Source organism: Hibiscus syriacus, unplaced genomic scaffold, assembly GCF_006381635.1.
Source record: "Hibiscus syriacus cultivar Baekdansim isolate YM2019G1 unplaced genomic scaffold, ASM638163v2 tig00111330_pilon, whole genome shotgun sequence".
NCBI lineage: Eukaryota > Viridiplantae > Streptophyta > Magnoliopsida > Malvales > Malvaceae > Hibiscus > Hibiscus syriacus.
The window spans coordinates 9,120,438-9,192,526 of record NW_024063059.1 but is presented as its reverse complement, the minus strand read 5'-3'; the positions used below and the strand labels follow the sequence as shown (position 1 = coordinate 9,192,526).

The 72,089-nt window shown below is 33.6% G+C and overlaps 1 protein-coding gene and 2 long non-coding RNA genes across 3 annotated transcripts; 2 read left to right on the top strand and 1 right to left on the bottom strand.

Annotated features, from left to right (window-relative positions):
- The first annotated feature begins 18,469 nt into the window (after nt 1-18,469).
- Nucleotides 18,470-19,477, top strand: LOC120158778. The gene is made up of 4 exons (XM_039169538.1): nt 18,470-18,799; nt 18,960-19,035; nt 19,136-19,263; nt 19,418-19,477. The coding sequence occupies exons 1-4, from the start codon at nt 18,470-18,472 to the stop codon at nt 19,475-19,477; spliced, it is 594 nt and encodes a 197-aa protein (XP_039025469.1).
- A 1,297-nt stretch (nt 19,478-20,774) lies between these two features.
- On the top strand, nt 20,775-51,882 carry LOC120158616. The gene is made up of 3 exons (XR_005519250.1): nt 20,775-20,856; nt 51,565-51,637; nt 51,859-51,882. It is a non-coding gene; the product is annotated as an uncharacterized LOC120158616 (long non-coding RNA).
- LOC120158615 lies at nt 49,072-49,653 on the bottom strand. Its single transcript, XR_005519249.1, has 4 exons — nt 49,585-49,653; nt 49,421-49,468; nt 49,226-49,321; nt 49,072-49,127 (listed from the first exon to the last, which is right to left on the bottom strand). It is a non-coding gene; the product is annotated as an uncharacterized LOC120158615 (long non-coding RNA).
- Nucleotides 51,883-72,089: the final 20,207 nt, after the last annotated feature.

Here is a 72,089-nt window from a genome sequence, read left to right as displayed (position 1 = left end):
ATTTGATGCTAAAAGGGATAAAATAATTTTTATGGATTATTCCTTCAATTTTAAAGCTTATTGAGTATTTAATAAAAGAAATTTAGTGGTAGAAGAGTCTATATATGTTGTTTTCGATGATAATCTCCTTCCGAGGAGGGATTCTTGTGTTGATGATGATGTAGGTATTGTAAACACACATGACGTTAGACATGGCGTTGGAGAACCATCATCAAAGGAAGAAGTAAAAGATGAGGAAACTCACGATGCTCTCGAGAATCCAACCATTGAAGAAAGGAAAGTCACTTTCCCAAGAGAATACAACTATGTCAAGGATGTTGAGATAATAGGTGATCCGTCCAAAGGGGTAACAACTCGATCTTCTCTTAGAAATATATGTAATTATGTTGCATTTATCTCATGCATAGAGCCTAAGAATATTAAAGAAGCATTAGATGATGAAAATTGGATAATGGCTATACAAGAAGAGTTAAATCAATTCGAGAGAAATAAAGTTTTGACGTTAGTTGAAAGGCCTAGTAATAAATCTACTGTAGGTACTAAATGTGTATTTAGGAATAAGCTTCAATGAAAGTTGTAATATAGTGAAGAACAAGGCTAGAATTGTTGCTCAAGGGTATACTCAAGAAGAAGGAATAGATTTTGATGAGACATATGCTCCCGTAGCTAGGATGGAAGCAATTAGAATGTTATTAGCATTTGCATGTTTCAATGAATTTAAATTACATCAAATGGATGTTAAAAGTGCATTTTTAAATTGTTTTATAAAAGCAGAAGTGTATGTGGAACAACCTCCTGGTTTTGAAGATTCAAAATTTCTAGATCATGTTTTTAAATTGACAAAAGCTCTTTATGGTTTAAAACAATCTCCTAGAGCTTGGTACGAGAGATTGTCAAATTTTTTAATTGAAAAAGGTTTTCAAACGGGAATGTTGACACTACATTGTTTTTAAAGAGAAAAGGTAAAGATTTATTAGTAGTTCAAATTTATGTTGATGATATAATATTTGGTTCTACTAATGATGCTCTTTTCCAAGAATTTTCTAAGCTAATGCAAGGTGAATTTGAGATGAGCCTGATGGGGGAGCTCTCATTTTTCTTGGGACTCCAAATCAAGCAAAACAAATATGGCATCTTCATCAATCAAGAAAAATACATCAATGATATGCTCAAAAAGTTTGGATTGGAAGATGGAAAACCCCAAGCCACTCCAATGAGCTCATCTACAAAGCTTGACAAAGATGAAGGAGGTAAATATGTAGATGTTAAATTATATAGGTCTATGATTGGCTCTTTGCTTTATCTAACCGCAACTGGACCAGACATTTTGTTTAGTGTTTTCTTATGTGTTAGATTTCAATCATGTCCTAACGAATCACATCTAAAAGCTATTAAGAGGATCTTTAGATACCTTAAGGACACTCCTAGTTTAGGACTTTGGTATCCTAGAGACTCTAGCTTTAGCTTACATACATTCTCTAATGCGGATTATGGAGGATGCAAAATAGATAGGAAAAGCACCTCCAATACTTTTCAATTCCTAGGAAATATGCTTATTTCATGGTTTTCAAAAATAGTGTTGCATTATCTACCACTGAAGCAAAATATATTTCACCAGGCAGCTGTTTCGCACAAGTTTTATGGATGAACCAAACAACCTTTATATTACGGAATTGAAGTTGGTACCATACCTATCAAGTGTGACAATACTAGTGCTATTTGTCTCACTAAAAATCCCATCCAACACTATAGAACTAAGCACATTGAAATTAGACATCATTTCATTAGAGATCATGTTAATAAAGGATATATAGTTCTAGAATATGTTGATTCTTTGCATCAATTAGCGGATATTTTTACAAAACCTTTAGAAAAGGAGAGATTTTGGATACTTATGAGAGAATTAGGTTTAAAAAACCTACCTTGACTTAGTGTTTAAAATATTTTTAGAACTTTTAATTAGAAATAAAAACTGCTTATAAAAATAATATTTTTTGATTGCATTCTTTACTAATAGTTAGGGGGAGTTTATGATATTTAGTGAAAATTAATAATATGTTAAAATAAAATTTAAGGATATATTTGATTCATTGAACATAGTTAATTTTCGATCTATGAGTTGCCAATACCACTAGAGCTAATTAATTTAGCATTCTAAATGTTTAAAACAAAATTTTTACATTTTTGTGCAAAGTGCATCGATACACTATGAAAGTGTACCGATGCATTCCTTGAATGTGTATCGATACACTCAAGAGTGTACCGATACACTCGTCGGGTTTTGGGTATTAAATCCCTAAAATTTCATTTTTCTCTCAAAACCTAAAACTAAACACTCCCGCCGTTCCTTACCTCTCTCACTCTAAATCTCCACTTTTGCCAAAAATCATCATTTCAAGTCAGAATCTAGTAGATTTTCAACTCCTAAACCTGCTACGATCAACAAATCCGTGCAAACAACATCTATTCTCACTCAAATTTAATCAAGGAAGAATATATGTAATTATGTCAAGGATGGTGAGATAATAGGTGATCCGTCCAAAGGGGTAACAACTCGATATTCACTTAGAAATATATGTAATTATGTTGCATTTATCTCATGCATAGAGCCTAAGAATATTAAAGAAGCATTAGATGATGAAAATTTGATAATGGCTATACAAGAAGAGTTAAATCAATTCGAGAGAAGTAAAGTTTGGATGTTAGTTGAAAGGCCTAGTAATAAATCTACTGTAGGTACTAGATGGGTATTTAGGAATAAGCTTCAATGAAAGTTGTAATATAGTGAGGAACAAGGCTAGAATTGTTTCTCAAGGGTATACTCAAGAAGAAGGAATAGATTTTGATGAGAAATATGCTCCCGTAGCTAGGATGGAAGCAATTAGATTGTTATTAGCATTTGCATGTTTCAGTGAATTTAAATTACATCAAATGGATGTGAAAAGTGCATTTTTAAATTGTTTTATAAAAGAAGAAGTGTATGTGGAACACCCTCCTGGTTTTGAAGATTCAAAATTTCTAGATCATGTTTTTAAATTGACAAAAGCTCTTTATGGTTTAAAACAATCTCCCAGAGCTTGGTACGAAAGATTGTCAAATTTTTTAATTGAAAAAGGTTTTTCAAAAGGGAAGGTTGACACTACATTGTTTTTAAAGAGAAAATGTAAAGATTTATTAGTAGTTAAAATTTATGTTGATGATATAATATTTGGTTATACTAATGATGCTATTTTCCAAGAATTTTCTAAGCTAATGCAAGGTGAATTCGAGATGAGCATGATGGGGGAGCTTTCATTTTTCTTGGGACTCCAAATCAAGCAAAAAAATATGGCATCTTCATCAATCAAGCAAAATACATCAAGGACATGCTCAAAAAGTTTGGATTGGAAGATGGAAAACTCCAAGCCACTCCAATGAGCACATCTACAAAGCTTGACAAAGATGAAGGAGGTAAATATGTAGATGTTAAATTATATAGGTCTATGATTGGCTCTTTGCTTTATCTAACCGCAAGTGGACCGGACATTTTGTTTAGTGTTTGCTTATGTGTTAGATTTCAATCATGTCCTAACGAATCACATCTAAAAGCCATTAAGAGGATCTTTAGATACCTTAAGGACACTCCTAGTTTAGGACTTTGGTATCCTAGAGACTCTAGCTTTAGCTTACATGCATTCTCTAATGTGGATTATGGAGGATACAAAATAGATAGGAAAAGCACCTCCGATACTTGTCAATTCCTAGGAAATATGCTTATTTCATGGTTTTCAAAAATAGTGTTGCATTATCTACCACTGAAGCGGAATATATTTCACCGGGCAGCTGTTGTGCACAAGTTTTATGGATGAACCAAACAACCTTTATATTATGGAATTGAAGTTGGTACTATACCTATCAAGTGTGAAAATACTAGTTCTATTTGTGTCACTAAAAATCCCATCCAAAGCTATAGAACTAAGCACATTGAAATTAGACAACATTTCATTAGAGATCATGTCAATAAAGGATATATAGTTCTATAATATGTTGATACTTTGCATCAATTAGCGGATATTTTTACAAAACCTTTAGAAAAAGAGATATTTTGGATACTTAGGAGAGAATTAGGTTTAAAAAACCTACCTTGACTTAGTGTTTAAAATATTTTTAGAACTTTTAATTAGAAATAAAAACTACTTATAAAAATAATATTTTTTGATTGCATTCTCTGCTAATAGTTAGGGGGAGTTTATGATATTTAGTGAAAATTAATAATATGTTAAAATAAAATTTAAGGATATATTTGATTCATTGAACATAGTTAATTTTCGATCTATGAGTTGCCAATACCACTAGAGCTAATTAATTTAGCATTCTAAATGTTTAAAACAAAATTTTTACATTTTTGTGCAAAGTGCATCAATACACTATGAAAGTGTACCGATGTATACCTTGAATGTGTATCGATACACTCAAGAGTGTACCGATACACTCGTCGGGTTTTGGGTATTAAATCCCTAAAATTTCATTTTTCTCTCAAAACCTAAAACTAAACACTCCCGCCGTTCCTTACCTCTCTCACTCTAAATCTCCACTTTTTCCAAAAATCATAGTTTCAAGTCAGAATCTAGTAGATTTTCAACTCCTAAACCTATTACGATCAACAAATCCGTGCAAACAACATCTATTCTCACTCAAATCCAAATATTTTCAAGGTAATTTTCTAAAAAACACTATTTTATTAATTTTGAACTTAAGACTAGGTTTAATTAGTTCTAGTTTGAAATATATATCGGGCATTTGTTAGATTGTAGTTTTGAACTATAATCTACAACTAATTTAATCAAAAACACATTATTTTGTCAATTGTTTTTTAATTTTTTAAATATTAAAAAAATGTTTTGATTTTAAAATTTGATGTTTTTGATTTAATTATGTTATTTTGAAAACTACATATTGATTTTCAAACATTGTTTTCAAAATAGTTTTCAATTTTTTCACACTAGGATATTATTTTAGAGAACCTTGAATATTGAGTTTTGGGATTGATTGTATTGCATACATATGTTTTTAAATTACAGGTAACCCTATCCATTCTAATTATAATCATGTCTAATCGCCCTAGGTTATCATTGAGTCATTCAAACCAAAATCGACCTCCTATTCCACCTCCACCTCAAAATCCAAATCCAAATGAACCGGATATGACCATTCTTAATTCATGTTTTAACCCACCTGGTCATAGAGATAATCTCTACCATATGTATTATAATCTGTTTGAGTCATATAAAATCCGGGAAGAACGTATCCCCTAAATCCAAGCAATGGTTGATATGAAATTTGAATATCTTTCTACCCTCTGATCGTGGAAATTTGATAAACTCTTTCACCTCAAACCTATCGTTTATCACCAACTAGTCCACATTTTCTATTCTAATGCGGTTTGTGTCCAAAACGAGTCTCGTACTGAAACCATAGGGATTCGACCTTATCTTCTAGGTCAATTTGTTTATATTGATTATGACACAATCGCTAACACCTTTGGACTAGATAACGAAGGTTTAGATAACGAAAAAGAGATTGTGGCAACTCCTTATAAAGCTAAGGCTAGTGCAAGTACCTTAAAAACTCATCACAAACGTTTTTCTCACTTGATCATCTCTTGGTGGTTTAGACCATCAAGATGTAGGCACTCATCCCTTAGAGTTTTAGATTTATGGTGGATATATTGTATCCAACATAAAAAAAAATAAATTTGCCACAAATCATTTTTAGTGAGCTAGTTGAAACCGTGAACAATGTCTCGTCTAAATTTGTCGAAACCTTAGTTTACGGTTGTCTTCTTAGCAACTTGTTTATAAAATCCAATCTTCGAGTCTCGCTTGATGTACCCATCCCTCTTAAGAACCAAATAAATTTCACAACTTTGAAGAAATCAGGATGGTCCGGGGAAAATGATCAATGGGTTCGATCCACCAAGAAAACACCGGGTGCTAGCTCTTCACGAGCTCCTTCGACACCGGCAGTGAACGATGATCCAAAGCTTGAAGAAATCATGTGCGATATCGACTATCACGTTCCCAATGACGAGCCAGCACAACAAGAGAGTCATATGCCTTCATATTTCCGATCGTTTATGGAGAATCTTGACATGAGGTTTACCTCTATCGAATCACATTTAATTGCTAACAACAAAGCGATGAATCATCGTTTTGATGCTATAGACAAAAGGTTCGACGCACATACACGTGATGTGGCCAATATATGGACACATTTATCACCTCCTGATCCACCGATGGATGATTAGGCCTTTTCTTGCTTTGTTTTCTTAGGTTGAGATAGAACTTATTGTTAAAAGAATTTGATGTTTTTAGATTTGTTTGTTATGGATGTTGGATGATTGAACTTAGATGTTTATATATATATATTTGGTTTTGATTGTTTGAATTTGGTTTCATTAGTTTTTGCATAATTTACATATTAGTTGATATATGATCAATTACCATTGCACATTATTTATGAATATTGATTTATGGAACTAATGACTAATCTTTCTCTTGATTGTGATCTTAGCAACTTAAGTTATAAATTGTAAATCAATTGGCTATTTTTCTACAGGAAAATTAATCTTGTTTAAAAACGTTTTATAAAGTCTTTTTGATCTAACAAAAAGGGAGAGAATATAGTAAGAGGGAGTAATTCTCAAAATTGTTCCATTTTCAAAAATGATTTTTGAAAGAAAATCTTAAAATTACTCAAATGTTTTGTTATATCAAAAAGGGTGAGATTGTTGAAAACATTTTGATGTTTTGAAATAACAAATTAAGTGTTATAGAATTTTAAGATTTTATAATCATTTTTAAAGTATATTCGATTAAATTATTCTAATATCAAAAATATTACACCAAGTTTTTTCAAATGTCAATTTCAATCTTTACTAAAGTGTAAAATTGTGTTTTAAACTTAAAATATTTTTTTAAATAATTTTTACAAAGTATTTCAAACAATAATCGAGCCAAAAATAATTTTTAGGAAGGGATGTACCGATACACTCCTTAGTGTATCGATGCACACCCAACATCAAATGTATTTTGTGTATCCATGCATAGATAATGCATCGATACACTCCTGGCTCTTAAAAACATATAATGCAATTAGTGTACCGATGCACCTAGAGTGTACCAATACACTAGGTCATATAACAGTCGAAATATTTGAATTTTACACACAGTGTACCGATACACCCTTGAGAGTGTACCGATGCACGTACGCTCCCAATAGATTTTTAAATGATAATTACACCATAACGGCTCTATTGACTTCACCAGTAATCCGCAACGTTCAGAAGTGATTCAAGGAGTATTTAAACAAGCTCAGGAGCCATTGATCAACAACAATTAAGAAGAGAAGCTAGAGAATCAAAGAGAAAGCCTTAAACTTATTGTTTGCACATTTTCAAGCCAAATTCATTTCAATATTCATTTTTCTTTCAAGAACACCATTTGTGCTCAATTATCTTCATTCTTAAGTGTTCTTTCTTTGTTCTAGAATTGTGCAAACAATCTACCATGTGAGATTTTTCTATAAGTTTGCGAAATTTGTATTCTTCTCTTTGGGTGAGAGTGTTCTCAAGAATTTGGGGTATAATTCTTGAGGGAGTTGTAAGGTTACTCTTTGTCCTCAAAAGAAAGAACAAATTAGTGAATTTGTTGGAAAATCCTTAGTGTGGATAGCTAAGGTAGTGGACGTAGACTTTGGTTGAGAAAGTCGAACCACTCTAAATCATTGTGCAATTATTTTCTATTTTCTGCAAAAGCTTCCACCAAAATATTAATTGCCAATTCACCCCTCTTAGTTATTTCATCGATCGATTAACTCAACACAATTTAATGTATACTCAGGTTTGTACGCATTCAGATATAGTGTATGATTTTAGGATATTAAGCAGATATTTAAGCAATTTGGGTATGGATCATTGGATAAAAGCCAAATTGATCCGTATAATATATTTAAGAACAAAAATGTTACATACTCACATATCGGAGGTCTAGTAAGTAAGAGATCATCAGGTTTATGGACTTTAACTTATTGGAATATGAATAAAAAAAAATTCACATGAACTACTAATTATAGATTGATAATAAACACCACTTGAGTTATTTTGTGACAATTAAATTGCAGTTTTTTCCATATATAAAATAAACATCTTAAGTCTAAGCACATAGATGTTATGTTTATGGTTCTTAAAGAAAATTTAGAGTGATTATGTGTTTATAGAGCATGTTAATATAAACTCATAATTGCACGCTTATTAAAGAACTGTCACCCAAGGTCTTTCATGAGCACACTACTCATGTGGGTGTAATATCATTTAAGGATATTTGATTTTAGTGGAAGTTTGTAATTTTAAGGCTCGTTTATTATAAACATAACTTCATTTTAAGGATATTTATTTTAAAGTTATGTTCTGCAGAAATAAAGTTTGTTTTGGTTTATCCACTCTAGTTTTGGTAAAACTTGATCTCACTAATGTTTAAGATGACCAATTGGAAATAGACATGCACGGTTCACGTTGCATGTAATTTTCATGCTACGTTCTGTAATTGATATATGTCATTTGACTATGTTTGTATATGCGACCAGCTTTGATCCTATGTGGATATAGTTTATGGACAAGATTGCTATATGTTACATGATAAAACATTTTGAGCTCATAAGGTTATACATTTATTAAGAAACATATGTTTCCCAAGTGGGAGATTGTTGGATTAAAATCCATAATTATGGGCACATATTTATAATGTATATTGTTATCTTAAAATATGAATAAATTAAATGACCAATTATGTTATAAAGTCAAAAGGTATTAGAAGTATCATGGAAATAAAAGTGTAAACACTATTAAATTTGTATTTATAATTTGATGAGGGGCAGAGTTATAAGTACATACAATAACGGATTCAATCAGCTTTATAAACGGGTTATGGTCCCCAAAAATAGATATCTCATATTTTCTCTTATCCCCTTAAGAGATTTATACTCAAAGGAATTATATCTTCTTGGAAGATCATACCGAAAGACAATCTTCAAGATCTCAACCTTCTAGGTAATCTTCAACAATGGATTCAGGTACACTTCTGCAAACCTAGTATTTATTTTATTCTTGATGGTTTAGCATGATTAGATCCTGGTTAGTTTTTCATATTTATTTATGATTTGGTTCTAAAATTTTTTTTATGGATTTAAGAATTGGAAATGTAATACCCCAAATTTTGGTTAGTGACCAAAATATAAATTTTAAAAGTTAAGTGTCAAAGTATAAACTTTAGAAATGTTTAGGGACTAAAATGTAATTTTAAAAAGTTTTGTAATCCTTCCCCTTAAATGAATAGTTTACTCCAAAAAATGATGTTTCTGTGGGAATCAGATTTTTTTGTACAAATTTTGTATTAAAAGCTATAAAGCGATAAAGTTTAAGAAATATATGGATAATCGAATCGAATTTCTAGGAAGTTTTGAAGGATGATAAATTAGGCTTAAAATAATATTTCCACATATTATAATGATGGAAAATAATATGGAGCATTGGATTTGAAAATTTATTTCCATGTTCAATTTGGATCGTTAGATGAAAAATGGCAAGATTGAAATTTTTGAAAAATGGCATGGGCAAAGTTGTAAACGGAAAATTATTTTGTTCATCTTTGACTTTGGAAGATGATAAGGTTTATGTGGATTCATAATAAGGTAAATATCAGGTTTAATTAATGGAAAAATGGACATTTGTCAAAAAATGATTATTTTATTCATATAAGCTTAAATAAAGGCTAAATTAACATGAAATTACATTAAAATTTCATGAAACTTGGGCCATTTTTCAAGTCCATTTCCTTCTCCCCATGATCAAGGTAAGAGAAATTTTCTTTTTCATTTTTGAGCAATTTTCTTTGGATTTTGGATTATGTCGTGAAATAGAAAATTGTTCTACGCGAAAAATGCTATCATTTGGTACCAATATTGCATGCTAATCTTGCTTGTGTTCAAATATCCCAAAATTTAGAGTTTTTGTTCACATTAAGGTTTATGAAATTGATGAAAGATTTTAATATTTTGAGGTTATAGAATTATATACAAGCATGATTTTCGATTAAAATCACTTGTATATGGCTATATAAGCCTATGTTGATTTCGACCAAACCCTAGCTTAAGGGGAAAGATGTATTTTGATGAAATTAAGTCAGTGGTTTGATTCTAGAGGTCTTGAAGTATTGAATAGAGGTTGGTTTAATGCTTGAATCAAGTGAAAATCATGAAAACTCTAGTCTTGGGTACATAAACCATTAGGCCTTGAGGAAGATGATGGAAAAAATTGTATAAAATTTTCCATGTATTAGAAATGACATCTGTAAGGTTCTAGAAGCCTTAGAAAAATTTTTGGGCTAATCTATAGTTTTTTGAATATTGGGGGACCAAATCAAAAATTATGAAAAGTTTTGGTTTGTTGTATAATTGTTCAATAATGGTTGTAATATGCTGGAGATTATCGTTTGAGGGCTGAAATTGAAGTTAGAATGTGGAATTTAGCAATTTTGGAAAGTTAACAATGTTTGAGTGCTAAATGGTAAACGTTGAGAAAGTTAGTGGATTAAATGGTAAATATGATATTCTTTAGGTATTGGGCTGGAAATTAAATGATGGAAATTATTGGGCTTAGTTGGGCTTGAATTTGGAGAATTTATGACAATGGCCCATTATGAATAAAAAGGAAAAGTTAAGATGATTTTAAAAGAATTTGAAAATGATAGTACTTTTGGAATATTTTTATTAAGTATGAAATGTTAGTAAGAATACTAACATGTATTCTATATTTGTATATGATTTGTATGGATGTTCGTGTAGATCGTGATCGAACTTGTGATACGAGCAAAGCGAATGGCAAGATACCACCTTATTTATTGTATTATTATTGCACCTATAACACTCCATGTACATACAATAGGCTTTAAAATCCAAATCATGGGTTAAACATTTATTCCAAACAATTAATAAATAATAATTTACATGAAACACATCCATTTATTTTAGGGTAGTTCATACCCTAAAATCATTCGTAAAAATCATTTTCATAAAATTTATGAAAATATTTCAAAATACGATAAAATATGCTTTTATAAAAACATTCGAGGTTGACTCGTCGCAAGTCGTCCTCATATCATATAAGTACATAATAATAAACTGACTTGGTATGCCTCACTAGTATGGCATACTATCGAAATCCGATTATGCTTGAACTTTTAATAGTACTTTGTGTACTGTAGCACTTTGTATGTAATTGGCATACTTGGTGTGAGATGGATATCTGTCGATTTTAGAAATTGCATTATTGCATTTTCCTAAGAGTAATTTGTGTACTTGGAGTAGTATTTTGTGTACTATGGAAATTTGTTTTCAAGGATAGTAGTCATACGGGATTACTATTCTGAAAATGGTTAGTATCATGTTATTGTGTACCTTGCGTTCTCATTTGTCATACATTGGCCTACGAATGGATATTTTGGAATATATTGATTGATAAGTATGTTAGGCATACGAAATACTGTTTCACATGTTATTTGATGGAAAATGTTCCTATCAACTCAGTTTTATGCATTAATATATTTATTACGATTAAACTCGTATTTTGATCTTTTATGAAATACTTATGTTTTAATATGCCTCATTTTTTATATTATGCCTCATTAAGTGAATACTCGGCGTGTGATGATTTTCACACGTAGGTTTAGTGTATGAATCAGAGTGAGGAGTGTAGCTGATATCATCTGTCAAGGGTTGCCTCATCCGTAACAGAATGACATCTTTAGATGTTTATTTTGATATTACTAGTTGGCATGTACTTAAATATGTTGTGATGCTCTGATAAGATACTTGGTATTTGGTTGTAGTATTATATTAAGTTTGAACTTAAAATATTGTTTGATATATTTTAAATGTTATTAAATAAATATATAATTGAATAATGTTTTATAAACTATATTATTAAACCGTTTATTTAAAGAAACAAAATTTTATTGGTTTTCAAGTACGAAAATGTTTTAAAAGTCATGTGACATTTGTGAATCATGCATGAACACGCATACGTGAAATGGGTGTTACGTTTATTGGTATCAGAGCTACAGGTTTAGTCAATTCTCAACCAAAAAGATTGTATTTTATGTAAAAAGTGTGTACATACCACTAGGATGTCAAAGTTACTGATATGGTGTCAATGTGATATAATAGATGTCACTCCTCACTAACTTAAGTTGTTATTATGTGTGTTGTGTTAGATGCCAGGAACTAAGGATAAAGGTAAGAAAGTTGATAATATTGAAAGAAAGGTTGAGATTTAAATTGCCCCAAAAAGATCCGACATGATTTTAGTATCACGCTTTAGAAGAGTTGAGTTGTAAGGGATTTTACTCCATTCTATGAAAGAAATGCCCTAGTTTTTAATGAAGTTACTGCATCAGAGGAATCCATTAAAATGTTTAAATGTATTACAAGAGATGTTGAATTGGATGACGATCCATAGAAGATTATTGAATCTATTGATGACTCTGAGGTTTCTACAGGTAAGCTTAAATAATTGAGGAATATTTAAGTTAAGCATTAAGTTGCTTAAAGAAATGTTGAATTGAGTTAGAGGAAATAAGTAAGCGGTAAGTAAATTGTCCGCTAAAAGTTTAAAGAAAGTTGTGTTATTAGTGAATCAGATGATAATTATGTTATCATTCTAAAAGTTTTAAAATGAGTTTCAATGAGAGTAACTGCTAAATTTTATGGACACGATAGAGTTACCTTGCGAAGGTAAGATTGTGGAATGGATTATCTAACCCCTTACAAGCTACAATGAATTATCGCTTAGATTACGATTGATTTTAAAGGACTTGAAAAGTTTCGAGTTTGTAGTGGTATGAAAAAGAGTAAATTTTTTACTAGTGGGATTTTAGCATTAACTGCTATGAAGTTATTGCTACTAAGTTTTCAAGTCTTTTTATTAAATAATGTGGACAGTTAGACTTTCATAGTTGAGATGAAAATGTTTCAACTGCTCAAAAATATTTTCATTGGACCCATAAAAGTTATATGGATTACCTCATGAATGAAACAAGGAATTTTAAAACAGAGGTATTCTATTCGACTTGATCTCAAGTAATATGACAGTAGTAAAACCTATGGGACATGGTGCAAGTGTGAGTCAGACAGGTAGTAAATATCTGATAAAGATTCAAGGGTTATGTTCCCAATAAATATGGTCAAATTATCATTTGACGAGTTCAAGATAATATTGGGTATAGGTTGGTTGTCTTCGCATTATGGTTAGATTGATGGTCGCAAGAAGCGATTATTTCAGAAAGATGCAAATGATTTGGAAATTATAGAGATTGGTGAAAAAGCAAAATCACTACCTAATGTGATATTGACAATGATTGCAAAGAAAATGATGTCAGAAGGATGTATAGTTTTTCTAGATAATGTTATAGATACTCATGTATCTAAAGTAAGATTGTATGATATTCCCACAACTCTAGAATTTCCATATTTCTTTTCATATGAATTACGTGGATTACCTCCAGATCGAGAGGTAGAATTCAAGGTTGATGGTTAGTAGGGTATTGAGCCTATTTTTATGGTTTTGTATCTAATGGCTCCGATTGAATTAAGAGAACAAAAGGATTCGTTACAAGAGTTGCTTGATCAAGGTTTCATCAGACCGAGTGTTTCACCTTGGGGGTACATGTTCTGTTAGTGAAAAGAAAGATGAATTTATACGATTATTCATAGATTATCGATAGTTGAATAAAGTGATAATAAGAATACTTATCCTAATCTGAGGATTGATTATCTATATGGTGAGTGGTGCTATATTTATACAGATCACAAAAGCCTAAAGTACTTGTTGACTCAAAAAGAGTTAAACCTGAGAGAAAGAATATGGATAGAGCTTTTAAAGAATTATGGTGTGATCTTCGACTATCATCCAGGAAAGGCTAATGTAGTGACTGATGCACTTAGCCAACAAACGTTTATAGTTTTGCGAGCTTTGGATGCATGTTATCCTTAAAGGAAGATGATGCCTTGATTGTTGAGATAAAGTTGATGCTTTTGGATCGAATAAAAGAGATGAAAGGAAAAGATGAAAAGTGCTTGGTAAGAATTACTTAAGTAGAAAATAATGAGATTAAGGACTTTGAGGTTACGTCCGACGGATGTTTATATTATCGTGGAAGACTTTTTATTCCAGTTAATGAAGCACTAAAGAAAGATATTCTCTCCAAGGCACATTACAGTCCATTGACTATGCATCCAGGCGGAAATTAGATATATCAAGACATAAAGAGTGGATATAGATGGCCTGGCATGAAAAGAGCTATCATTAAAATTGTGGCATAGTGTTTGATATTACAATAGATGAAAGTTGAACATCAAGTTCCTTTCGAATTTGTACAACCGGTATTTATTCTTGAATGGAAGTGGGAACAGGTCACTATGGATTTTATTTCAGTGTTATCGTTGATACCCAACAAGAAAGACTCTATTTGGGTAATTATTGATAGATTAACCAAGACAACTCACTTCATTCCAGTACGGACAGATTATTCGATGGATAAATATGCTGAGTTGTACATAAAAGATATAGTTCAGTTGCATTGAGTGCTTGTATCGATAGTATCTCACAGAGATCCAAGGATTACTTTGAGATTCTAGAATTCCTTGCATGAGGCCATGGGTACTCGATTGAATTTCAGTACAACTTTTCATTCATAGATAGATGGTCAGTCAGAGTGGACCATTCAGATAATGGAAGATATGCTAAGGGCATGGTTGATTGAGTTCAAGGGATCATGGGAAAAATATTTGCCTATAGTAGAATTTATTTATAATAATAGTTATCTGTCAAGTATCAAGATTGCTCCTTATGAAGTCCTTTATGACAGGAAGTGTCGAACACCATTAAATTGGTTTGAGCTAAAAGATCGAGTTCTAGTTGGCCCTAAATTGATAAAAAAAATGAAAGATAAAGCGGGGATCATTCAAGATAATATTAAGATAGCTTCTGATCGACAAAAGTCTTATGCATACATAAAGAAAAAAGAGATTGAATACCAAGTAGGTGGTAAGGTATTTCTCATGGTATCGCCTTGGAAGAAAGTATAGCGGTTTGGACACAAAGAAAAGTTGAGTCCAAGATTTTATTGGAACTTATGAGACTTTGAAAAGAGTTAGACCAATGGATTATCGGTTAGAATTGCCTCCCGAAATGGACAAGATCCATAATGTTTTCATGTGCCGATGCTCAGGAAGTATTGACCAAATTTTTCGCATATTATCACACCGGAGGATATACAAATTCGACTAGATTTGATCGATGAAGAGGAACCGGTTGAGATTCTAGCTAGAGGAGTCAGAATTATGAAACAAAATGACCCTTTAGTCAAAGTTCTTCGGAGGAATCATAAAGTCGAATAAGCTACCTTGGAAAGAAAATAAGTCATGAAAAGACAATATATGCTCTCTTCACATCAAATACGCACTAAAATTCGAGGAAGAATTTTTCTTAAGGGGGAGAGTTGTAATATCCCAAATTTTGGTTAGTGGCCAAAATGTAAATTTTGAAAGTTAAGTGACCAAAGTATAAACTTTGGAAAAGTTTAAAGACTAAAGTGTAATTTTAAAAAGTTATGTAATCCAGCCCCGTAAATAAATAGTTTACCCCCAAGAATGATGTTTATTTGGGAATCAGAATTTTCGTACGGATTTTGTACTAAAAGCTATAAAGCGATAAAGTTTGAGAAAAATCCAGATAATCAGATCGAATCAGATATCTAGGAAATTTTGAAGGATGATAAATTAGGCTTACAAATATTATTTCCACTTATTAAAATGATGGAAAATAATATAAAGCATTGGATTTGAAAATTTATTTCCATGTTCAATTTGGACCGTTGGATGAAAAATGGCAATATTGAAATTTTTAGAAAATGGCATGGGTAAAGTTGTTAAGGGAAAAATATTTTGTCCATCTTTGACTTTGGAAGATGATAAGGTTTATGTGGCTTCGTATTAAGGTAAATATCAAGTTTCATTAATGGTAAAATGGACATTTATCGCTAAATGAATATTTTATTCATTTAAGCTTAAAACTTGAGCCATTTTCAGGTCCATTTCATTCTCTCCATGACCAAGGTAAGATAAATTTTATTTTTCATTTTAAGCAATTTTCTTTGGATTTTGGATTATGCTGTGAAATAGAAAATTATTCTACGCGAAAAACGCTATCATTAGGTACAAATATTGCATGCTAATCTTGATTGAGTTCAAAGATCCCAAATTTTAGATTTGTTTTCACATTAGGGTTTATGAAATTGATGAAGGAGTTTGATATTTTTGAGGTTGTAGAATCATATACAAGCATAATTGTTGATTAAAATCATTTGTACATGGCTATATAAGTCTATATTGATTTCGGTTAAACCCTAGCTTTAGGGGAAAGTTATATTTTTTATGAAATTAAGTTAGGGGTTTGATTCTAGAGGTCTTGAAGTGTTGAATAGAGGTTGGTTTCATACTTGAATCAAGTGAAAATCATGAAAACCCTAGTCTTGGGTACATAAACCATTAGGCCTTGAGGAAGATGATGGGAAGAATTATAGAAAATTACCATGGCTTAGAAATTATATTTAGAAGGTTCAACAAGCCTTAGAAAAAAATTTGGGCTAATCTGTAATTTTTAAAAGTAGGGGGACCAAATCGATAATTGTGAAAAAGTTTTGGTTTGTTGTATAATTGTTCAATAATGGTTGTAATATGCTGAAAATTATCATTTGAGGGCTAAAATTGAAGTTAGTATGTGAAATTTAGCCATTTTGGAAAGTTGACAAAGTTTGAGTGCTAAATGGTAAACGTTAAGAAAGTTAGTGGATTAAATGGAAAATATGACATTGTTGAGGTATTGGGCTGGAAATTATTGGGCTTAGTTGGGCTTGAATTTTGAGAAGGCCCATCATGAATAAAAAAATTAAGATGATTTTAAAAGAATTCGAAAATAATAGTACTTTTGGAGTATTATTATTAAGTATGAAATATTAGTAAGAATACTAACATGTATTCTATATTTGCATATGCTTTGTATGGATGCTCGTGTAGATCGTGATCGAACTCGTGATACAAGCAAAGCAAATGGCAAGGAAAAAAGTTCAAGAATAATCAAATTTCGATAGTAAGGCATACTAGTGAGGCATACCAGTGAGTGCATTTATTATGTACTTATATGATATGAAGACGACTTACGATGAGTCAACCTCGAATATTCTTATAAAAGCATGTTTTACTGTATTTTGAAATATTTTTATAAAGTTATTGAAAATGATTTTTACGAATGATTTTAGGGTATGAACTACCCTAAAAAGAATGAATGTGTTTCATATAAATTATTATTTATTGATGGTTTGGAATAAATTTTTAACCTGCAATTTGGATTTTAAAGCCTATTGTATGTACATGGAGAGTTATAGGTGTAATAATAATACAATAAATAAGGTGGTATTGTAATAGTACTTTGTGTATTGTAGCACTTTGTATGTAATTGGCATACTTGGTGTGAGATGGATATCTATTGATTTTAGAAAATGCATTATTGCATTTTTGTAAGAGTACTTTGTGTACTTGGAGTAGTACTTTGTGTACTATTGCACTTTGTGTGCAAGGATAGTAGTCGTACGAGATTATTGTTTCGAAAATGGTTAGTATCATGTTATTGTGTACCTTGCATTATTTTGGAAGATATTGATTGATAAGTATGCTAGGCATATGAAATATTGTTTCGCATGTTATTTGATGGAAATTTTGCGTATCAAGTATGTTTTATGTGTTAATATATTTATTATGATTAAACTCGTATTTTGATCTTTTATGAAATATTTTTGTTTTAATATGCCTCATTTATTAGATTATGCCTCACTAAGTGAATGATTAACGTGTGGTGATTTTCACGTGTAGGTTTAGTTTACAAATCGGAGTGAGGAGTGTAGCTGATATCATCTGTCAAGGGTTGCCTTATCAGTAACAGTATGAAATCTCTAGATGTTTATTTTGCTATTATTAGCTCGAGATATGTTGTGATGCTCTGATAAGATACCTGATATTTGGTTGTAGTATTATATTACGTTTGAACTTAAACTATTGTTTGATGGATTTTTAAATGTTATTTTATAAATATATAATTGAATAATGTTTTATAAACTAATTTATTAAATCATTTATTTAAAGAAACAAAATTTTACTGGTTTTCAAGTATGAAAATGTTTTAAAAGTCATGTGACATATGTGACTCGTGTACTGAGACGTATACGAGAAATGGGTGTTTCAGAAAAGATAAGAGCAGGTTGTAACTTCATGTTGGAGGTCCTAATAGTGCTCACAATGTAGCTTTAAAAAATGTGAAGCTCTAATGAATCAGAAACAACATGTTGAAGTTTTCATTATGAAACAATCTAATCAAGCCAAACAAGAATATAAAACTCATCTTACAGCAACAATTGATTGTGTTCAATTCCTTTTACGTAAAGGATTGGCTCTTCGTAGACATGATGAGTTTGATGATTCTCGTAATCAAGGTAACTTTATAGAACTCTTGCAGTTTCTTGAATATCATAATGAAATTGTTAATAAAGTTCTTCAAAATACTCGTGACAATCTTAATCTAGTAGCATCGAATATACAAAAATATATTGTTAGTGTTGCTGCTAGTGAGACTACTTGTGCAATTATTGATGAGCTTGTAAATGAATTTTTTACTATTTTGGTTGATTAATCTCGTGACATATTTGTTAAAGAACAAATGACTATCATTCTACACTACGTAGATAATAAAGGAAGAGTTTTTGAATGTTTTTTTAGTCTTGTTCATGTTTCTAATATTGTTTCTACTTCACTTATAGATGCTCTCAGAAGTGTGTTTGCAACTCATGGATTATGTTTTTCCAAGAATAGGAGGACGAGGTTATGACGGGACAAGTAATATGCAAGGGGAATTTAATGGGCTTAAAAGTTTGATTCTAAGAAATAATGAATATGTTTTTTTATGTTCATTGCTTTGCACATCAACTTCAATTAGCATTTCTTGTTGTTGCTGAAAAACAAGTTGAAGTTGCCTTTCTTTTTAATATGGTTGCTAGTGTGGTCAACGTGGTTAGTGCTTCTTGTAAGAGAAAAGAAATTCTTCAATCTAGTCAAGTGATTAAGGTAAGAGAAGCTTTACAAAATGGTGAAATATTCAGTGGCCGTGGACTAAATTAAGAAACATCTACAAAGAGAGCTGGAGATACTCTTTGGGGTTCACATTATAAGACTGTTGTTAGCTTGATTACTATGTTCTCTTCTGTGATGGGTGCCCCAGAAATGGTTGAGGAAGATGGAACACACTCAGAGCAAAGAGTCAAAGCTTGTATGTTATTGAGTTCTTTACAATCTTTTGAGTTTGTGTTAATTTGCACTTGATGAAAAATATCTTGGGAGTTACAAGTGCATTATCTCAAGCCTTGCAACGGAGTGATCAAGACATTGTGAATGCTATGCAATTAGTTAGTGTATCCAAGCAACGGTTACAAATGATGAGAGATGTGAGATGTCACTTTACTTGAAGAAGTTTCTTTTTTTTTTATGAAAAGAATAACATTGAGGTTCAAAAAATGGAAAATGTATTTGTTGTTCTAAGAAGATCAAGGAGAAGAGCTTGTGAAGTTTCAAACTTGCATCATTTTTAGGTTGAATTATTTTATCAGGTAATTGATAGACAACTTCAAGAGCTTAATAATCGTTTTTCTAAGACAAGTACAGAGTTGCTTCTTTGTGTGCCTTGCTTGAATCCAAGAAACTCATATCTTTCTTTTGATAAGAAAAAGTTGATTCGTCTTGCCCAATTTTATCCATGTGAATTTTCTACTAGAGATCTTATATTGTCTGATCGACAACTTGAGAATTATACTGTCGATGTTTGTTCAGATGAAAGATTTTGTGATCTAAAAGGACTTTCTTTATAAAGAATCGACTGTGCAATTGTATGGCAGATGGCTTAATGATTGTTTAGTTACTTTTATTGAGAAATATGTATTTGATAATGTAGATAACGAAAAGATAATACAGTGATATCAGAGCATGAAGCCTAGAAGGGAACAACTGTAAAATTTATTTTTAGTTGTATTTTTTGTTGTAAGGATTTGTATTATAATTAAAATATAATTAGTGTTTTTATATATAAAATTTTTTATATTGTTAATATATGTACGTGCCCTCCCTTAATTTTTTTTTCTGGATTCCCCATTCTCAGGAGTGTGAGTTTTCAATGCTTTATATTCTTTGATAAATTTTACACATAATCCAACGCCAATTAACCTGGAAAAAATGCAAAAGAAAAAGTAAAGTACATTATCTCACCCTTAAAAATTTCATAAAAACTATATTTGCAGTTACAATTTTAAGAAAAAAATCAGTTAATACGATTAGTTAAGCTATATAGTAATTATCAAATAGATATAATTTTTATAATAAAGATATGGTGATTTATCTGGGTTTGACTTGGGAATTCATAGGATGCCACTATAAAATGCCAGGTTTTCGGACATGTCTAACAAACTTAATTTTAGTTCCAAACAAAAGATCCTCTTCGCTTTTTGTCTCTCTTTTTCACTCAACCACAATAATAACAAAATCAAAACAAGGCAAAGCTCTAAATTTAATTTAATTTTTATTTACTTTTTTTTGTCAGTAAGCGGTCCTATCCTTCCACGAGTAGGCAGGCTCGTGTTCGGTCAACCCCACAGTCATGAATGCTGAATAGTATGCTTCATGACGAGTGAATTTTTAATTTGTTTGCTTATGTTTTTCTTCTTTCTTGATCATGATGGGTTCCTTTTTAAAGCTGAGAAAATAACCTCAGTGACCAAAAATGTCTTATAATATACGATTTTAACCAACTTTTTTTGGATTTGCCAAAATGACCAACAAAATCGCAATGCGAAATAAAAATCGCAACGCAATCTCCAGAATCGCAAATCAGTTCCCAGAATCGCAATGTGATAGTACAAATTCACATTACGATTTTCCAGAATAGCAACGCGAATATGAAAATCGCAACGTGAACATATAAATCACAACGCAATTCTGACTATCACAACGAGTATCCGTAAAATCGCAACGCGTATCCGTAAATCGCAACGACAATACGTAAAATCGCAATGCGTATCCGTAAATCGCAACGAGAATACGTAAATCGCAACGCGTATCTGTAAATTGCAACGAGAATACGTAAATCGCAATGCGTATCTGTAAATCGCAATGCGAATACGTAAATCGCAATTCGAATACGTAAATCGCAATGCGAATCTGTAAATCGCAACGAGATTCTGACTATCGCAATACTGAATTTCAAATTCGCAACTCGATTTCTGAATTCACAACAGGTTTTACTTTCGCAACACAAATGTTTAGGGTATTTAACTATGCAGCAGCAGCAACTCATAACCTAAATCCCTAAATCGCAACTCATTCCATCTCCATCTATCACTTTCTCCGGCGACATCCGTTCCTATATCCAACGACATCCTTCCCCATCCGGTAACAGGTTTTAGTTTCGCAACTCATTTGTTTAGTAAATTAATTTACAATAATGAAATCATCTAATGTTGATCATGTTTGGATAGATTTGTGTTTTGGAGGGTCATGGGAGAATGTTCATGGTGTTTTACAATATATGCCTTTACCTATGAATCTTCAACTAAAATGTCATTAAAAAAGTTAACTTATGAAACTCTAATATTACGTGTTGCAATAAATTGAATTTAGAGCCCCTAAGTGGATTTAGGCTATCTTATCAGAGAAATGGTAAAGTTATTTGTTAACGACAATGAAGATGTTGAACGATTCATTGCTTACATTAGTGTTTCAAGTGATGAAGTTGGGTCAGTAGCGGGTAGTATCAACTAAGTTTTTCAACCCCAGTTTATGGTGCTCAAAATTTAATGGTTCCACCACAATTTCATCACCAAGCAAATATTGTTTCACCACATTTCCAATACCAAACACAATCTCAAAACCCATAACCTTTCCCTAATCCAAATCCCAATAAACTTTCAGCACCAAATTCCGGTTTTCGTATTGACCAGTTAGACGATGATGAGCCAACAGAAAAAATTGTGAGTACTAGTCAATATTCGAAATTTGATCTTGGTCAATACCCGGACTTTGATCGTGGTCAATACTCAGATTTTGATGATTTTTCAGAAGAAGAAACAGACCTTGCGTGTAATGATTTTGATATTGGTCAATACCCGAATTTTGATAATGAAACAACCGTTGCCGAGGAAGATGTTGTTGATGATAATGAGGAGGAAGTTACGACTGTAAAACATGTTGAACATCCATTCTGTAATTCATATAACACTGAAGAAGAAAAAGAAGAAGAAAATCCCCAAAGAAAAGTCCCCGAAGAAAATGCACGGGAGTATAACTGGAATATGCCAGAATACTTCAGATACCGGAAGAAGAGTTGGTAAAGATAGCAGTTGATTGTTACACAAAAAATATTCGTATCAAGAAAGATGATTGTTTTGATACAAAGGAAGACTTGAAGATAGCTTTGTATACGAAATGTGTGGAAGATGGCTATCAACTAAAAGTTAACAAATCAACAAAGATCGTTTCGAAATAAGTTGTATGATTGACAAAAACTGTATGTGGCGTATGATTGCAAAGAGGATAAAAGATTGCGAAATGTTTCAAGTTAGGACTTTTATTGATAAACATACATGTTCAAGAACCCAAGTTTTTCCTCACCATAGACAGGCAAACAAAAAGGTGTTGGGTGGTTTTCTGGCTGAGGTTAATGTTTTTGAATGGTAGGGTATATCGGGGACATGAAATTATGACTGACATGAATGCTCAGTTTAAGATTAGTATCTCATATTCTCAAGCTTGGAGACCCAAATGTTATGCCTTGGAATTGTTGAGGGGGTCGCCAGAAGCATCGTTTGCCCAACTGCCGGCTTATTGTCACAATTTAAAGCTGAAAAATCCTGGGTCGGTAACTCATATCAAAACAGATAGAGATAGATGCTTTGAGTTGTTGTTTATCGCCATTGGTGCTACAGTTAGTAAATCAATATAATTTTGTTGACTAATTTTTGTTAGTTACATGCATTTCACATTTAAATGATTATATTTCTTGTGTATATGATTTTGTAGATTCGTTCGTTTATTAATTGCATGCGCCCAGTTATTATAGTTGACGGAGCACATTTCAAAGGTCGATACCTTGGAGTAAACTTATTAGCAGTAGCCATGGATACTAACAATGGGATACTACCAATAGCTTACGGGGTTGGCAAATCTGAAACCTCTGATTCATGGACATGGTTTATGGGGCATCTTAGGGATTGCATAGGTCCTATTAGCAATCTGACAATCATATCCGATAGGGCAAACTCAATTGACAATGCTGTTAGAAGGTGTTTCTCAGATGCTTTTCATGGACTTTGTGGTGTTTATTTGTATAGAAATCTAAAATCAAGGTCTGCTGGTATAAAAAATCACAAATGGACATACTGGAAGGCTGTAAAAGCTTATCGAGAAGTGGATTTTAATAAAGTATATAAACTGTTTAAGACGTGTTTTTCCTCAGTGTGCTCAAACACTAGAAGATGTCGGGTTTGAAATATGGTCAAGAGTACATCAACTTGTAGCAATATATGGTTTCATGACGTCTAATAGTGCAGAATCAATCAACGCTCTAAGTCGTCATTCCCATAAATTACCCATTACTATGTTAATGGAGTTTTTTCAAGCTTCTATTCAACAGTGGTACTACAAGAAAAGAAACCATGCAGGTATTATTTCTTTAAATTCGTAACTTATCATATATTTTACTAAGTATTATTTATTTAAATTTACAGGAACATTGGAACATCGTGTTACACCATGGACAGAAAAAAAGATAACGAAACGTGTTGTGAAGTCAACGTCATGGAGAGTTGAACCATGTTCAAACACTTTGTTTGAAGTACTGGATAATAACTTAAATGGGTTTGTCGATCTAAATGCAAAGACGTGTAGTTATATGAAATTGCAAACATCTGGTTATCCGTGTGGCCATGTTATAAAAGTTTCTCTTCATCTAAACCAAGATGATTCAAGCGCATACGCTATGGATTGCTACACTATAGAAGTATATCGACAGACTTATGGCTAGATTGTCTACCCTATTCCACATCCTTCTGAGTGGGACATACCAGATGACTTACAAACAGTTTTGCCACCAGCCATGGACAGAAGGCTACCTGGCCGACCAAAAATTCACGATCGTATACCGTCTAAGGGTGAAGAGAATAAGAGATCGACATGTAGTCGGTACAAGGAAAGTGGTCATACAAGGTTGACATGTGGATCACCAGTGCCATCACAATCATCTTTTCCTCTACCAAAATATGGATCCTCATCAAAATCCAAAGCTCATATGGTGTCAAACAAAAGGCAATCAAAATCGCAATCATTTTTAAAATCCCAATCACAACCGGCTTCACCTTTTGGGACTGTTAACTTAGGTGATTTTTAAATGCAAACGTTGTATTATGTGGATTTTATGTGTGAACTTTTAACATTTTCAGTTAGGCATGTATTAGTAACTTGAGTTTGAAAATTGCTATGATCTGTTCAGTTGTTATCACTTATTAGGCATTCATTTGACTATCGCAACACGGAAATGACATTCGCAATCATCTTATTGTCTATCGCAACGCGGAAATTACTATCACAACGAGAGAATCGCAATGCGAAATGAAAATCGCAACTTGAAAATCGCAACGCGAAAATGACTATCGCAATGCGAAATGAAAATCGCAACGAGAGAATCACAATGCAAAATGAAAATCGCAACGAGGGAATCGCAATGCGAAATGAAAATCGCAACGCGAATTTAGTTTCGCGTTGGGATTTTAGTTTCGCGTTGCGATTTTATCGTTGCGATTTTAATTTCGCATTGCAATTCTCTCGTTGCGATTTTCATTTTGCATTGTGATAGTCATTTTTTCCTTCAACATAATGCAGATTGAAATCAACAAAATCAACCATTACATTTCAATCAATTAAACAAGCACAAATAAGAATTATGTTCACATCAATTAAACAAATCAACTTTTACAAATCATCTTTTACAAATCAATTAAACAATCAAAAAATAAGCAATAATTCTTATTTCCTCATCTACTATTGAATCAACTTTTGCAGCCATACATCATTTTCACGCAGCTCACTTCTGAGATTAACCTGCAGAAACCAAACATTTGCTCAAACAACACTTTCTACACATCTAAAACCTACAAACATCAAATTATTGAATTCTAGGTACTTAACCAAACATTTTCAAACCAAAAGCCTATAAACTTACCAATTATTTATGGACACTTTCATAACGCGGATGCAGGTAGGCAGCGTCTCTCATATATCGCTCTAGCCATAAAATGCCAAAACCACAAGCCTACTGCACCTCTATCTCTATCGGTGGGAGGTAGAAAATGTGTACTTCCTGTCGTCAAACGCTCCAAGCACATTCATACGAGAGGACCACAATCCCCTCTGGCTTCCTTCGTTTGTTGTGGTGCGGTCTCGTCTCTGCTAACTGTAATATTGAGCTTCTTTGGCTTCTTGTTTCCAGAACTAGTCCAATAATTTATCGCATCCAAGAATTTAGCCAAATGAGAGCTCCATCCCTTAATAATATCTCTTAAATCAGCCAATGATATGTAATTTATCATGCTGTCATATACTATTGCCTTAAGGGATAGGAGCTGAAGCTCGACGAGAAGCCAATGTTTACTTTCTAAAACAGGGATAAACACCTACAATCATAAGTAATAATTCATTCATTTGCGCACTTATTTATGAATACCTTTAAACTCAATCTAAAATAAATACTAACCTTGTCGACCTCCCACCATGCAGGATAAAGTTTAGTTTGTCCATTGCCCAACGCAAATGATTCATCTCGTTGATTCTTCAAGTGAACGGCGTTAAAAGACGTCGGCATAATTGTATATCGTGTATTTCTTTTATTTTACTTAAGTTTCCCAATTATTAGAAGACGTGACACCCACGCATCGATATGCTGTTTTACAAAAAAAGACATATATTAGTGACTTACATAAATTTAAAAAAAAAATAATCAAATTGAAATATAAGAAAAATATAAGACTTACCCCTCCATCGAAATAGCCATTGTCTTCGACCCCTAATAATACGCCCCACCAAGACCGATCAAGCAACAAATAGATATCATCGTTGAGCTTGCATATGTCAGTGAAACACCCCTGGCTCCGCTCATGTAGATAAAAATCAACTGCGGCCTTAGCCCAAAGGGTGTTATCCAGAATTGTGTCCGGTAGTTGTCTCCTCTCCACTTCAGATACCGGAATGGTACTGGCCGGTAACTCATACGAGAGCCAACTCTCATCCATCATGTCCGGCACGTCAGAGGGTTTTTCAAGAATCTTACATATGACGCCATGTGAATCGGGCTCTTGAATGGTGGGAGGGACCTCTTCAACGATGACAGTGGCCTCTTGAACGGTGGGAGGGGACTCTCGAGGAATGATAGGGGCCTCTTCAACGATAGGAGTGGACTCTTGAGGGATGACAGGCAAGTCGGGCTTCTTCTTACGATGTCTTCGCACTATTGGGGTGTACAGAGACTTAATAGCACGTGCACGCCGTCTGATTCGTGAACTCCGTCGTGCAAGAAAAACCCGACGTAAAGCATTCACCTTATCGGGCCGCTAAATAATTAAATACAAAAATCACTAAATAAACAGACATGATATTTAAACAGTGAAAACAAAGACAAATATGTTTTAAACTTGCATTGTATTCACCCAAGTCATTATTCTATCATAGTTCACAAAATGCATCAGATAACAAAGACAAATATGTTTCAAACTTGCAACACTGTGAAGTTAGTATTTGTCTTTGTCTATTGGTTGAAGTAATGGAATTCATTCAAGTTTCAATTTGCAGAAGAAGAATAGTTTCTAGAACTTAAAATTACAACGTGTAAAATGACTATCGTAACGCGAAATGAAAATCGCAACGAGAGAATCGCAATGCGAAATGAAAATCGCAAAACGATTATAGTTTCGCGTTGCGATTTTGGTTTCGCGTTGCGATTTTGTCGTTGCGATTTTCATTTCGCGTTGTGATTCTCTCGTTGCGAATTTCATTTCACGTTGCGATAGTCATTTTTCACGTTGCGATTTTAAGTTTCGTGTTGCGAAAGTAAACTATATCTTCTTCTACAAATTAAAACTTGAATGGATTGCATTACTTCAACCAAAAGACAAAACAAAGACAAATACTAACTTCAGAGTATTAAAGAATACACAGTTTAGCAGAATTGGCAGCAACCGAACAAATTTACTTTCAACCAAAAAACAAAACAAAGACAAATACTAACTTCACAGTGTTAAAGAATACACAGTTTAGCAGAATTGGCAGCAACCGAACAAATTTACTTTCAACCAAAGACAAACACAAGACAAATACTAACTTCACAGTGTTAAAGAATACACAGTTTAGCAGAATTGGCAGCAACCGAATAAATTTACTTCAACCAAAAGACAAAACAAAAGAAAAATACTAACTTCACAGTGTTAAAGAATAAACAGTTTAGCAGTATTGGCAGCAACCGAATAAATTTACTAAGCAATCTAAGTGAAATGGTTAATCTAACTGAAATTACGAGTAAATTTATCATCAAGTTAAATATGGAAAATCTTAAACTTACCTCGTTGCATAGAGTATGAACCTCATTCTGCAACGATACTACCATCTCACGTAGAGCGGCAACCTCACCACGTAAAGTAGACACCTCCACACGCCATGCACCATCGTTATCGCGTAGAGTACCGATCTCCTCACGCAAGGCATTGACCTCATCACGTAACTCCCTTGACTCATCCCATGGAGGTGGAGAACAAGGAGATAGAAGTCGTGGCATCTTTGCCGGTCGTCTATCATGAGGTGATGGTGGAGAAAAGGCTCGATGATGTGACGGATAGGTGATGGCTCTCGTTGTAGAGGTGTATAGTCGGGTCGATCAGGTGATGGCTCTGGGTGAGGTGATGGCTCTCTAAGTGGAGGAAGTGGAGGCTGCTCATCATTCGTTCCATCAAAAAAACGCTGGCAAGCTTGCCACCAATCAGTGGCAAGCTCAGCCTCTGTGGGTGTCAGTCTCTGTAATGGAGTGTTGGCCTCCTAAAAATATAAAAACTCAAACAAAGTTAAACGTCTACTATTAATAACCTGTTTATATATGATAGTATTTGTGTTAACTTACATTATTTATTGTCGCATATGGTATTAAGTCTTCCCAATCCAACAGACGTTTCCTCTTCCTGGAAATAGCCCTAGGAATATCATTTGAAGTTTTTAATGCATATGTCTGCATGCTGGGGAAAGCCTCGAATATCCAAATCTACAAACAATATAATAACAAACATTAGTAATTGTTAAATAATTAATTATAATTTTGAAAACATTATATAGAAATTCTTACCTTACAGGCCCAAACAAAGCCTGACAAAGTGTATTTCGACCCATCGCCACGCAAACTTTTGCGGTCATCAAAGGCATACGACAAATTAGTCCAGGTAGCTTTCCATATATACGAACCCCACAGAAACAGATTCCATGCATTTAGGTTCTCTACCAATAATATTAGCTCCTGAGGAATAGGTTGTCTGACCTCTCTGCCTAAAAAGTCGGCATACAAAAGTACTAGAAGGCATACTCGAACAACATCGACGTCATTCTTCCGAGTAAAACCATCTTTCTTATTAAACAATTTCTTCAGGTCTTCGACGTGTAAGTTCGGCTTCTCTATTGACTCATCAGGAAAAACTCGGGATAACCATGATGGGCGGGTAATATGACGAGTGTACCGACCTACATCATCGTGTCCGAATCGTAGACCAGTTATTAAGCAGAACTCCTTCCGCCCAAAACAAGTATACACTGGTGGAAAATGAAACCATATCTCTTCCTCACCACGTTGTATACTGTCGGGTAGATCGTTAGTCATGGTCTGAAGCCACAAATGGGTCAAATTAGCATCTCCACCCGGATGCTGTACTCTCAGCCATGGCCCGAAGCAGGTTTCCTCAAACAATTTTCTTTGTGCAGGTGAAAGCTTCGAAGCAATTGTAGTGGCTAGGCTAACTTTAAACCTTAATGTCAATGAAGCCGAAAAAAATTTATACAAAAACAATAAACATACCAAGTTAGATATACCAAAAACTACACTGTGAAGATATACCAAAAATAATAAACATAAAGAGTAGTAGTTTATTCTTGAAACTAAAATTTGGAACACTGTTTTGTCTTTTGGTTGAAATGAAAATCGCAACGAGAGAATGAAAATCGCAACGCGGAAATGACTATCACAACGAGAGAATCGCAACGTGAAATGAAAATCGCAACGAGAGAATCGCAACGAGAGAATCGCAAAGCGAAATGAAAATCGCAATGCGATTTTGGTTTCGCATTGCGATTTTAATTTCGCGTTGCGATTCTCTCGTTGCGATTTTCATTTCTCTCGTTGCGATAGTCATTTTCGTGTTGCGATTTTCATTTTCATGTTGCGATTTTAAGTTTAGAAACTATTCTTCTTCTGCAAATTGAAACTTTAATGGATTGCATTACTTCAACCAAAAGATAAAACAAAGACAAATACTAACTTCACAGGGTTAAAGACTAAACAGTTTAGCAGTATTGGCAGCAATCGAATGAATTTAATAAGAAATCTAAGTGAAATGGTTAATCTATTATTGAAATTACCAGTAAACTTATCATCAATTTCAATATGAAAAACCTAAAATAATGCAAAAATTTCAAAATAAAAATAATTAAAAAAACTAACCCTCGGAGGTTGATTTTCCATTTCTGAATGATTGTGAGGGATTTCTGACCGTGAATGGTTATGAGGGATTTCGTCGGAGATAGGGACGGAAATCTTCGGAGATGGGGACGGATTTCGCCGTAGAGAGTGAGAGATGGAGATGGGACTGAGTTGTGATTTTTTTTAGGTTTTAGGTTATGAGTTGCGATTACGGGATATACTGTGGACGGTTCAGTGTTTCGATAATTAATATTCGTGTTTGGAATTTGAAAATAAAATACGCGTAGTGATTATAATGGCGCTTTAAAAATCGCGTTGTGATTTACGGATATGCGTTGCGATTTTACGTATTGTCGTTGCGATTTATGGATACGCATTGCGATTTACGTATTCTCGTTGCGATTTACAGATACGCATTGCGATTTACGTATTCTCGTTGCGATTTACGGATACGCGTTGCGATAGTCAGAATCGCGTTGCGATTTATATGTTCGCGTTGCGATTTTCATATTCGCGTTGCGATTATGGAAAATCGCAATGCGAATTTGTACTATCGCATTGCGATTCTGGGAACTGATTTGCGATTCTGGAGATCGCGTTGTGATTTTTATTTCGCATTGCGATTTTGTTGGTCATTTTGGCAAATCCAAAAAAAGTTGGTTAAAATCGTATATTATAAGGCATTTTTGGTCACTGAAGTTATTTTCTCTTTAAAGCTATGGATCTATCCTGAATAATGATTTAGTAGTTAGTTTAGATCTGCAACTGTTATGATATTAAAGAAATTGGGCGTTTGTTAAATGCTACAGCTTTTTATCGAAAGTTATTGCTTTATCAGAATTTTGTCCATTTTAATTAGAAAACAAAGTTGAATTGAGGGGTTTGATTGTTGAATTCTGATCAAAGAAATTTTGAGTTCTGGTTCTAGAGTTCTCAATGGCTGCTTTATGATAACTTTGTATTGCAATGAAATCATATAACTTTATTATAGACTGCTAATCTAACCTAGATTTCTTTGTATTCATGTCCTATACGTCATTGGAACAATGTTCCTGCACTTTTGTCACCGACTAGAGAAATTGGGGAAGGCGTAGTTTGTGCCCAAGGTGTTGTTTAAATATTAGAATTTCTATGTTCATGGTTTTTGATGGGAGCATGAAGGTGGTGGTCTTATGCGGTTCATTCTTCTTAGGGTGTGTTTGGTTCACGGAATATAAGATTACCAGTGAGAATAGGATTACCGGAATGTAACATTACTTAACACATTACGAATGTTACATTACTGTGATTGGTTTGTTTGGCAGTAATGTAAGATTACAGTGTTTGGTTGAAGGAATAAAAGATTACTGGAATTTATATTTTACCAAATTGACCTTGTTCTATATTTTTGTACAAGTGAAATTCTAATTATTAAATAAAAATTATTTATATAAATATTCATCTATAATATATTTAAATAAAAATTATTTATATAAAAGTCATCGATAATATATTATTTTATTATTTAAATATATCATTTATTATTTTAATTTTAATTTTAATTAATATTAAATTTTACATAATTTATCTAAAAATATATTAAAATTTTACTTCAACATTTAATTAAATGTTCAATATTAGGGATTTTTAACTTTCACTACTTCAACATTTAATTAAATTTTACATAATTTATTTAAAAATATAATATTTTAATTTATAAAAAGTAATTAACATATTCAAAAACTAGCACATTACTTGCAAGGCATATACTACATAACAAAAAGAAGTATAACATTAACCATCAAAAGTTTGTACAATGTTCAAACTTACAAAAGATAATAGCCATGACATTCTAAACTTAATCATATATGTTGGCTATATTATATACACAAAACATTATCTAAGTCAAAAGATTGACTTAGTTTCAAGTTAAAAGGATACAAGAAATATAACCTCATGGCTGTAAACAGAAACCTAAAACATCATTTGTTTACTCTTCTTTTTTTATAATAATCATTTGTTTACTCTTAAAACAACTTTATTGGGGGATATCAACATCATTTGCCATAGAACAACTTAGCAACATTAAACTATAGTCACCCTTGGAACCTTTGCCACTACCTTTGATTCTGGCATTCAAATATTTTTGTCCAACTGAGCTCGAGAATTTCTCCTAACACTTTCCAACACGGTTTTATCAACAGTCATGAAGTAAGCTGCAATCAATGTTGTTAACGAACAAAGATAACCATATTATTACTCGAGGAAGGTGGTGTGCCATTTCAATTTCTCTCATATTTTTATGTCCTTAATGGATATTCAGATCAATATGATGCCATGCAGATATCATGGAATCATCAATTCAAGTTACAAGATCCCTTTTTGCTTTGGTTTGCTTCAAAGGGAAAGCCAATCATAAGTCGTGCATCTTATAACATGCTATGACTAATCTCTTGAACAACTAATACCATAATCGGTACAGGGATTGTCACACCCCATAAATTGACACAATATTATAAATAAATATATTATAACACTATAAATAAGTAATGGTAGTCATGGGGTTTAGAACCCTTGTCCCAAGAAGTGGCAGACAATGGCTAACCACTAAGCCATTATATTATATTTTTTATATACCACTAAGCCATGTTCCTATTTGTTTTATTTAAAACAATAAGTGGTTGTTTTATTTTAAAGATCGGGTGATTAACCATTATTGCAAATTCCTTCCCCGTTGAGAGCTAATTCCCAGATAGGAGAAACTTAAGTCACCATTTTTCATCACTGTTATAGCCGTGGAGTTTGTGCTCTGTCGCCGAAAATCAAACTGGTGTCCTCCTCCGACGTAAACCCGACCCTTAATTCCACGTATTCGACCACCGTTTGGCCGAATTGAGAACAGAAACTTCTTAAGGATATTTTAAAGCGGTATGTTTTTCATCTCGATCTAGTTCTTGCTACATATCTATGACCGTTTACTGTGATTTTTTATGAACGAAGGGTTGATCAGTGATGAGGCGTGTTTCGGGTTTGTTGATCGGCCAGTGAAACTTCTTTGCTCGTTTTATCAATTGGGTTATTGAATTATTAAATAATTTTTAATAATCATTTTTTCTTATCGCAAGGAGAATTATCTTGGATTCGAGTTCATATATTTGACGATCTGGGTTTATAAGAGGAAAATTTGAAAGCCTCGGGTGTTAGTTTCGTAATTAATTTATGTTAGGTGTTATTTCGGTAAATATTTTTAAAAGAGTGCTATTTTGTAATTATTTTTAAAATAGTGCTATTTTCATAATTATTTTTAAAATGGTTTTATTTTTTTAATTATTGTTTAAATAATGATATTTTGGTAATTATTTAAAAATAGTGATATTTTGGTAATTATTGTTAAACGGTGATATTTTGGTAATTATTAAAAAATAGTGATATTTTGGTAATTATTTTAAAAAAACAATGATATTTTGGTAATTATTTAAAAAATAGTGATATCTTGGTAATTATTTAAAAAATGATGATATTTTGGTAATTATTTAAAAAATTGATATTTTCGAAATATTTGACTTTGGACTATTGAACACCTTTGATCATAACTTTGACCGGCTTTAACCAGCCATTAAACGACCTTTGATTTTGTTCGAGAATACCTATTCTGACATTTTTCGACGTGCCGCGTTTCTGAAGTCCGTTTAGCCAAATTCGAACCCGAAGACCTCCAAATCATCAGTCAAACCCGTTTACTTTGACTTTGACCAAGAATTTGAATTTTTGAAAAGTCATACTTTATGTTTTTCGACATCCTGGTTCTGATTCTGTAATCCGTTTGGTCAAATTCAGACTTGAAAGCCTCCAAGTTGATAGTCAAACTCGAAAAATGCTTATATACTTAAGAGTTTTAGCTTTGAATAATTAACTATAGCTTTGAATAATTAAGTATAGCTTAGGACTAATAAATTATTATTGTTTGAAGGTATAAGAGACTCTCTTGATCGCTCGACAGCTCGACCCAGCTCCTCTAGATCAGTTAAATCGCGTGGGCATGTATTCACTCGTATGACCCGTAAATCTTATGATTTTAGAAATTAATTATGTTACCCATTAGTAATGTAGTGTTTTATGAATTAGGTTCGAAAACTATAGCAGAGCGTGGCGAGGTCAGTACTCAGTAGATCTACAGTTTGATCCTATCGAGGTGTGTTCCCTAAGTACTATTTAATTGTTTTATCTATTTTAAAATATGATGCACTAAAATCTATGGTTTACTGCTTATTGATACACTGACTTACTGGTGATGATTTATAATGTAACATCCGCAATATCGGGTTAGTGACCAAATTGTAAAGTTTCAGAATTTGGTGACTAAAGTATAAGAATGAAATAGTTCAATGATTATTGGATATATATGATGAAGGTTATTTAGTAATTATTAAAGGAAATAAAGGGCAAAAGGGTCAATTGACCAAGAAATGAATTAAAAATGGGATTGGTAAGATAAATGCACGTGGAAAGGGAGAGAATTCTCCAGAGTTCTCTTCTCCTTTCTTCTTCTTCTTCACGTGGAAGCCAAGAACCAAAGGTAAGTTTCTTTGTTTATAATTGAATTGTTGATTTTAAGGTTGGGTTTTAATTATTAGATGATAACTAAGCTTAAGGAAAGCTTAAATCATCTTAAAAGCAAAGGATGGTGGAGTTAGGAGAGATTAAAGATTTAAAGTTTACAAATGAAATCTTGGAATAAAGTTCATTTCTTAAATTGGAAGTTGAATTTGACTTGTCATCTATGAGAATAAGAAGATAGAAGTGTTAGAATTGTATTTAGAACATATTGAAATTTTAGTATGATTCTTGAATTACATATGAAGGATAGGATTTTGAAGTCATAGAGGATTTTCATGGATATAAGTTAGTTTAAGTAATGGTAGTTGAGTTTAATGACATGGTAGGGGTTAAAAATAGAAGAATTGAAGGAAAATTGATGATTTTTTAGCTTAAAATACAATTTATGGGTAGAGGGAACCGATACCCTATGAATGGGAATCGATTCCCCCTCTTGAACGAAAAATTCCAGTATGTTCAGGGGGTATCGATTCCCCTGGGGGGTATCGATTCCCCCCTAAATGAAAATATAGAATTTGATTCATTAAACCGGTTTAAGTTATTAACATCAAGTTTAAAGTTTAGGCTTCTGATAGTTGTTTTGAAATGATATATTTATGTAGATATTGAGCCTAAACAAGTTCTGGAATAATCAAAGGATTATAATCGAATCAAAGCAAGTGTAAGGTGAGTGCAATTTAATTTGTACTTATATTATTGAATAAACATTGGCTTGCGATTAGCTAGTGATGGAGTTACTATGGTGAGAAGTAACTCCTAAAATGTGATTTGATTGGTAATCTATGTGATGATTTGTGTGATTATGGGATATGTGTTAAAAGACAATTATCTAAATGACTACATGAATCATGTGGTATAAGTTATGTGATTACATGTATGTATTAATACATATTGCTTGCATTACATGTTAATGTGATTATGAATAGGTAGAAAGGAAACAAATGATGATATAAGAATCTATTATAAGATATATGATATGAAAATATGATAGTGAGCTATGTGAAAGAACTATGAGATATATGAGTTATATGGAAAATATATGCGAACAAGATATGACATCTATGTTTATATGAAACAATGCAAGGTGATATGAGCTATGTGAGATATGAATATAAAATCATATGAGAAGTAAAAAGAATTACATGAAAATAGACTAAGTGATTACATGTATATGTGAAAGAAGCTATGAGCTTATATGAATATGTGATATGAATGAAGCTATATGATACGATCTATATGATTACATGCACATATGATATATGTTATATGAAATGACATATGAATAGGCAATACGTGATACATGTGATATGATATGGAATGCATGGTTACACATACATGTGGTATGTGACAGAAGAGAAATGACAAGTAATGTGAACTGTTAAATGATAATGCCCATGTTATGTGATATGAGAGTTAGGGTATAGTTGGCATGCCAAGGGTCGAAGGTTTACCTATGTTCTTCGGGACATATGGACTATTTACCTATGTTCTTCGGGACATATGGACTGTTTACCTATGTTCTTCGAGACATATGGACTGTTTACCTATGTTCTTCGGGACATATGGACTGTTTACCTATGTTCTTCGGGACATATGGATTGTTTACCTATGTTCTTCGGGACATAAGGACTGATTACCTAGGTTCTTCGGAATCTATGGACTGGTCCTTCGGGACATTGATCGAGCTGTGGTGATAGCATATGTGTGTACAACCTCAATGTACTCACATACCTTAAGTTCTCACTAGTGTACATGGGCGAATAAAGTGATTAAACAAGCATACTGAATGTGATATGTATACGATGGGTTTATAAATGGTTATCAAAGGTAAGTGGTTTGAAATGTGTTACATGAACCATATGATGTTATGTGTGTTTCTTAATGATAATAATAGAGATTATGATAATGATGGTATATGTTTATGTATGCTTTATGTTATATGAAATATTATATATTTTATATGCCTCACTAAGTCATCGACTTAGCGTGTGATTGTTTCACACGTAGGTTTGGAAAGCGAAAAGAAAAGTAAAGAGGAACAAGACATGTCAGTTCTCCTTACCGAATGTCAGATCAGAAGAGAGGTGAATAATATCTATTTTTGTATATAAAGTTCTAGTTGGCATGTAATCAAAAGAATATATTGTATAAGCTCTGAATAATTTTGTAAATGTTTTGAATAATTTAAATGTTATAAAAGTTTTTAAATTACTCATTATTTTACAAGAATAAAGGCTTTGAAAATGTCAATGTGACATCTCAGACTCGTATCTAGGTTGGGTACGGGTTGGGGTGTTACATTTAATGGTATCAGAGCTAAGGTTTAGCCGATTCTCGATATAAACCGAAGTCCAAAGTGTCATAAAATGTGTACATGCCAACATAGAGTGAAAAATTTCTGATCTGATAGTGTAAGGAGTATGTTGTCTTGCTAATAGAATAAGAATCGTTTAATACAGTAGAAATCTAATCGTGATAATTTTGAAGTAAGTGAAAGGTGATATTCCTGACTGTGATAGCTATTCACCTACCCTGGCCAGGCAGGATGAAGAGCGGACACCTCAGGAAATGCCTAGTAAGATCAAAAGTTGATTTCAGAAAGCTGAAATCATATCTGAATAATGATAGAAAGTTTTCATTGTTCTGAATCGGAAACACGATATGGAATAGTTTTGCTATTTTGTGGATATGATAGAATATGGTGAAAAAGTGTCACTATAATATTGTTAAAAAGATCTAAGGATGTGGTTAGAATTTGTGGAAAGTTCGAGAATAAGTGCATCAGTGACAAGCATATAAGATATATACAGTCAGAGTTGATGAGTTTGAAATAAAGGAATAGTACTGTGTATTAATAAGAATGTGGATAGAATAAGGGTTTGTATTTTGGATGGAAAGAGTTAGCGTTGGCTAACCAGATTATGTGATGGAAAAGGTATAGAATTTAATATTTTGAGATGTTGTCATGATAAGGCAACAAAATATGAAATGGATCTGGATACAATTGTATATTTGGATCATAGTACTGTGGTATAGTAAAAGGAATAAGGATTGGTATATTTGAGTAAAGCTGAGGATTGATAAGAAGAGTTTAGGAATGGGTATATCGATGATCAGTTTATAAGACAAAGTAAGTCAGAATGTTCAGTTGAACAATGGAAATTATAGAATGTATGAGAATGGAGGTGAAATTGACAAGTTAAGTGAACGAATTTTGAGATAATTTCGATTGGAAAGGATGTATGTGATTGGTTGATTAGGGTTGTGTTCTAGATTGGACAGATGTTATTGATTAACTGTCAGAGTAAAAGTGATAGAGTTATAAGATTGGAATGAAAGGTAAAGTTGAGTTAATCAATTATGATGTGAATCTGAATATAGTTGGGTATTCTGATCAGATAGCTATGATGTAGAAAAGGAGATAAGTATTTGCATGGAATTTTAAGAAATGAAAATACAAGTATAAGAAATAATAAAGAACAAAGTTCTGTATAAGAAATAGGTTATCAAAGTTATGAGGATGCAATGAAGATTGGTATATAGCGATGAATATAGGTGATAAGACAAGAGTATGTGAACATGAAAGGAAAGATATGATTTGTGTATAAGGAATAAATAAAGGAAGAATGGAATAAAGAAATGAAATGGAATTGAGTTAAAGGATCAGACACGATAAAGGTTATATGGAAGTGTAGGTGATAATTTTGGATATACTAGTGAGAAAAGAGGGATTGGTGAGGTGAAAAGATTTTATAAAGTGTATGTTGAATCATATTTAAAGAAGATTTAAGGCCGTGTTCTTGGTTAAATGATGATGGAAAATGAATTTGGTTATTATTATAGGGTAGCTAAAGATGGATTTATGATGTTGATTGATGAAAGTGGATTGAAGTTACTGGTTGTTGTTTAAGTGATAAGTGACATGATATGAATATATATATATATATATATATAAAGGAAAAAGGTAATTGAAAAGCTAAAGGATTGAAAAGTAAGTTTCTGATGATGACAAGAAAGATTAATTAAATGAAGCAACATGAGAACTTTAGAAGATATGTTTCTATCAAGATGTCCAGTGAAAATTCGCGGACGAATTTTCTTAAAAAGGAGGGGAGATTTGTAACATCCGCAATACCGGGTTAGTGACCAAATTGTAAAGTTTCAGAATTTGCTGACTAAAGTATAAGAATGAAATAGTTCAATGATTATTGGATATATATGATGAAGGTTATTTAGTAATTATTAAAGGAAATAAAGGGCAAAAGGGTCAATTGACCAAGAAATGAATTAAAAATGGGATTGGTAAGGATAAATGCACGTGGAAAGGGAGAGAATTCTCCAGAGTTCTCTTCTCCTTTCTTCTTCTTCTTCACGTGGAAGCCAAGAGCCAAAGGTAAGTTTCTTTGTTTATAATTGAATTGTTGATTTTAAGGTTGGGTTTTAATTATTAGATGATAACTAAGCTTAAGGAAAGCTTAAATCATCTTAAAAGCAAAGGATGGTGGAGTTAGGAGAGATTAAAGATTTAGAGTTTACAAATGAAATCTTGGAATAAAGTTCATTTCTTAAATTGGAAGTTGAATTTGACTTGTCATCTATGAGAATAAGAAGATAGAAGTGTTAGAATTGTATTTAGAACATATTGAAATTTTAGTATGATTCTTGAATTACATATGAAGCATAGGATTTTGAAGTCATAGAGGATTTTCATGGATATAAGTTAGTTTAAGTAACGATAGTTGAGTTTAATGACATGGTAGGGGTTAAAAATAGAAGAATTGAAGGAAAAATTAATGATTTTTGATTAAAATACAATTTCTGGGTAGAGGAAACCGATACCCTATGAATGGGAATCGATTCCCCCTCTTGAACGAAAAATTCCAGTATGTTCAGGGGGTATCGATTCCCCTGGGGGGTATCGATTCCCCCCTAAATGAAAATATAGAATTTGATTCATTAAACCGGTTTAAGTTATTAACATCAAGTTTAAAGTTTAGTCTCCTGATAGTTGTTTTGAAATGATATATTTATGTAGATATTGAGCCTAAACAAGTTCCGGAATAATCAAAGGATTATAATCGAATCAAAGCAAGGCTAAGGTGAGTGCAATTTAATTTGTACTTATATTATTGAATAAACATTGGCTTACGATTAGCTAGTGATGGAGTTACTATGGTGAGAAGTAACTCCTAAAATGTGATTTGATTGGTAATCTATGTGATGATTTGTGTGATTATGGGATATATGTTAAAAGATAATTATCTAAATGACTACATGAATCATGTGGTATAAGTTATGTGATTACATGTATGTATTAATACATATTGCTTGCATTACATGTTAATGTGATTATGAATAGGTAGAAAGGAAACAAATGATGATATAAGAATCTATTATAAGATATATGATATGAAAATATGATAGTGAGATTTGTGAAAGAACTATGAGATATATGAGTTATATGGAAAATATATGCGAACAAAATATGACATCTATGTTTATATGAAACAATGCAAGGTGATATGAGCTATGTGAGATATGAATATAAAATCATATGAGAAGTGAAAAGATTTAAATGAAAATAGACTAAGTGATTACATGTATATGTGAAAGAAGCTATGAGCTTATATGAATATGTGATATGAATGAAGCTATATGATACGATCTATGTGATTACATGCATATATGATATATGTTATATGAAATGACATATGAATAGGCAATACGTGATACATGTGATATGATATGGAATGCATGGTTACACATACATGTGGTATGTGACAAAAGAAAAATGACAAGTAATGTGAACTGTTAAATGATAATGCCCATGTTATGTGATATGAGAGCTAGGGTATAGTTGGCATGCCAAGGGTAGAGGGTTTACGTATGTTCTTCGGGACATATGGACTGTTTACCTATGTTCTTCGGGACATATGGACTGTTTACCTATGTTCTTCGGGACATATGGACTGTTTACGTAGGTTCTTCGGAATCTATGGATTGGTCTTTCGGGACATTGATCGAGCTATGGTGACAGTATATGTGTGCACAACCTCAATGTACTCACATACCTTAAGTTCTCACTAGTGTACATGGGCGAATAAAGTGATTAAACAAGCATACTGAATGTGATATGTATACGATGGGTTTATAAATGGTTATCAAATGTAAGTGGTTTGAAATGTGTTACATGAACCATATGATGTTATGTGTGTTTCTTAAATAATAGAGATTATGATAATGATGGTATATGTTTATGTATGCTTTATGTTATATGAAATATTATATGTTTTATATGCCTCACTAAGTCATCGACTTAGCGTGTGATTGTTTCACACGTAGGTTTGGAAAGCGAAAAGAAAAGTAAAGAGGAACAAGACAGGTCAGTTCTCCTTACCGAATGTCAGATCAGAAGAGAGGTGAATAATATCTATTTTTGTATATAAAGTTCTAGTTGGCATGTAATCAAAAGAATATATTGTATAAGCTCCGAATAATTTTGTAAATGTTTTGAATAATTTAAATGTTATAAAAGTTTTTAAATTACTCATTATTTTACAAGAATAAAGGTTTTGAAAATGTCAATGTGACATCTCGGACTCGTATCCAGGTCGGGTACGGGTTGGGTGTTACATATAGACTATGACTAATGTATGATTATTGGTTTTCACTGATATATGATAACGATGATTATGGATTTATGGAAATTATGTTTACTGTATAAATTGTATTTTTAAATACTGATTTTGGGTTGGATTGAATTATGGAGGTATAGCTCTGATCAAGCTGGTAAACCTTACGGACCTAATGTGACTCTTGGGTAGGCTCACAGGCCTCAAGATGCTCCATTATGTTGGCTCCTTTTTGCTGTGTGCTTAAAGTAAGCCCTATGGACGCAGTTCTGGGAAACTGCGGATGGTGTACAGGAGAAGGTTTTAAACTACGAGTTTCAAAAGTTAAATTTCATTTTGATTTTATGATGATTTACTAAACAATTGCTCATTTTTGGTACCTACTATGATTTTATTGTACTGTTGGGACACAATGAGCCTAGCTCACTTTTCGAAAACGTTTTTCCCTTTCAGATACTGTTGGTTAGATACCCTGGATCAAGCACTTGGAGGATCAACATATTTCTTGAAGTATATCTTATGGTAATATTTTTATATTTCAAGTTGACTTTTTTTTGTAACATGGGCCTTTATTTTGAAGTATTTGTTTCAGTAATGACTATTGCTTTCGCTACTGATATTTGGTTTATGGTGATCTAAATTTTTATGTCATGTTTTTAATTAAATTTCAAGTATTTTATTTATTTATTTTATATTTGTGGTTTGAGCATTTTATAGTATAAATTATTATATTTTATAAATGTCATTTGAAACATGATTTTAATTATCGAATAATATTTTAGAAAAATATCTTTAAGAATTATTAATGAAATCCGCTAGACTTAGTCGAATCGCATAGGTCGGGTCTAGGAGGTTACATTTTATTGGTATCAGAGCTTTTAGTTTTTAAACATCGGACTGTGTATGAGTCCAAATTGAAAATACGGTTTTGAAATATTTTACAAAACAAGTTACTAAGGCCATGTCACATAGTTTTTACAATTTTAATTGTGCTCGAGACTCCAAGTGCTTGTCTAACCCTAGGTTTTATCTTCTGTAGTAAACTCGAGATCCTCCAAAATGAGTGTTAGACGTGGACGTCGAACTAGCCGTGGACGAGGTCGAGTGACTAGATTTGCATATACAATTGATGAGATACGAGTATATCCCCCACCCCCGATAGGTGATCCTACTCCTACGACCCCGACGAATTTGCCTCCTGCCGCTGGTATTGGCATGACTACACCCATTATAGGAACGACTGATATTGAGCATGATTCTACCAGAGTTGCACCTGATGAGAATTTTGGTAGACAATTTCTACATTTGATTCAGGGAGCGGTCAGAGCTACTGGTGTTGGATTTGAGGTGCCTATTTCTCAGACTCTGATCGCTAATTGAGTCAGAATATTTGGAGGACAGATTGGTGGAGCTCCTACTGAAGAGGAAGATTGGCTCCAGGATATAGAAAGACGCATGGATCAGTTGGGTTTGGACCCAACTAAGAGATATCTGGGTGCAGTAGCGATGTTAGATGGCAATGCCCACACCTGGTGGGAGTCAGTGGTCAATAGTGTTTCGGCTGAACGTCTGACTTGGGATTTCTTTAAGGAGCACTTTAGGAGCCATTTTCTGGGAGAACGTTACTTAGCTCAGAGACGACAGTAGTTCCAGGACCTGGTTCAGGGAGACATGACAGTTGCTGAGTATGAGATCGAGTTCTTGAAGTTAATGAAGTATGGATTCAGTATGGTACCTACCGAGAGAGATCGATGCCGTAAATTTTCCTTGGGACTCAGATACGAATTGCATAGGCAAGTTGTGACCCATCATGATGAGAATTTTGACGTACTAGTGGGTAGAGCGAAGGATGCTGAGGAGGTAGAGACCTTGGATCCAGCAAGATACCGTGTTTATCAAGAGCAGCCTGGGAAATTTTCTGGCCCGAACGAGTTCTCTGCACGTCCTGGGAAGAAGACTCGTACTTCAGGTCCTTTGAGAAGCAATACCAGTTCTAGGCCTGCAGCATCTTCACCTTCACCTTCAGTTGTCAGTCGAAGTGGTTCCTCGTCATTTTATTATGGGCCTCCCTGTGAGTATTGTGGTAGTCGACACAGAGGAGAGTGTCGTAAGAAGATGGGTCTTTGTTATCAGTGTGGATCTAGTGGCCATTTTGTGAGGGATTGTCCACAACTAGCTTCGTCTGAGTGGACTGCTACTCAGACTCATATACGTTCTCAGGCTTTAGTACAGATTCCAACTAGAGGTCGTAATCAGGGAAAGCCTTCTGGATCAGCGTCCAGAGTCGATAGTAGAGCTCGACCCCAGCGTAGTCGAGAGCCTGCAGTCTTAGAGTCTAGATAGCCAGCTTTGGTTTACGCCACCAGACGTCGGGATGACAGAGATGAGCTTGAGGTTATTGCACGTACATTTACTATTTATTCTATTCCATACTTTGCATTACTGGACAATGGCTCCACCCACTCCTATGTATCGAGTTCAGTATCTCGAAATCTTCAAATTCCAATCGAGAACGCTGATAATACTGTTACGGTTACGAGTCCAGTAGGACAGGCGATATTAGTGAATAAGGTATTTCGACGTTGTCCTCTGGAGGTTCAGGGAGAAATTTTTCTCGCTGATCTTATAGAGCTTTCTTTAGAGGAGTTTGATCTAATTCTTGGGATGGATTGGTTGAATAAACACAAGGTAAATCTGGATTGCGAATACAAGCGAGCTACTCTGAAGACTTCAGATGGTCAGACTGTTGTGTTAATTGGTGAATGGCGTGGCTATCTCTCCAATATTATTTCTGCTATAGAAATTGATCGTATGATCAGGAAAGGATATGAGACCTTCATTGCCTGTATTTTGAACACTAAAGGTTCCTTGTCCACGATCGAGGAGATTCGTACAGTTAGTGAGTTTCCTGATGTTTTTCCGGAGGAGTTGCCTGGGTTACCTCTTGATAGAGAGGTAGAGTTCTAGATTGAGACTTATCCGAGATCTTCACCTATTTCTATGGCACCTTATCGTATGGCTCGAAAGGAACTTAAGGAGTTGAAGGTCTAATTACAAGAATTATTCGATCGAGGATTTATTCAGCATAGTACCTCACCCTGGGGAGCTCCAGTTTTTTTTGTGAAAAAGAAGGATGGGTCGCTAAGGCTCTGTATTGACTATCGAAAGTTGAACAAGATGATAGTCAAGAATAAGTACCCACTACCCAGGATTGACGACTTATTTGATCAGTTGCGAGGAGCTACTGTATTTTCTAAGATTGATCTTCGTTCGGGGTATTATCAATTGAAAGTTAAAGGATCTGATGTTGCAAAGACGACCATTCGCACTAGATATGGTCATTATGAATTCTTAGTAACATCTTTTGGTTTGACGAACGCTCCTGCAGCTTTCATGGATTTGATGAATAGTTTGTTTTTACCATACTTGGATCAATTTGTGGTTGTCTTTATTGATGATATTCTGATCTATTATCGTACTGAGGTGGAGCATGACGAGCATTTGAAGATCTTTCTACGGACTTTGAGAGAGCATCGTCTATATGTCAAACTAAGCAAGTGTAAGTTTTGGCTTCAAGAAGTGTCATTTTTGGGGCACATTATTTCTGCGCGAGGTATTCAGGTTGATCCAAGCAAGATAGAGGCTATTGGGAATTGGAAACGACCCAAGAACGTCTCTGAGATCCGCAGTTTCTTAGGCTTGGCTGGATATTATCGACGTTTTGTCGAGGGTTTCTCGATCATTGCTGCTCTTTTGTCAAAGCTGTTAAGGAAGAACATGCTATTTGACTGGGACGAGGCACAACAGGAGAGCTTTGAGAAATTAAAGGCGGTTTTGACTCAAGTACCAATGTTGATTCAACCAGAGTCTGGGAAGGACTTTACAGTGTATAGTGATGCTTCACACTCAAGAATGGGTTGTGTTCTAATGAAGGAGGGTAAGGTAGTGGCTTACGCGTCCCGTCAACTGCGACCGCATGAGTGTAATTATCCGACCCATGATTTGGAGTTAGCAACAGTGATTTTTGCCTTGAAGATTTGGAGACACTATCTTTATGGAGATAAGTGTTACATTTTCACTGATCATAAGAGCTTAAAGTATCTTCTGACCCAGAAGGAGCTTAATTTGAGACAACGGTGCTGGCTAGAGCTTTTGAAAGATTATGATTGTATGATTGATTATCACCCTGGTAAAGCTAACATTGTAGCGGATGCATTGAGTCAAAAGGTGATAACGGAATTAAGGTCTTTAATGGCCTGGATGAACTTATATGACGATGGCACTCTATTAGCAGAATTGCATGTTAAGCCGACTTTGGTTGATGAAATTAAAGCTAAGCAGCCCCTTGATAGCTTCTTGCTATCCATCTTTGAGCAAGTAGAGCAGGGGGCAAGCTCAGATTACGCCCTTGATCAGGATGAAGTTTTATGCTTTAAGGGTCGATATTGTGTGCCTGACGATGCTGAGTTGAGGCAGATTATTCTTAATGAGGCTCATAGTAGTCCATATGCTATGCACCCCGTTGGAGATAAGATGTACCGGAATTTAAGAGAGAGGTATCATTGGGTTGGCATGAAGAATGACATCTCGGATTTTGTGGCTAGGTGTTTGACTTGTTAGCAAGTTAAGGCAGAACATCAACATCCATCAGGATTGTTACAGCCTATCAAGATTCCTGAATAAAAATGGGAGCATATTACTATGGATTTTTTTACTGATCTACCTATGACTCATTCGAAAAAAGATTCAGTCTGGGTAATTGTTGACAGACTTACAAAGACAGCTAACTTCATTCCTGTGCGGGTAAATTAAACTTTGGACAAGCTGGTGAGGTTGTACATTTCGGAGATTGTTAGATTGCATGGTGTCCCGTTATCTATCATTTTAGATCGAGATCCGAGATTTACTTCGAGATTTTGGAAGGCGCTACATACGACTTTGGGTACGAGATTGGATTATAGTACATCCTTCCACCCACAGACTGATGGTCAATATGAGAGAGTGATTCAGATTCTGGAGGATATGTTGCGGGGCTGCGTAATTGATTTTCGTGGTAGTTGGGAGAACTTTTTGTCGTTGGCTGAATTTGCTTACAATAACAGTTACTATACCAGCATTCGTATGGCACCCTACGAAGCACTCTATGGGCGTAGATGTCGTACTCCAATTTTTTGGTTTGAGTTACGTGATCGGAAGACTTTGGGACCTGAGTTAGTGCGCGAGACGGAGAACACGGTCAGATTGATCCGTGACCGTTTGAAAGAGGCATTTGATAGGCAGAAGTCTTATGCAGATCAGAGGAGGAAAGATATCCAGTTTGAGGTTGAAGATCATGTCTTTCTAAAAGTATCTCCGTGGAAGAAAGTATTGAGATTTGAGCATAAGGGTAAATTGAGTCCAAGATTTATAGGTCCATTTAATATCTTGAAGAGGGTAGGACCTGTTGCATATCAGCTTGAGTTGCCTCCCCAGCTCAGTCGTATTCATGATATCTTTCATGTGTCTATGTTGAGGCAATGATTTTGTGCTCCGTCGTCGAAAATCAAATCGGTGTCCTCCGACGACGTAAACCCGACCCTCAATTCCACGTATTCAACCACCGTTTGGCCGAATCGAGAATAGAAACTTCTTAAGGATATTTTAAAGCGATATGTTTTTCATCTCGATCTAGTTCATGCTACATATCTATGACCGTTTACTGTGATTTTTTATGAACGAAGGGTTGATTAGTGATGAGGCGTGTTCTGGGTTTGTTGACCGGCCGGTGAAACTTCTTTGCTCGTTTTATCAATTGGGTTATTGAATTATTAAATAATTTTTAATAATCATTTTTTTCTTATCGTAAAGAGAATTATCTTGGATTCGAGTTCATATATTTGACGATATGGGTTTATAAGAGGAAAATTTGAAAGCCTCGGGTGTTAGTTTCGTAATTAATTTATGTTAGGTGCTATTTCGATAAATATTTTTAAAATAGTGCTATTTTCGTAATTATTTTTAAAAGAGTGATATTTTTATAATTATTTTTAAAATGGTGCTATTTTCTTAATTATTGTTAAAACAGTGATATTTTGGTAATTATTTAAAAAATAGTGATATCTTGGTAATTATTATTAAAAGTGTGATATTTTGGTAATTATTTAAAAACGATGATATTTCGGTAATTATTTTTAAAACAGTGATATTTTGGTAATTATTTTAAAAAAAATGATATTTTCGTAATATTTGACTTATGACTATTGAACACATTTGACCATAACTTTGACCGGCTTTAACCGGCCATAAACGACCTTTGATTTTGTTCGAGAATACATATTTTGACATTTTTAGACGTGCTGAATCCGTTTCCGAAGTTTGTTTCGCCAAATTCGAACCCGAAGGCCTCCAAATCATCAGTTAAACCCGTTGACTTTGACTTTGACTTTGACCAAGAATTTGAATTTTTGAAAAGTCATACTTTATGTTTTTCGACGCCCTAGTTCCGATTCCGCAATCCGTTTGGTCAAATTCAGACTCGAAAGCCTCTAAGTTAATAGTCAAACTCGAAAAATGCTTATATACTTAAAAGTTTTTGCTTTGAATAATTAAGTATAGCTTAGGACTAATAAATTATTATTGTTTGAAGGTACAAGAGATTCTCCTGATAGTTGGACAGCTCGACCCATCTCATATAGATCAGTTAAACCGCGTGGGCCTATATGACCCGTAAATCTTATGAGTTTAGAAATTAATTATGTTACCCATTAGTAATGTAGTGTTTTATGAATTAGGTTCGAAAATTGTAGCAGAGCGTGGCGAGGCCAGTACTCAGTAGATCTACAGTTTGATCCTATCGAGGTGTGTTCCCTAAGTACTATTTAATTATTTTATCTGTTTTGAAATATGATACACTGAAATCTATGGTTTACTGCTTATTGATACACCGACTTACTGGTGATGATTTATAGACTATGACTGATATATGATTATTGGTTTTCACTGATATATGATAACGATGATTATGGATTTCTGAAAATTATGTTTACTGCATAAATTGTATTTTTAAATACTGATTTTGGGTTGGATTGAATTACGGAGGTATAGCTCTGATCAAGCTGGTAAACCTTACGGACCTAATGTGACTCTTGGGTAAGCTCACGGCCCTCAAGATGCTCCATTAGGTTGGCTCCTTTTTGCTGTGTGCTTAAAGTAAGGCCTATGGACGCAGTTCTGCGAAACTGCGGATGGTGTACATGAGATGGTTTTAAACTACGAGTTTCAAAAGTTAAATTTCATTTTGATTTTATGATGATTTACTGAACTATTGTTCATTTTTTGGTAACTACTATGATTTTATTGTACTGTTGGGACACACTGAGCCTAGCTCACTTTTCGAAAACGTTTTTCCCTTTCAGATACTGTTGGTTAGATACCCCGGATCAAGCACTTGGAGGATCAACATATTTCTTGAAGTATATCTTATTGTAATATTTTTATATTTCAAGTTGACTTTTTTTTTTATAACATGGGCCTTTATTTTGAAGTATTTGTTTTAGTAATGACTATTGCTTTCGCTACTGATATTTGGTTTATGGTGATCTAAATTTTTATGTCATGTTTTAATTAAATTTTAAGTATTTTTATTTATTTATTTTATATTTGTGGTTTGAGCATTTTATAGTATAAATTATTATATTTTATAAATGTCATTTGAAACATGATTTTAATTATCGGATAATGTTTTAGAAAAATATCTTTAAGAATTATTAATGAAATCCGCTAGACTTAGTTGAAACGCATAGGCCGGGTCTAGGGGGTTACAGGGATATTATTTTTTTAAGGAACAATTGGATGAATAAAATACAGCACAATCAGAGATGGAAAGATATGTCTCGGACTATAGGGAAGTTATGATAACAAACCTGATTAATGTATGGCTCCATTTGATGCAATAATTAATAGCCCTATAAATGACCAAAGTTATTCGTGAGCAATGTATTCAACAAGTGATTGAAATTTGAAACAATGAGAAAGAAATAGAGAAGTCATGCCATGCGATAACCTGTTTGAAGTATCGAAGATGCACATCCATAGTCCCACTGACAGCTTCCAAAAACTCAAATCGTTTTTTGGCTTCAACATTTGAAAGAGCAGTTACCTGTAATTGTAAACCATAATAGTGTAATTACAATCTTGAACCAATTTAAACTATCAAAGCAACTTCAATTTAGAAATCATCTGCTAGCAAGTCACTCACTAGATTAAAACGAGCTTGCTCAAATGTTGACCTTGCATTATGAAGTTCCTAGAATAATTCCAACCATGTCAGACTAAAATATCCATCAACATTATATCTACGCAAGTAAGAATGTCAGATACATGAGATTATAAACCATTAAAGCAAGCCATTTTGCAAGATACCTCTTCCAAAACATTGGCAATATTACTCTTTGTACTTTTTCTCAGTGAAAGAAACTTTTCACGAGCTTGTAAGATTACACAAAGCAATACAATGTAACAATTAATTCGATTTTAGGCCAACTCCAAATTATATTATCACATTCAATCAATGAAAATAAAGCAAGCTAACAAACTACACAAGCAAAATAAATTTAAATTCTAAAGCACCTGGTCGTAAATGAGACTAGCCTTGTCCAAGTGTTTACGTGCTTCCTACACTCAGATGAGATATTTTAAAACAAAAAGCTTACAAATAAAAAATACATGATCTAGAATAATACACAGATTATAAGAAGTTGGATGAATCTATAGCAAAGTGATAAATAAATAACCTATGTTTCTCTTGATAAGAATGTTTTTACATAAAAAAAGTTAATAAGGCAGCCCAGCTTTTAGCTAGCTCCAAATCCTCACAACTTTATAGGGTAACTTAAATCTCAATTGAGAGAAAGGCATTTACCTTGACCTCAAGTAAATCAATATTGACAAACTGCAGTAATTTGTCATTTAGCTCGGTTTCAACCTAGAGAGAAAAGAAAGCATTTCACAAATATTATTGCATGTTAATATGATTGGACAACAAACTATATAGTGTCAAAGTTCAATATAGCAGTAAAATTTATATTCTCACAATTTTGAAAAGAAATGACAGTTTTATAGAACATAGATAGTTTTAAATATCCATGAAGAAAACAACCAACAAAAGGTTAATTACTACTGACATTTTTAAATGATTATCATTTCCTTTCACCAGGTATTCACAACAACAATTGGAGAATGCCAATGAGTGAGTTTATCCAAAACTAGTTATCTTAGGTCCTTACTCCTCAGTAATAAATTTGAATTCATGTTAAAATGATAGTTCAGAGAACTACCTGGGACCAAACTTGGTCATAACCGGCCCTAAAGAAGCGAAAAAAGGTTCAATTACAGATATGATTCCAAACCAAAATATAATCTAAATGTGATGTTAGAACCGAAGAACATAATGAAAAAGCTTCTGTAGATCGAAAAAAAATCAAACCCATTAACAACTGCATTTGACGGAAAAACAAATTTGTTTCAAGAAAAAAAACATTCTTATGTGATTGATTCTAGACATCCGAATGAATATCAGGTTAAATTATATTTAAAAAAAAGGAGAAGAGAAATTTCCTTGCAATTTCTCAGTTGCAAAAAAAAAATGAAAGAATAAAAATTCCAACCTTGAGGGAATTACAGGGCTCTAAGCTTCTTCTCGCCTTCAATAGGGGAAGGAATTCTCATCTTCAGAAGGGCTCCAAGCAAATACCTAATACACCAGAAGCAGAAATCAACGCCAAATCGAAGAAGAATAAGATTTTGTTTCACCAGAACCAAGCGGAGAGAATGATATTTTAGGAAGCAGTAGACGAGAATAAGCAAATACCTAAGGGAGATGGGGGACTAACATTCTCGGGGAAACAGAAAGAAAAACACTGTTGGTATTAATTTTTGACTGGTACTTGGGAATGTGGATAAACCAAACATAGGTATCTTTAAACCGGAAAAAAACATTCCCCCCATGAATGAAATATTCCGTGAATCAAACGGGGCCTTATAGTCGAATCTATTCACTTACCAATCCATCAATAGCCATCAATCCTAGGACTCTCTGACTGACACTAGCCATCCTATTGCTTGGCCAGTAACATACATACTCTCACATGCAAGGCTGAATGAGAGGATATTCAACTTCACCCTGATTATTAACCTTCTTTTCAATCATTTTCTCTTTTTTCTCTCCGGACTACCACTGATTAGGGTGCTCCGCTCAATTAAGATGTTGTCACATTCTTACTCAGACCATCAACAAGTACATGTATCGATCTTGTCGAACAAATAAAGATGTTTTAGGTTTGTTACGGTATGGATTTTATTTAGAGGAGTTGTTTAGTTGAAATGTTAAACTTGTTTGTGCAGTGACTATTTATTCAAGCTTTTGCTAATAGGAGACTCTGGAGTAGGCAAATCGTGTCTTCTTCTGAGATTTTCTGTAAGCTTCCATTGTAACAATTAACTTAATAGTACTGTTTTTCATCTATTTATGTTGCTTACTCATAAGTTTCCTACATTCATCCTTAAACAAATTTCCCCAGTTAATTAGGCATACGATGGATGCATGTTTTACCAGTTTTGTAGTGTCCAAAAACAATTTAGTGCTTATCAGTAAATGATCCCTGCAATCTGACTGCATTTTCTATCGCTCAACTACAGGACGATTCATATCTGGAGAGTTATATAAGCACCATTGTCGTCGATTTTGTGAGCATTTCTGATCCATAAGTGAAATTAATCCATCTTTTTATTCGAATCTTTCAACTTATATGTTTGTTCTATGCTGCACAGAAAATACGCACCGTGGAGCAAGATGGGAAAACTCTAAACCTTCAAATTATAAGAATCTTTCCTTCTTTATGTCTTCACCATAACATCCTCCATTCTTTTTCTGTTGCTAATCTAGCCTACTGAAACATGCAGTGGGATACTGCAGGGCAAGAACGGTTCCGGACGATCACCAGCATCTACTACCTAGGGGCACATGGCATTATAGTAAGTTCCCTTTTCGGCATTCGGTTTTTGCATGTCACGGATGAGTCTGTAATATTGGTTCCACATCTGGCAGATAGTTTATGATGTTACCGATCAAGCGAGCTTCCACAATGTGAAATAATGGTTGAACGAAATCGATCGTTATGCGAGCGGGAATGTGAACAAGCTTCTGGTCGGAAACAAGTGTGATCTTACCGATAAAAAGGCGGTTCCTTAAAAAAATAGCCAAGGTAATCGTGGTTCAACTCTTTGTTCTGCATTATTTTCATGAACTATCGCACGGTCGTATCCATAATGTTGTGTGAATAGGCCTTTGCAGATGAATTTGGCATTCCATTTATGGAGACTAGTGCAAAGAATGCTACTAATGTGGAGCAGGCTTTCATGGCAATGGCCGGTGATATTAAGAACAGGTAGTCATTGCTGATGAAACATATTAAACTATGGTTTACTTTCATCTCATCTTCGGGAAAACGTATATTCGTTCCAGATTCCGATTACTATCCATTTTGTTTTGCTTTTTCTCGGCAGGATGGCGAGTCAGCCGGCGGTAAACAATGCGAGGCCGCCGATGGTGCAGACACGAGGACAACCTGTTAACCAGAAGACTGGTTGCTGCACTTAGTTGATTTTTAACCATTACCTGAAGAGTGAGTGAATGCTTGTTAGAATAGATTTCTTAATTCTGCTCTCTTTCAACAAAAGAAAAACTATGCAGTTTCAGTTTGTCTGTAAGCTCTCTTGAAATTTTACTCTTTTACAGTTCATTCTTAATGGACCGTTGTAACCCCTCAGACCGATACGGTCAACCCGATCCGATCCGGGGTGTCATATTAGGGCCACCGGAGCGACCCACCGTAAAAATAGCGGAAAATTTGAAACTTTTATTAAAACATTTAAACTAATAAAATGATTTATCAATATTCAGAAATAAAACAGGTTTTCAGACTCGTATATAAAACAAAATACAATTACATGCCCCCTAATCACATGTACCATACTCTGCAAACAACGCCGGAAGAACTCCCTTACTGATGTAGATAGATGTACTGGTACAATTCTTTTAACCTAAAAAGGGGAGTAACAGAGTGAGATTTGGAAAGCTCAGTAATACAAAACTACCAGATGATGCTGAAGAACTTGCAGATACGTAGAAACATATATTTCCTTACTTGTTCAGACATCTATATATTTTTAGGCTAAGCTGAGGTCCCATTGATATCTCAGGTAGTAACAGATAGTAAGCTTCCAGTTCAGAGGGAAATATTTCAGTTGATTGGGTTCAGGAAATTAGAATAGTTTATCTAGTATGTTCCCATTAAACCAGTGAAATGATACAGATCTCTTTTAAAATAGTAGCAATTTAAAACATATTTACCCTGTACACAAAGCAGAGGGGCCTATAAAAACAGTAAGGTCTTACCCTTGCAATATCAAAAGAGCTTGGGGAAATGGTATGGTCTTACCCTTGCACATAGCAAAGGAGCCTAGGAAACTATAAGGTCTTCCCCTTGCACACAACAAAGGAACCTGGGGAAACTGTAAGGCTTACCATTGCACATAGGAAATGAACCTAGGGGAAACTGTAAGGCTTACCCTTGCACACAACAAAGAAGCCTGGGGAAACTATAAGGCTTACCCTTGCACACAACAAAGGAGCCTGGGGAAACTGTAAGGCTTACCCTTGCACACAACAAAGGAGCCTGGGGAAACTGTAAGGCTTACCCTTGCACACAGCAAAGGAACCTGAGGAAACTGTAAGGACTTACCATTGAACATAGCAGAGGAGCCTGATGAAAACAGGGAAACCTGAAAACATATTTCCGGTAACCATAGTTCATAAAACCAGTAGATTCCATGATGTCATAAATCAGGAATAATTCATATTTTTCAGTGAAACCGAAATCGGAAAACATATAACATGTTGCCATGGTTCATAAACCAGTAAATCAATAATTTCGGTGAAACTCATTTAAAAACATATAAAATCTTCATGTAGTACATGTGGAACACACTAGGATATCCAAGTATTTCTTAGAGGATACTTGGTAGTTATTAGAATGGATAACATGAAACTGATGTAATTTGATCAGATTCCAGGAACAAGGTCCTATTGAAGGGAATCAATTGCTAACCGATCTAATACGACATTTAAGGTTGATACTTTAGAATCACACTATGATTCATGTGCATCAGGAAAGTGTCCAGGAACCTTTATACAAAATAATTCTAGATTCAGATTTACTGAGAGTGATTCTGTTACCCAACAATCAGAGGTATTCAGGAATATATATTGAATTAACACGATTTTAGTCCAATTGAACCAAATAGGATATTCAAAATCCTTTGCATCTGTGTTACTTATGTTTTCATATATGACCATAGTGATTTGAGTTAATAAGGAGAAACAAAGATTTAGGGCACTTATAATTTGTGTCGATCTATCGGATTATCGAAATAACTCAAGCTGAACAACTCCATAACTAATTCATGTTGACCGGTCTATTCGTTGCCCTTCCAGGTATTCACTCTTTAATACCAACAATTATTGTCCATAAATCATCTTTTGATTCATCACTGAATGGATCTTAAGAAGACGAACTGATATTATAATGGTCTTTATTTCATTTCCATGTTTCAACTATATCAGGAAATGCCGATGTACTTGATTTATGGTTCATAACCCATAGGGATGATACATCATGTAAGTTCATCTGAGTTTCCAGACTTATCTCAATCACTTACTTAATCCTTAGTCATTGAGGTTACTTAGTTAATTTAGTAGTCAAGTCTATCCCGGTTACTCCAGAGTTTTCCAGAGTAATTCGGACATTTCTGAATTTTGGATATATATTGCACTTCCGTTCAGTTTAATTTGGTATTAGTGGCTAATTTGTCTAACGAATATCCATTTCTTAGTACCGAATGCGCTCTAGAGTTGAGCTGAGTTGAGTATTCCAGCATTATCATCGATCCAAACTTGAGGAGATAAACAAGGATTCAAGTGGTATTTATGCTATTCATGTATTGACATAGCATTAGCGTTGGTCAACTCATTTAAGCCGAGTTCCATAACTTTTAAGGGTAGTACAACACCCATGTTTATTTAGATTCCTTAATTAATCCAAAATATTTATTTAGTCTAGTCCATAAGGGTATTTTGGTGCTCAGTTTTATTCCATTCATTTCAAAGCTCGAGGATATCCAATAATTCTTGAGCTTGGTGATATTCTTGGGTCATTTTCATTCTAGGGGTATTTTGGTTATTTTACAGATCCAGTGTATTACAATCATTTCTTTCTGTCCGATCTTATTATAAAATTTAAACTTATCATCTATTCCAGTCCTTTCGAACAATTCTTATAAAGGAGTACCCTCAATAATTTATTCTTCAAGTATTTAATCTTAACTCGGAGATTTTCGGGTCAAGTGACTTCTCAGATGTTACAAACAGGTTATCAGGAATTTTTTGTCTAAAGACATGATCTTGGTAATTAAATCTGTAATTTATCAGGTTCAGTACGAATTCTCAAGATACTTTCTCATTCACGATCAACTCGAACCATTTTCACTTATCAATGGCAATTTCATAATTTCATAATCAGATAATTTTGGTGTTAAACTCTTAACAAGGATAATATAATTTGAAGATCCTAAGGTTAATTGATTTCCCAAATAATCTCTTAACTTGAAATTATTCATTATCAAACTTCTAGTAATTTGTACAAGCCATCTTGGGTTTAGAAACCGGTTATCCATATTTTCTAAGCAAAACTAGCATTTACTATGCACATCAGTAGTTTCCTCAGATCAATATGTCTTTACAAAGTTCTTATCCAACTTCTAGGGTTAATTCCTATCTTTTTACAATATAAGGGTATTTTTGTAATTTTACCAAATCGAAATATTCTCATAATTTATCATCCAAATACCTTTAATGAGAGAAATTATAATTTACATATCCATGGTTGAATCTTTATTCACTTAATCCCAAATCTTGAAATTTAATTCCAACTGTCCTCCAATTTCTTATTTTAGTCATCTGAGTCATATTCAGTTACCTATTGTTTACCGCATTCATATCGAGTGTAGGAATTAATTAACTATCCAATAATTCCAAACATTTTCATCCATGCATTTACCAAAAACAACATGTTCCATAAAGCATGAAAAGGTAGTAATGTATTACCTCGATTTCTTTGCAATACTGATCGACCATATTAATTCCATTCGAACGTCCATGATCTTTAATTCAACTTCTTATAATTCCTAAAATACATAACCATAGTAATTTCATCAAAAACGGAGCTTAATTCTGAAAAACTGATCGAATCGAGTGATAAATAAGTGAAAAATAGCTTACCGGGTTCGAATTTGGCGAAACGGACCTAAAAACGGACTTAAGACGTTGAAAAACGTCAGGATAGGTATACCCGGAAAAGGTCAACGACGGTCAAAGGTCCGATCAACGACGGTCAACGGTCGGTCAACGAGTCGGGTCGGGTCGAACCGGACCAGGTCAGGTCGGGTCGGACTGGTCAAACCAGGTCAAACTGGTTTTTTTTAATTGCTGTCCACAAGCGACTACGCGTGAGGGCGCGTGCGGTGTCGTATGACGTCCCAAAAATTCCTTAAATTATTTTAAGGCATTTTGAGACACTTACCAATCTCGGTTCACAATTTTGAACAATGGAGAGCTCGATTCCGAAATGTCAGAAACTTGATCTTCTTCACCCCTTCACGCGCCGGCGACGACGGAGACAAGAAGGACACCGGCAGACTCGGAACGATGCAAGGAACACGATGGTGCAGGAGGTGTCGAAAACGAGTGGTCGGATCGACATAAATCAACGGAATCCAACGGAAATTGAGTTAAAACCGATGATACTTCCGATTGAGATTTACGACGAACGACGTCGATTCACGACAAGAGGTTTGAGGGGTTTTATTCTTCGGTTGACAACGAACACGATGGTGGTTTTGGATCGTCGAACGGTGGCCAGACGGTGAATAGATCGGAGCTCAAAGTAGTTGATCGAGAAGAGGAAAATGGGAAAAATTATGTAGAAAACTTACGGGGAGAGAGTTTATAATTCTCACCTAAAGAAAAATGGGTAAATTCAGGACTGGGACACTGAATTTCCTACACTTTATAAAATGGTCTACTAACTTTTCAATTTTACACTTTAATCCTCAATTTCTTCCAAAATACCACTTTAAATTCAATACTTCATAATTTCTAAAAATTTAGCCCCTAAATTGGGGTGTGACACCTGTACAATTTGAGTCATCCATGTTTTTTTTTCAAATGTTTGTGATCGATATAATTTCTTAATTTTATAAAAATAACAAAAAATATATTCATGTTTAATATATATATTAATATGGAATAAATATAAATACAACTTACAAATTCTAAATTTGTGATGATACAACTTACAAATTTTTGTACACTAAACTCTCACACTCTACCATTTTGTTTTAAATTTTAAATAATTTAATAAATTTAATTTTTCAAAAACTATTAAGAAAATAAAAATATAATGATTTGTATTTATTGTTAACACACAAAAAAAAACATTCATGATTGTGAAAAAATATAATTAATTATAAAAATATATTTAATATATCTTATAATTATTTTTAATTATTTTATAATAGTTGTCGATGATCTTTCAATAGCTTTATTTTTTTTGTGGTTTGTTTATCAATGTGGCCAAATATGTTCGTATTTGTATTTTGATCGAGTTTTTTTATAATGTTTTTAACATTTTCATTGTATGGTCCTCCTATGACCTTAAGTGACTATTTTTTGTGTAGTTATAAGAAAATATCTTAATTATGTATTTAATTTACAATTATGATTGTAAATCTTTGTTGTAATTTTGGATATTTCCCCTTTTTAATAAAACTAATAGCTTTTATAAAAAAATTATTCTATAATAATTTTATATATAATCATACTAAAGAGTGATTCATTATATATTAATAGTATATATATTATATAGTTTTTAAAAAAAAATTATTAATAGTATATATATTGTATAGTTTTTTAAAAAAAATTAATTTTTGATCTTATAATCACAATTTTATTATTATTATTTTAGCATTGATAATGGTGATAAATAGTGACGAATCTATAAAAATTATGGGATAAGTCAATATAAATATAATAAAAAATTAGGTAAACTATAGTAGTGACCATTTAACTATTGTCAGATTTCATTTTGACCAACGATGTTTTTGATTTAATCAATCAGACCATCCAACTATTTAAATACTTCAATCAGATCATTACCCATTAACATTTAACAAAGATGATTACTAAACTATAAAGAAGACAAGTAAAACAAAGATTATTACTAAACTATAAAGAAGACAAGTAAGCTAAGTCTTGGTATTCTTCGAGAAAATTATGGTTGGCAGGTCGTTTGGTCGTTGCGAATTTATTAGTCTATTGGGCCATGATATATTGGGCTATATATTTCTCTTTGTTGTAATAGATACTATCGGATATATTCAATGAATACTGAAATTACAAAGTATAAATCTTTTATTTAACTGTTATTCTGTTTTTTTTTCGTTTTATGCTTTTTTCATGTTTTCTTCTACAAATTATGTTGCATGTTCTTATTCCTTCAACTCTTCGATCACTAGATTTTGCCATGGTATCAGAGCCATTCTGAACCTCCCGTTGGCTCTAATACAGTTGTTGCACCAATCGTCTGACGTTCATCTCCATTCATCGGTTAGGTTTACTTTGATATGTTTTTTCGTGAAATTAATCGTGTTGTTCTTCTCTTCTTTTCAATTTTTGTGAGTCTCAATTGTTCGTAGATCTCAATTTTCTCTCTGTGTTGTTTTTTCGTGCTTTTTGATCTTAATAGGTTTTAGTTGATTAGGTGTCTAGTTATTTGTGAATGTATTATCATGCTCTGTGCTTATATTAGTGATTTGTGTTTATTATGTCTGATACTGTTGATGTTTTACCTCTTGTTAATGCTCAAACTGATATTTCGAATTGTCTTCATTCTGGACAATCCTTCTCCACTGCTAAGCTATTTTTCACTAAAAAAATTAATGACATCCTAAATGATCACAATTAACTCTTATGGCACCAACAAGTATTTGACCATAAAAACTCATAGACTTTTTTGGTTTATAGATATCCATGTTGTTAGTCCAACTTAATATATTGCACACAATGACGCTGTTAATATTAACCCTGAATTTTAGTGATTTGAGAAGCAAGATGGTTCTCTTTCCTCCTGGCTATTGTCTGCAGTCAATGAAGATGTTACTCCTCAATTGATTAGTCTGAGTACGGCCTCAGACATTTGGAACACTTTACGTCATCTATATGATAAAAAACAACGTCTAAGTTGATGTCATTTAGAAGATTTCTACATTCTCAACGTAAGGGTGAACTTAGCATGAGGGATTACTTAATGAAAATCAAGAGCATTTGTGATAATCTAGCAAACTGTGAGAAGTCATTTCAGAATATGAATATAGTACTATTGTTCTTAATGGTTTACTCCCTAAGTGTGAGTTAATCATAACTATTATCACTATTAGTGCTAATTCTTTAGATCTGGATTCTTTCAGTACTATCTTGCTTGATGCTGATGCAAGACAAGTTAGTGTTGTTGATATAATTAGTGTAACTGCTCATGTTACCACTCAACAGATTGTTGGTACTGATTCCTCCCCAGTTTCACCTTAATTTGTTTACATTGATTATGGTTTTGCTCAATATGATCAAATGGGAAAAAATGAGTATAATAACAATTGAGGAAGAGGTCTTGAAAGGTCCTCTTAAAGACCTCAATGTCAATTGTGTGGACGAATAGGACACCTTCCGGATAGGTGTTGTTATAACTTTAACATAAGTTATAAAAATGAGTCAGTAATAACTTCTCAATTTGGTAAAGTTTGGTAGAGGGAATGCTAGCATTCAAGCAAATGTTTGCTCTTATATGTCTCCATAATGGTATTGGTGGTTCTCTGTTTAATATTGTCTATTATACATCTGCACCCATGTTAAACACCGCACAAGTTTTTCCTTCTTTAGTTGGTCATCAGGTTTACTCCCTACATTTGCAATTTTTGTAGAATGCTCATTATTCATCAGTAGCTCTGTAACACCCCAATTTTGGGGCTAAATTTAAGAAATTATAAAATGATGAATTTAATTAATATTTTTGGAAGAAATTGGGGATTTAATTGTAAAATTGTAAAGTTGGAAGACCATTTTAGGAAGTGTGAAAAATTTAGTGGCTAAACTCATGATTTAGCCATTTTCCTTTTTGAGAGAATTATAAGTTCTCTACCCCGAGTGCAGGTTCAGCAGAAAAATTTTCCAGATTTTCCCCTTCATCAATCCTCCTTTCAACTCCGATCTACTTGCCATCCAACCTCCGATCGACGAGCCGAAACCACCATCATGTTCGTTGTCAACCAAGGAACAAAACCCCTCAAAACTTTCATCGTGAATCGTCGCCGTTCGTCGTTAATTTCAGTCGGAAGTATCGTCGGTAATAACTCAATTTCAATTGGTTTTTCGTCGATTCACGACGATCTAATGATCCGTTTACGACACCTTCCGCACCATCGTATTCCTTGCATCGTTTCGAGTCCGCCGGTGTCATCCTTGGTCTCCGTCGATGGCGGCGAGTAAGGAGGAGAAGCGGTCAAAGTTTCCGATTTGTTGAAATCGAGCTCTCCGCCGTTCAAAATTGTGAACTGAGCTTTGTAAGTATCTCGAAATTGCTCAAAATAATTTTTAGGAATTTTTCCGAGAATTTCCGACACCATAGCACTGTTAACGCGCCCCCACGCGCCGCTACTGCGCGTGGGGAAGAAAAATATGACCGATTTGACCGATTTTGGAGTTGTTTTGACCGGTTCTAACCCGACCCAACCTGACTCGTTAACCCGACCCGACCCGTTGACCGTTGACCAGTGTTGACCAAAACTTTGATGGGCTTTGACCGGGCATTAAACGACCTTTGACTTTGACCGAGTACACCTATCCTGACATTTTTCGACGTTCCAAATCCGATTCCGCAGTCCGTTTTTCAAAATTCAGATCCGAACGCCTCAAAATTTCCAGACAAACCCGTTGACTTTGATTTTGACCGAAAATTCCAAATTTTTGAAAAGTCATATTTTATGCTTTCGATGTCCTGAATCCGAATCCGAAGTCCGTTTCGCTAAATTCAAAACCGGTAAGTTAGTTTTAACTAATTTATCATCTGATTCGATCCATTTATCTCAATTAAGCTCTGTTTCTGATATTTTTTTTGTTGATATGGATCTGAGGATATATTGGAAGATGATTTCAAGATCGAGGGCGTTCGAATGGAATTTAATGTTCGATCAGTATGGCATGAAAATCGAGGTAATACTTTACTACCTCTTTATGCTTTATGGAACATGTGAATATTGGTAAATGCATGATTAAGATAATGTTGGTCTCATTTGTGTAGTTAATTAGTTTCTATACTCGATATGAATGTGGTAGAAATTCGGTATCTGAATACGGATCAAATGATTAATATAAGAGATTGAAGGGTTGTTAGAATTAAATTACAAGTTCTGTGCTTAGTGATAAAGAAATCAACCTGGATCTGTAATTTATAATTTATTTCATCAAAGGACATATGTTAAAGGTACTTGGATGGGAAATTATGAGAATAATCCGGTAGGGTAAAATTACGAAAATACCCTTATATTGTAAGATGATAAGAATTGTCCCTGGAAGTTGGTTAATAACTCTGAAAAGACATATTGATCCGGTAAAAATTATTGATGTGCATAAGAAATGCTAGTTTTGCTTAGGAAATGTGGGTAACCGGTTTTTAGTCTTATGAGGGTTTGGGAAGGATACTAGAAGTCTGTTAAGGGAATCATTTCAAGATCAGAGAGTGTTCAAGAAAGCAATTAATCATAGGATCTCTAAATTATATTATTTTTGTTAAGAGCTAATATCGAAATTATCTAGTTAAGAAATTACGGAAATACCCTTGAGAGGTAAAATAGTCCGAGTTGACCCTGAATGAGAAAGTACTTTGAAGATTCATACTTAACTCAATTTAAGTACGTATTTGATTGTTAAGATCCTGACTTAGTATAGAAAAATTCCTGATATTCGATTTGTAAAATCTGAGAAGGTACTTGACCCGAAAATATCCGAATTATGAGTAAATACCTGAAGAACAATTTATCGGGGGTGTTCTTTTGTCAGAATTGTCCGAATGGACTGAAATAAATGATAAGTTTAAATTCAATAATAAGATCGGATGGAAGAAAAAGATTGCAATACCGTGGATCTATAAAATGACCAAAATATCCCTACAATGGAAATGACCCAAGAATTTCACCAAGCTTAGGGATGATGGTATATCCTCGAGCTCTATTATGATTGGAATAAAACTGAACACCAAAATGACCAAAATACCATTATGGCCTATATTAAGTAAATGTCTTGGATTAATTAAGGAATCCAAATAAGCATAGGTGGTGGACTACCTTTAAAAGTAATGGAACACAATTTAAGTGAGTATATCAACCCTAAAGCTATATCAATACCTAAACGGCATAAATATTACTTGAATGTGTGTTTGTCTACTCAAGTTATGCTCGATGATAATTTTGGAAGTATTCAGTTCAACTCAACTCAACTCTAGATCGCATTCAACACTAAGAATTGGATATTTGTTTGACAAATAAACCACGAGAACCGAATTGAACTGAACGGAAGTACAATATGTATCGAAAATTCAGAAATGTCTGAATTACTCTAGAAAACCCTAAAGTAACTAGAATGGACTTGACTGCTAAATAAGATAAGTAACCTCAATGACTGAGGATTTAGTAAGTGATTTGGATAAGTTTGGAAATTCTGATGAGTTTATAAGACGTACTGTCCTTATGGAACATGAATTACAAATCAAGCACGTCATTATTTCATAATATCGTAGAAGCTTGGAAATGAAATAAAGACCATTGGAAGATCTATTTAGCGATGATTCTGAAGATGATCTATGGACAAGAATTTGTGGCATTAAAGAGTAAATATCCTGGAAGGAAAATGAATTGAACAGTCAACATAAATTGTTAAGGTTCTGAATCTTCGTTCTCAAGTTGTTTGATTATCCGATCAGTTGACATGGCTGTAAAGGATTCTGAATACCCTTGTGATTACGTACAACTTCTGAAAACTGTCCGAATAAGATATGATATTGATAATTCACATTCTGAATAACTGATGATTCCGTCAGTTAATGAACTTTTCCAATAGTATTTCTAATTTCTGGTATTTTATCGGTATACTCAAAATCCGTGTTTCTCTGTCTGCTAAGATTATTTAGTACCTATGAATAATATCTGTAAACTCTGGTGTGTTCCCTAATCATATAAATATTTTATCTGATTTCCGACTTGAATTCTGTTCTGATACATGGCCTGAATACTGTTATGATTTCTGATCTGGATTCTGTTCTGAATTCTGGTTTGATTTCTGATATCTCTGTTTAGTGACGGAAAAATGTTTTAATTGGGGGTATTGTTGAAGGAAGTATTTCTGCAGGTTCCTCGGCTTTGTGCTCAGGGCCTTATATGTTGTGTTGGGTTGGGTGTATGGTTCTGGGGAACCTACACATTCTGTTGTGATGAGATGGGGGTATATATATATATATATGTTTTAAAAGATCTGTATCTTTTTACTGGTTTTACGGGAACACACTAGACAACCTATTTCGATCTCCTAAACTCAAGCATTCAAAGTATTTATTTGAACTAAAAGCTCATTGTCCGTTAACATCTGAAATATCAGTAGGATCTCCGATCAGCATAAAAATCTGTAGATGTTCGGAACCAATAAGGAAAGATATGTTTATCTATATATGCACGTTCTTCAGCATCATCTGGTAGTTCTGTATTACTGAGCTTTCCAAAGCTCACTATGTTACTCATCTTTTTAGGTTAAAAGAATTGTACCAGTGCAACTATCGTCATCAATAAGGGAGTTCTTCCGGTGTTGTTTGCAGAGTACGATGCATGTGATTAGGGGGCATGTAATTGTATTTTGTTTTATATATGAGTATGAAAATATGTTTTAAATCTATATACCGATTAATGATTTTATGAATTTATATGTTTTGATAAAAAAAAATTAAATTTTCCGCTATTTTTACATTGGGTCGCTCCGGTTGCCCTAATGTGACACTCCAGATCTGATCGAGTTACCCGCATCGGTCTGGGGGTTACATTTAGTGGTATTAGAGCTATGGTTTGAGTTAAAAGTTTTCAAGATAGACCGGTAACACCTGTCTAAACGCTGTAAAGTACCTGACGAGCCATGTGAGAGTTATTCATTAGAGAAATTTTGACCCGACTTCGGAAATGAAATTGGGATATGCTACTGCTCTATGAGCCTATTCTTATGACAAAGATTGAATTGATTGCTTAAGGAATTTTTCTCAGATTCTTTTATTGGAATAAGGAAAAATTCTAATAAGAAGGTATGCTCAACTGGTTAAGGATTAGTGGAGGATCCGTATTTCTATAAGAGCTACATGGATGATATGAAGAAAAAAAACTGATGAAAGTTTCATTTCTGCAATAATGTGACATGAATGAATTTCGAGGACAAGTTTTTTTTAAGGAGGGGAGAATTGTAACACCCCAATTTTGGGGCTAAATTTAAGAAATTATAAAATGATGAATTTAATTGGTATTTTTGGAAGAAATTGGGGATTTAATTGTAAAATCGTAAAGTTGGAAGTCCATTTTAGGAAGTGCAGAAAATTCAGTGGCTAAACTCATGATTTAACCATTTCCCTTTTTGAGAGAATTATAAGTTCTCTCCCCCGTGCGCAGGTTCAGCAGAAAAATTTTCCAGATTTTCCCCTTCATCAACCCTCCTTTCAACTCTGATCTACTCGCCGTCCGACCTTCGATTGACGAACTAAAACCACCATCATGTTCGTTGTCAACCAAGGAACAAAACCCCTCAAACCTTTCGTCGTGAATCGTCGCCGTTCGTCGATAATTTCAGTCGGAAGTATTATCGGTAATAACTCGATTTCAATTGGTTTTTCGTCGATTCATGACGATCCGATGATCCGTTTACGACACCTCCCGCACCATCATGTTCCTTGCATCGTTCCGAGTCCGCCGGTGTCATCCTTGGTCTCCGTCGACGGCGGCGCGTGAGGTGGTGAAGCGGTCAAAGTTTCTGATTTGTTGAAATCGAGCTCTCCGTCGTTCAAAATTTTGAACCGAGCTTTGTAAGTATCTCGAAATCACTCAAAATAATTTTTAGGAATTTTTCCGGGAATGTTCTGACACCATAGCGCTGTTCACGCACCCTCACGCGCCGCCACTACGCGTGGGGAAGAAAAAAATGATCGGTTTGACTGGTTTTGGAGTTGGTTTGACCGGTTCCGACCCGACACGTTTACCCAACCCGACTCGTTGACCCGACTCGACCCGACCCGTTGACCCGTTGATCGTTGACCGGTGTTGACCAAAGTTGACCAAAACTTTGACGGGCTTTGACTAGGCATTAAACGACCTTTGACTTTGACCGAGTATAACTATCCTGACATTTTTCGACGTTCCAAATCCGATTCCGCAGTCCGTTTTTCAAAATTCAGACCCGAAGGCCTCAAAATTGCCAGTCAAACCCGTTGACTTTGATTTTGACCAAAAATTCCAAAATTTTTAAATGTCATATTTTATGCTTTCGACGTTCTGAATCCGAATCCGAAGTCTGTTTCGCCAAATTCGAAACTGGTAAGTTGGTTTTAACTGATTTATCATCCGATTCGATCTATTTATCTCAATTAGGCTCCGTTTTTGATTTTTTTTGTTGATATGGATCTGAGGATATATTGGAAGATGATTTCAAGATCGAGGGCGTTCGAATGGAATTTAATGGTCGATCAGTATGGCATGAAAATTGAGGTAATACTTTACTACCTCTTTATGCTTTATGGAATATATGAATATTGGTAAATGCATGATTAAGATAATGTTGGTCTCATTTGTGTAGTTAATTAGTTTCTACACTTGATATGAATGTGGTAGAAATTCAGTATCTGAATACGGATCGAATGATTAATATAAGAGATTGAAGGGTTGTTAGAATTAAATTACAAGTTATGTACTTAGTGATAAAGAAATCAACCTGGATCTGTAATTTATAATTTATTTCATCAAAGGTAATATGTTAAAGGTACTTGGATGGGAAATTATGAGAATAATCCGGTAGGGTAAAATTACGAAAATACCGTTATGTTGTAAGATGACAAAAATTGTCCCTGGAAGTTGGTTAATAAATTGATCTGGTAAAAATTATTAATGTGCATAAGAAATGCTAGTTTTGCTTAGGAAATACGGGTAACCAGTTTTTAGTCTTATGAGGGTTTGGGAAGGATACTAGAAGTCTGTTGAGGGAATCATTTCAAGATCAGAGAGTGTTCAAGAAAGCAATTAATCATAAGATCTCTAAATTATATTATTTTCGTTAAGAGCTAATATCGAAATTATCTAGTTAAGAAATTACAGAAATACCCTTGAGAGGTAAAATAGTCCGAGTTGACCCTAAATGACAAAGTACTTTGAGGATTCGTAGTTAACTCAATTTAAGTATGTATTTGATTATTAAGATCCTGACTTAGTGAAGAAAAATTCCTAATATTCCGTTTGTAAAATCTGAGAAGGTACATGACCCGAAAATATCCGAATTATGAGTAAATACCTGAAGAACAATTTATCAGGGGTGTTCTTTTGTTTGAATTGTCCGAATGGACTGAAATAAATGATAAGTTTAAATTCAATAATAAGACCTGATGGAAGAAAAAGATTGAAATACTATGGATCTGTAAAATGACCAAAATACCCTTGTAATGGAAATGACCCAAGAATATCACCAAGCTCAGGAATGATGGTATATCCTCGAGCTCTGTTATGATTGGAATAAAACTGAACACCAAAATGACCAAATACCATTATGGCCTATATTAAGTAAATGTCTTGGATTAATTAAGGAATCCAAATAAGCATAGTTATTGGACTACCTTTAAAAGTAATGGAACACAATTTAAGTGAGTAGATCAACCCTAAAGCTATGTCAATACCTGAACGTCATAAATATTAATTGAATGTGTGTTTGTCTACTCAAGTTATGCTCGATGATAATTTTGGAAGTATTCAGCTTAACTCAACTCAACTCTAGATCACATTCAGCACTAAGAATTTGATATTTGTTCGACAAATCAACCACGAGAACCAAATTGAACTAAACGGAAGTACAATATGTATCGAAAATTCAGAAACATCTGAATTACTCTAGAAAACCCTGAAGTAACTGGAATGGACTTGACTGCTAAATAAGCTAAGTAACCTCAACGACTGAGGATTAAGTAAGTGATTTGGATAAGTTTGGAAATTCTGATGAGTTTATAAGAAGTATTGTCCTTATGGAACATGAATTACAAATCAAGCACGTCATTATTTCATAATATCGTAGAAGCTTGGAAATGAAATAAAGACCATTGAAAGATCTATTCAACGATGATTCTGAAGATGATCTATAGACAAGAATTTATGGCATTAAAGAGTAAATACCCTGGAAGGAAAATGAATTGACCAGTCGACATAAATTGTTAAGGTTCTGAATCTTCGTTCTCAAGTTGTTCGATTATTCGATCAATTGACATTGTTGTACAGGATTCTGAATACCCTTCTGATTACGTAAAACTTCTGAAAACTGTTCGAATAAGATATGATCTTGATAATTCACATTCTGAATAACTGATGATTTCGTCAGTTAATGAACTTTTCCAATAGTATTTCTAACTTCTAGTATTTTATCGGTATACTGAAAATTAGTGTTTCTCTGTCTGCTAAGATTATTCAGTACCTCTGAATAATATTTGTAAACTCTGGTGTGTTCCCTAATCATATAAATATTTTATCTGATTTCTGACTTGAATTCTGTTCTGATACATGACCTGAATTCTATTCTGATTTCTAATCTGGATTATGTTCTGATATCTGTTCTGAATTCTATTTTGATTTCTGATATCTCCGTTTAGTGATGGAAAAATGTTTTAATTGGGGGGTATTGTTGAAGGAAGTATTTCCGTAGGTTCCTCGGCTTTGTGCTCAGGGCCTTTTATGTTGTGTTGGGTTGGGTGTATGGTTCTGGGGAACCTACACATTCTGTTGTGATGGGATGGGGGTATATATATATATATATGTTTTAAAATATTTGTATCTTTTTACTGGTTTTACAGGAACACACTAGACAACCTATTCCGATCTCCTGAACTCAAGCATTCAAAGTATTTATTTGAACTAAAAGCTCATTGTCCGTTAACATCTGAAATATCAGTAGGATCTCCGATCAGTATCGAAATCTGTAGATGTTCGGAACTAACAAGGAAAGATATGTTTATCTGTATCTGCACGTTCTTCAGCATCATCTGGTAGTTCTGTATTACTGAGCTTTCCAAAGCTCACTATGTTACTCATCTTTTCAGGTTAAAAGAATTGTACCAGTGCAACTATCGTCATCAGTAAGGGAGTTCTTCCGGTGCTGTTTGCAAAGTACGATACATGTGATTAAGGGGCATGTAATTTTATTTTGTTTTATATATGAGTTTGAAAATATGTTTTAATTCCACATCCAGATTAATGATTTTATGAATTTACATGTTTTGATAAAAAGTTTTAAATTTTCCGCTATTTTTACATTGGGTCGCTCTGGTAGCCCTAATGTGACACTCCAGATCTGATCGGGTTACCCGCATCGGTCTAGGGGGTTACAAGCTCAGAATCCAATACAACATGTTTCTTTTTCACCTTCAGTTCAGACGGCTGTGCAACCACCAGTCTATATTTTTCTAGTGTAAAATGCTACTTTACATCGCACTTCTTATGCTTCACCCAATCAATTTACTTTATTCTATCATGTTGTCTCTTCTTCAACTACTCAGATTGATACAACAACTCAAACTCCTATTACTACTCCTAAAGTGGTAGATGACAACACTTGGTACCTAGATTCTAGGGCAACTCACCACCTCACCAACGACTTTGCTAACCTTCAAGCTGGCTCAATGTGCCCTGGGATAGGTAATGTACAAGTAGGTAATGTTCATTACTTACCTATTGAGTTTACTGGTTAGCCTACATTTGTATTAGATCACAATTTTTTTTGGATAAATTAGTTTTTGTGTCTGGTATCACAAAAATCTTACTCTCGATTTCTACGTTTACATAAGACAATAGGGTCTCTCTTGAGTTTTTCCCAGAGACTTAAGTGGTATGCGATCTTTAAACCATGAATATTTTTCTATAGGGTTATGAATCTGATGATTTGTACATATTTGAATGTTATCCGAATAATGTCTTTACTACAAGGAATAAAGTTCGCACTCCTAGTTCTTCATGTCTTTTCACTTCAACTAGTGTTTCTTTAGATACTTGATAACCGTCATTTTGTTATCAAAATAATTCTTGGCTTCTTAATTAAATAGAATGCAAAAGGTAGTATAGAGAAGCAGGGTCGATCCTCATGGACTATGGTTTTTGTGATTTAGTAAAATTGTTTCTTGATTTTAAGAAGAGATAGAATTCCAGGTAAAAGGTATAATAAAATAAATAATTATAAAAAAGAAAAATAATAAAATAAAAAATAGTAATAGTAATAAATATAAAAGAGGATTTTTAAAAGTTGTTTTTTAAATAAAAGATAACAATTAAATAAAATAAATAAATAAATAAATAAATAAAAGAGATTGAGATAAAGAAAACTTATAGTGAAAGTAGCCTCAAACTTCAGCTTCGCCTCAAATTCCTCAGATCATCGAAACATATTTTTACTTCAAGATTCACGTCAGCTTACAAGAACAATTCTTCGCTGCCAACTCGGATTGTTTCGCTTCAATAACAACTGATTCCGATCTCAGTTTCCTCTTAGCAAACAATTTTGCTAAGTGTGTTCTCGAGAAGTTGAATATGCTTCAATAAGCAAATCCTTCTTCAAACGTCAACCATAACAATATCCGGACCAATGTCGAAATCGTCTTTATTTGAAAAGTAATCTCAGAAAATGAAGAGAAAATCTAAAACAATTTAAGTACCTTACAATTCTCACGTTTGGAATTGAGCATTCGCTTTAGTCTTCGGCTTGAAAGAAAATTAGCTAAGCATAACCAAAGTCATACTTAACATAATAGAAGAAGAAGATTTTATTCTCAAATGAGAGAGATATACTTAAAGGGTATTTATAGCCTTCAAATTCCTAAAAACAAGCTAAAACATCTTAAATCATAATTAAAACACTTAAAACTATTTAAACTAAAATACCTAAAAATAATATAATATTCTAAATCATAACTAAAATACTAAAACCTATTTAAACTAAAATACCTAAAACAAAGTTGAAATATAAAAATATATCCTAAAACTTAATTAAAATACTAAAACCTATTTAAACTAAAATACAAAGATAAAATATAATGTTTAAAATATTATCCTAAACTTGAGTTTAATTCAAATCCGAATTCCAACCAGCTTTGATTCCAAAAATGAAAAAAACTATATAATTATGTCCTTTTTGTGTAATTTCCAAAATCTTACGTCCTGCATAGAAAATGAATCAAAATGAACAAATAAGCCACAAAAATCAATGATTAAGGAGCAATTTAAGAGTGAAATATTAACTAAATTAATCACTTATCAAATTCCCCCTCACTTATTCAATGCTTGTCCTCAAGCATTCCTCAATTAACAGATCAAAATCATAAGTTGTCATCTTCAATTTCAATTTAATCCTCAAACTTCCAATCGAATTAAGTCCATGACATTTGTCGAATTCAAGTTACAATCAATCAAAGACATAACCAAGAAAATTTAAAGTAAGCAAGGTATCCCAATTAATTGTCAATTTCAATGAAACATGACTCAATACCTCACAAAGATTCACACATATCCGCTCAAAGTGTTTGGGGTAAATGAAATCGCTCAAACCGAAACTAACCAAAATATTACCATAGGCTTGGAATCCAATCAAGTCTCCACTACGAAAAATGAACATAATGTAATAATCAAGGGGTCTTTAAACAAGGTGTAACGGGGCTTAGGTTAGGGTAGGGAAAGGCCGAAAAGAAAGGTTTAAAATACTGAAACAAAAGATCAAAATAATTAAGAACAATCTACGAATTAACATGAAGTGCAATGAAGAACAAAACAAGGAAAAAGAATAGATGAAAGACAATTGAAGCGATCGATTTTTCCTTCCCCTTTTTTTTGTTTTTTTTTCGAACAATGGGTCTTTTTTTCTTTTCTTTTTTTTGATGTTCAAAACACTGAACAACTTGTTTTTTTTTTCATTTTTTTAGACATTGAATTTTTTTCATGGAACAACAATGATAAAAGATCTCAAGTCTCGGCAAGGGTGTGAAAAAAGAGGAAAAAAAAAAGAAAGGCTTCGGGTTTAATTATGAGGTATAAAACAAAGAAAGGGAAATAGACTCAATTATGGTTCACTAGTGTATATATAAACGGGTAGGTTTTTTGGGGAAAGTGGGTTTATCCTAGGTGCCCCTATCACATTAAAACATTACGTTCAACATGTAGTCTCGATATGCATTGTGATTACAAGTTCTAGAATATCCTAATTAGTTTGGCACACACAAGTCAAACAATGAGCAAGAAAGAAAATATATGCTCGCTAGGCTCAAATCTTACAAGAAAAGGTTATATGCATTGAGTCAAGTTCTTCTCTATCGACAAAAGCATGAAATATCAATTCTCAACAAAAAATTCACTAGTTATATCAATCACCAATCATGTAAATTAAATTCGATCAAAAA

Coding starts and splice junctions, on each gene's coding strand:
- LOC120158778 (XM_039169538.1), top strand. CDS start 18,470: ATGAATCAGAAACAACATGTTGAAGTTTTCATTATGAAACAATCTAAT. Junction 18,800..18,959: donor GTGCAATTATTGATGAGCTT/GTAAATGAATTT, acceptor CTTCACTTATAG/ATGCTCTCAGAAGTGTGTTT. Junction 19,036..19,135: donor ACGAGGTTATGACGGGACAA/GTAATATGCAAG, acceptor AACTTCAATTAG/CATTTCTTGTTGTTGCTGAA.